Source organism: Onychomys torridus, chromosome 2 (assembly GCF_903995425.1).
Source record: "Onychomys torridus chromosome 2, mOncTor1.1, whole genome shotgun sequence".
In the NCBI taxonomy this organism is placed as follows: domain Eukaryota; kingdom Metazoa; phylum Chordata; class Mammalia; order Rodentia; family Cricetidae; genus Onychomys; species Onychomys torridus.
In genome coordinates, this window is record NC_050444.1 from 154,003,273 (window position 1) to 154,075,361 (window position 72,089).

Here is a 72,089-nt window from a genome sequence, read left to right on the forward strand (position 1 = left end):
CCATCCCACCAGAAAATGATGTCACATTACAGAACACCATGCTGGCTTTGGGCTTTGGAACTCTGCAGTGATGCTGCCCCGTGTGGGACAGGAACTTGGTATACACCCCCTTGGGAATCTGGTGCCCTGTTCCTCTCAGCAGGAAACATCTATGACAACAGACTCTGCTCAGGCCTACATATGCCAGAGTGGGTCCCCTGTCTCTGACGAGCAGTTGGTACAGTGCCTGCTGTCGAGTCCTAGGCCCCTGCTGGGATGAAGTGGATTTAACCATGTTTTCCTATCTACACTGCCCACTCTTGAATCTGCTTTTAATATCTCTAAAGTACATGGCAGTGGTTAGAATGGAGGCCCTGAGATACAAGAAACAAAAAGCACAGGACGCCAGTCTGTCCCCAGCCAGTGGGGACAGTGCTCCTCACCCATACAGAACGGCTCTCATTCACTCTGCACTGACTCTTCATTTGAGCTTTCCGTTAGCAGACTTTACCTGGATGCCATGTGTGGTGATTTGAATGTAATTGGTCCCCATAATCTCATAGGAAGTGGCACTATTAGGAGGTGTGGCTTTGTTGGAGTGGGTATGGCCTTGTTGGAGGAATTGTGTCACTGCAGGGGCAGGCTTTGAGGTTTCCTATGCTCAGGATACTGCCCAGTGACTTCCTGTTGCCTGCAAGATGTAGGACTCTCAGCTACTTCTCCAGGTCCATGTCTGCCCACATGTCACCATGCTCCCCATCATGATGATAATGGACTGAACCTCTGAACTGTAAGCTAGCTGCCACTATTAAATGTTTTCCTTATAAGAGTTGCCATGGTTATGGTGTCTCTTCACAGTAACAGAAACCCTTAAGACACCATGTATGCTGCCAGACACTTGATAGGCAATCCCACTTAACCCTTCAACTACTTCAGAAATAGATGGTATTAACTCCTTAGAGAGGAGGATGTCTCGCCTGTGCACCTGATGACCCACCCTGGCTGTTTTGGACTCACCCTCTGGCTGAAGACTGGTGTCTGTGTATGCTGTATACAGTTTGCTAGAGACAGAGATCCTAAAATAAACCTCAAAGAGGGACAGATGTCAACAGGCAGGTTTCAGCCAGGCACTTGGGAGCAAAGGAAAGAGTAGAAACAATGTGATGGGTACAGAAAAGATGGGGTTGGTGGGAGCAGTGAGAAGGAAGGACCACACAGGAAAAATGACCTAGCATGGATAGGATAGGAGGGCACAGGGATAAAAATGGAGTGCCAAGGTGAAGGGTTAGCAGAGGGAGCCAAAAGGAAAAGTGGATGGAAGAGTGGACAGGTGGAGGCTGAGCATGAAGTACTGACGGGAGATCAAGTGGAAGAAGCAGATGTGGAGACACCAAGAAGCTAGGCTAGGGAGAAGAGTGTATGGACGGGGATGGGTGGGGGGATATGTAGATAGATAGGTGGTGGGTGATGGGAGGAAGAAAGGGTGAAGGGTAGGAAAAGGTAATGAGTAGATGGGTGATGGGTGAATGGATGCATGATGGGTAGATGGATGACAATGGATAGACGATGAGTAATGAATGGAAGGAAGGGTGATGGGTAGATGGGTGATGAGTGGACAGGTGGTCAGGAAGGAAGGCTGATGGGTAGAATGGTGAAAGATGAATGATGGGGAATGAGTGATGAGCAGATGAGCAGTAAGTGGATTGGTGATGGATGGATATGGATGAATAGATGGGTGATAGAGGATGGATTGATGATGAGTGGTGAGTAATTAATAGACAGGTATTAGGTGTTGGGGACTGGTTGGTGATAAGTGATGGGTGGTTGAATGGTCGGTGATGAATGATTGGTGGATGGATCATGGGTGATGGTTAGATGGTGGATGGATGATAGGTGGATAAGTGATGGTATGATGGTTGATAGATGGTGGATGGTAGTTAGGTATTGGGTAGATGGATAAAAGAATGCTTGTAATTGGGGGTGATAGGTGATGAGTGACTGGCAGATGGGTAATAGGTGATGGTTAGATATATGGTGGATAGATGATGAGTGGATGGGTAGATGAATGTTGTGTGATGGGTGATAGATGAGTATGTAGTGGGAAGGTGATGGATGGGTGATGGGAAGATAGATGGATGACTGCTCTGTGATGGTTGGGTAGATAATAAGTGATGGCCGGCGGGTAAATAGATGGCTAATGGGTGAGTTACTGGTTAAGGGTAGATGAGTTATAGGTGGTGGGTGATGGGTGGATGGATATTGTTTGATAGTGGATGATAAAAAGTGACAGGTGGCATGTGGGCAGACGGTGTGCAGTCACTCATATGTGTGGAAAGGAGAGTGAATGAGTAAAGAAACAGGAGATGGGAAGAAGGTAAGTGAAGAAATACCAGGCAGATGGCTCCACGGGAAGGCTGTGAGCATGGACGGCCCCTGAGTGGAGGTGGTAAGAGACAGGATGAGTGGATGAGGAAATGTGGGAGGGGCTGTGCAAGGCTGAAGAGGGCCCTGTAGACACTGCAAGGTTAAAACTTAGGAAGGTGGATGCTACACAGTGGCCGTGTAAGGGGAGGTGAGGGAGTGGAGGGCAATGGCGGACAGGCATGTGAGACAATGGATGGAGATGTGGATGAAGATGTTGCACAGTGGATGAGCATTCGAAGCCATGGTGACAGGAAACAAAAAAGAAGGGAAAGGTAGAGGAAAGAAGTGACGAGGGGGTGGACAAGGGGGAGGAGGCCCAGGCCACGTCCCCTGGGGAGGCACAGCGTCAGGTCCTCACGGCAAAAGAGAAGCCCTTTCACAGCGCCCAAGAAACTACCAGAGCTAAGGCTGCCCGGGCGGCTTGGGGACCAACAGCAAACTTTTCTCCAGGAACACAAGCCTTGGGTAGCCTCAGTGGAGTCACTACTACAGAGCTGGGCAACGCCTGGCCCTCCCTCAGCTCCTCCCGTTCCTTCCACCTGTGTAGCAGCCGCTTGGCAGAGTTGGCTGCAGTGGAGCAGTGGGACCCATGGCCATGACCTTTTCTGTTCTTGGATGTAATTACTATTATTCCAGATAATCACTTTGAAATCACTGTGTCATTATAGCCTGTGTGCTATTTCATCCATTTGTCTATGTGCAGCCTGTCCTCAGAGCTGAGCTTGGGACTTAGAAGGTTCTCTCTCTCTCTCTCTCTCTCTCTCTCTCTCTCTCTCTCTCTCTCTCTCTCTCTCTCTTTCTCTCTCTCTCCCTCTCTCTCTCTCTCTCTCTCTCTCTCTCTCTCTCTCTCTTTCTCTCTCTCTCCCTCTCTCCCTCTCTCTCTCTCTCTTTCTCTCTCTCTCCCTCTCTCCCCTCTCCCTCACCCTGTCTCCTTCCTTCCCTCCCTCTCCATCCCCCTTCCCTTCCTCTCTCTCCATGGCATACACTCCACCATGCACCATGTTTGCCATGTCCCTCCTGGCTACTACTCTTGTCAACCGAGTCCCAAAACTAGGACACACAGGTTCTTTGGTACCATGGACTCTGGTACCATAGTGGGCAGGATACTCATTCATTCTCAGGTTCTGGGGTGAGCACAGGTGGGAGAAGGGATCTGAAGTCAAGAACAAAAGGGAGAAACTCAAAGTCAGAGAGGCCAGTGTTAGGTCTACAGGAGTGAAGATGAGGACAAGCCTTGCTCAAGGGGGACACTCTTCCTGGGTCTGGCCTCCAGCTCACCAGCAGTGGCATTTTCCTGGGAGGCACAGACCTACGCTGCCTTGCCTGTGGAGTCCTCCTGAACCCTCCTGCCCAGCAGGGTGCTTTCTGGATGACAACCTTGCATCTGCCTCCTGGCTGCTTTGCAGAGCAGCTGAGGAGTGTGACTCAGCCTCTGTGTGCCCTGCTTCCATCATATAATTATATGCTCACCTAGGGTGTCTGGGAGGACTCCACGTGATGGTGCACAGGGTTGGCAGTGACAGGAAAGCCACCACTCAGTAAATGGTATCAGCTACAGTACACTAGGTGGCTCTCCCATTGCCCGCTGTCACCCCTGAGACTTCCCTCCTGCTGAACCAGAGCTTGGGTCACTGGCCCTCCAAACTCCCACCGGTTTCTATTTGGTTCCCCTTGGTGCACATCAACAATGCATATTGGGTGGGGGATGGGCATCCTAACTGACCAGGGGGAGGGAGAGTTGGGAGGTTCAGGTAGAGACCAAAGCTAGAGAAGCCACTGGGGGGGGGGGGGTTGACCCTGCATTGTCTAACCTCGGAGACACTCCAGCAGCTAGGCTCTGCCCAGAGGCTACACTCAGACCCAGAGCATCATGGGCTGTCCCACCCTCCAGGCTGCCATATACCACTCTCTCTGTGCTGTCTGAGAACACTCAGTCTCTGCCCCTCAGAATCCAGACCCACATCTGTCTGTATCACTAGACGGGCCACTGGAGGCTTAGATGTGTTCAGGACTGGGGAGAATGGAGTCACTCAAACACTAGTTTGTCCACTACAAGCAGGAGCTTCCAGGGCTCCCTCATCCTCCCTCTCCCATTTCATCCAGCCCAGGCAGTGGGCACCTGCTTGCTCTTGGGCCAACCTTGACTCCTGGGCAGCTTGGCTCTGCTCTCCAAGACAGATAGAACAAGACTATATGAGACCTATGGTGGTGAAGCACCTCCAGGGGAACTGGGGGGAAAACGCCAAGGTATGCCCCAGGCTTAGGCTCTCCTGTAAGAATCATCTAGCTTCAAACCTACCCCAGTTCAATTAGTCTGGAATCTACCAAGGTCTGGATGGTCACAGCTAAGCACTGTATCGGGGTAGGGCGTGGTATACCATTCCTCAAACTATAAAACCTGCACTTAGTAACTCAGAGAAGCAAAGAAACATAGCCAAGGTCCACACAGCTGGACAAGGATTCTAACCCAAGTCCCTGTGAGTGCAGGTGAGCTTTTCCATTGTGCTACACCGCCTGCCACTTTGTCACTCCTTGGTATGGTGGCCACTCTTAGTGGTTCAAGTAGAGCTTTATACTCATCTTCTCCACAAGACTTGGAGGTCCCAAGGACCACAAGTGCCACTCACAAGTCTCCAGGTTCCTTAGGGTTGAGACTGAAACTGTCTTCTCCATTGGACTGGAAGTTCCCTGTGCCTTCTCCATCCGACAGGGAGTTCCCCATCTGACACGGAGTTCCCTCTGCCTTCTCCATTATAAGAGGAGTTCCCTGTACCTCCTCCATCAGACTAGGAGTTCCCTGTGTCTCCTCCATTTGACTGGGAGTTCCCTTGCCTCCTCCATCAGACTGGAATTCTCTTTTACTCCTGTGCTGTCTTGCCTTCCTTGTTGTCCCTCCATCTGTCAATGATGTCCTTACTGGGTTCTTTCTCTTCCCAGCATATGGCCCTGCTACTGATCCTTCCCCAGTCCCCCCCACACCCAGGGCTCTGTTCCCTCCTGGCATATGACAAATCCATTCTCTCCTCATCAGGCACCATGCAAGACCCCCTGTCTTCAAGAAAGCAGGAACAGTAAGGAGAGAAGGTACAGAGAGACAGAAGGACAACTCAGTTGACCCCTCCTTTTATGAGATGGTACCCACACCTGCACCAGGTCTTGAACAGAGGACAGAGGATTCCTGTATCTTGTCCATCCAAAAAGTACCCAGAGTTCTTGGTCTTTATGACCTCCTATTTCAAGTTCTCCCCAGATCTCCATCACCAGTGACCTGGGATTTCTCATCTGTGACACCCTACCCTCCCTACCTGGAGGTGGCCACTGAGACTGCAAAATGTTGAGTCTACACTGAACTCCTATCATCTGGAATACTACCATCCCAACCCTGAGGCTGGGCACTCCAGACAGACTGGGCAGAGCCTGGGTCCTGTCGCAATCCTCTGCCTGGTCTTTCTGGGGATTTGGAGTCAGACATATTTAGATTCCAATCCTGCTCCTGATATTTATGAAAACACAAACCGTTTGTAACCCCTGACCCACAGCCATGCTTCCAGAATCGATCCTCGGATGGAAAGGCACCATTACCCAGGGACCTTCACACCACAGCAGCTGTCAAGGTATTGTAAGAGCAGAAACCTTGAAATCTCTGGAGCATGCATCAAAGGGGGACAGACTGAATATGCAGGGCACCACGCCACTGAAAGTAGAGAGCCATTAACAGGACAACCTCACATCGGTCCGGTTGACCTGAAATGTCTGGAGTGGAGAGTATGGCAGGTATTGTGTAAGAGGGGCTATCAAGGAGCGGGAAAGCTGCCAAGGTGTGGCAGCCCCCCACGTCTCCCAGGAGTCCCCATCATGTGTGCATATGCCCTTGTGTATCTATAGGTGTGATTGGCTCTTGGTTATCTGAGTGAGGGGACAGTGTGGGGGCAATAAATGTGAAGAAGGAATGATGATATTTTAGACTGCAATATTTAAGCTGTTCCCATGAGTCTTATCTATAAAGCAAAGACATAGTACTGTGAAAACCTCATCTGTGGCTGGGATGTAGCTCAGTTGGTAGAGTGACTGCCAGACATGCATAGGCCCTGGGTTCCCTAGCACCCACTAAATAGACAAGGTGGCACAAATCTCTAATGCAAGCACTCTAGAATCAGAAGTTCAAGGTCATCCTTAGCTACATGAGGCTCTGTCTCCAAAAACACATAATTAAACATGATTTAAAAAATAAAACTCCCATCTCAGCCTGAGCCTCAGTGTCTCCACACAGGCTCACTGTGAGGATCAAGCCAGAGTAGTTCCCAACAGAGCATGGGGAGGAGAGAGGAGGGAGCCTTTGCCCTGTAGCTGGCACTAACTCTTGTCAGCGGGTTCTGCCTGCATACATCCTGAGGCCATCGTCCCCTCCCTTTCCCAGCATCTAGGAGTGCTGGCTGTCTTCTACTGTGCCTTGAGCAACCTTCACAAATGCCCTCTTTCTATGAGCCTTATTTGTCTCTCTTAGGGAAAAGCCTGTGTTTCCCTGGTCTCCTGGAAGGCCCAGCATGCCACCAGGCCAGCCTGGGCAGGGTTTCTTTGGAGCTTCTAGATGGTGGGTGGGTGTGGCCGAGGCAGAGCTCCTGGGTAGTATGCAAAGGCTGGGAGCTCTGGCCTGCAAAGCTCACCTGTGATGTCTGAAGCCAGCAGAGCGATCTGAAGCTGTCTGCAAATACAGCTTGAGCAACTCTGCCCCTCCGGAATTGGGGTTAAAGTCTGGGCTTCTGCACCAGAGAGTGAGAGATTTGTTGGATTCTAATGGGAGAAGGAGGGAGAAGGAGGAGGGAGAAGGAGGGGAGGAGATAGGAGAAGAAGAGGGGAACAAACGGAGGAGGGAAAAAGGAGAAAAGGAAGGGGAAGAGGAAACAGGGGAGAGGGAGGGAGGGAGGAAGATGAAAAGGAGCAGCTAGAGAGGAGAGGAGAAGAGGCTGGGAAGGGAAGGGCCCAAGAAGGAGATAAGGAAGAGGGGAGGGGAGGGAGGAAATGGAGGTGGGGGAGGAGCTGGAAGGGAAGGAGAAGGATGCAAGGGGTGGGAGGAAAGAGAAAGAAGATGGAGGAGGAGGAAAGGGAGAAGAGAGCGGAGGAGATAAAGGAAGGAGAGGAAGGAAGGGGGGGGGAGGAGGGGATGGAAGAGGAAGAAAAGAGAAAAGGAGACAGAGCGAGGAGGAGGAAGGACAAGGGAGGAGGGACTGACAGGAGAGTGGGGGAGGAGGGAGTGGAGAGTGGGGGAGGAGGGACTGACTGGAGAGTGGGGGAGGAGGGACTGGAGAGGGGGGGAGGAGGGACTGACTGGAGAGTGGGGGAGGAGGGACTGACTGGAGAGTGGGGGAGGAGGGACTGACTGGAGAGTGGGGGAGGAGGGACTGACTGGAGAGGTGGGAGGAGGGACTGACTGGAGAGTGGGGGAGGAGGGACTGACTGGAGAGTGGGGGAGGAGGGACTGACTGGAGAGTGGGGGAGGAGGGACTGGAGAGTGGGGGAGGAGGGACTGACTGGAGAGTGGGGGAGGAGGGACTGACTGGAGAGGTGGGAGGAGGGACTGACTGGAGAGTGGGGGAGGAGGGACTGACTGGAGAGGTGGGAGGAGGGACTGGAGAGTGGGGGAGGAGGGACTGACTGGAGAGGTAGGAGGAGGGACTGACTGGAGAGGTGGGAGGAGGGACTGGAGAGTGGGGGAGGAGGGACTGGAGAGGTGGGAGGAGGGACTGGAGAGGTTGGGGAGGAGGGACTGGAGAGGTGGGAGGAGGGACTGGAGAGGTGGGAGGAGGGACTGGAGAGGTGGGGGAGGAGGGACTGGAGAGTGGAGGAGGAGGGACTGACTGGAGAGGTGGGGGAGGAGGGACTGAAAAGATGGGAGGAGGGACTGGAGAGGTGGGAGGAGGGACTGGAGGGGTGGAGGAGGAGGGACTGGAGAGATAGGGAGCAGGGCCTGGAGAGGTCAGGGAGGAATCCTACTCCAGTCTTGTTCTGGAGACAGACACAAAGCACATCCTAATTCCTGGAGATCAGAAAGGTATGTGGCACCTTGGAGAGGAATTGCCTCAGAGCTGGCCTGGATCCTGTCATCTGCAGAGGCTGATGGGACACATGCTGGTGACAGGTACATACACTGTCTGCAGGTGTGGGGCTACCACAGACCTGCCCACCCCCAACACGAGAAGGGAGGGAAGTCCAAGTCTGCCTGGCCTGAGCTTAGGCTGACATGACTGAGCTCTGCTGGAATTGTGTGAGATTACATTTCCTGCCCTCAGGCAGAAAGGGAGTTGGAGACAGAAATTCAACTCCCAGGTAGCAAAATGAAGTCACAATGCTTGACACACCAAAGTACGTGGTGGGAACGCACATGCTGACTAGATCCAAAGACCCCAAATGAGAAAATAATAAAAAGAGCCTGTGGAGGTAGGAGTGGCCTGGATACCACTCTCTAAGCCTCCCACTGCCCCACTCACAGGACACCCAGCTGAGGACAGGGGTAGGGGAGTGTGGGTGGCAGTGTTCGAACCCACTCACCCTTTACTAGATGTCTCCTTTACCCTGGGATCCTGTGCTGCGATCAGGGCTGGGGAAGCCACATCCACAAAGCCTTGCGTATCTCCAAGACCTAGAAGAGGAACTGGGCCTCAGGAGAGGGCTTCCCAGCCTGGGCACTGTGGGGCTTGGGGTGAGGTCACTCTTTGTGGTGGTGGGGGGCCATCCTGTGTTTTGCAAGGTTCAGCAGTCTCCCTGGCTTTGACCCACAAAATGTCACTACATCTTACTCCTAACGCTAGGGCACAAGAATGTCTCCACCATGGTCAAATGCCTCCTAACACTCTGCTCCAAGGCTGTCCTGCCTTCATGCTATTATTTGAAAGCTCTCTAGACCCAGCTGTGACACATGGGTGGGCAGGCTGGTCTCTGCCAGCGCTGGTGAGGGTGTGCCCACCTGGCCTGGACATGTTATGTCCATAACCATGTTATGAAGGTTAATCTTGCCAGTGTGACAGGCTTTTTTAATCATAATGAAAACACACCTCTGGGCATTCCTGAGAAGGAGTTTCTAGATAAAGTTGAGATGGGAAGATCCACCCTGCAAGTGGGCGACAGCATCCCATGCGCTGGGATCAAGGATTGAATCAAAAGCAGGAAGCGAGTTGAGCACCAGCATCCATCTCTCTGCTTCCTGGCTGTGGATGCCATGTGACCAGCAGCTTCCCCAGCTCAGGGGAACCACCTTCTATCCTGGGCTCCCCAGTAACATGGCCAGAAACCCCTGGGTTCCTCCTCTCTCCGTGTTCTTCCAGACACCCGGCTCCTCTCTCTCTCTCTCTCTCTCTCTCTCTCTCTCTCTCTCTCTCTCTCTCTCCTATTCTCCCGGAGCCTACAGACCTCCCACCTTCCTGCAGAGAGCTAAGGCAACCGCTCCATTGCACCTGACCTATTAGCCATGTGATATGAAGCTGGGTTTTCAGTCCTTCTCAATTTTCTTATCTTTGAAATTAGCATAATGATAGTACGACCTGTAGGGATGTTGGGAGGATTCAATGAGTTATCATGGAGCTGCCCTTGGCCCTGAGCCTGGGTGCAATAAATGTAATGTGAGATCCTCATCAGTCCCTGCACCCGCCTTATGCTCTGGCTTTCCAAACCGCAAGCTTGACCTTCCAGGTCAAGGCACCCACCAGGACCCTCTTCCCTGACAACTGGCTTTGCAAGTGCTTGTATCTGTCATCAAATGCTGAGTGACAAATGACCCCAACACAGCACTGGCTTAAAACCAGAATAACAAATAACTCGCTGAGATGTGAGTGAGGACACAGAGAACAGCCCACTCAGGTTTCCTGTGGTTCTAGTCACCATGTCCCAGCCATTGCTGTCTCCAGGCTTGATTCCAGCTTCTACAATGGCTCATTCATGTGGCCTCTGGTAGAAGACCTCAGACCCCATTGACAGTTGGCACGTTTCTCCCGTGGTCCTTCCGCAGGGTGGTCTAGTACGGTGGCTGGCTCCCTCAGAGCCACTGACCCGAGCAAAGGGTAAGCCACAGTGCCTTTTCAGAGCTAGTCTTAGGAGATAGTCCGGTTTTGAAATGTCTTTTTTTGTTTGTTTGTTTGTTTGTTTGTTTTTAAGCTAGGGTTTCATGTAGCCCAAGCTAGCCTTGAACCCACTATTTGGCCAAGATTTGACCTTCAACTCCTGATCCTCCTGCTTCCATCTCCAGAGTGCTGGGGTCACAGGCATGCAGACTATAGCAGGAGGGGACACAGGACATGGTACTGTGGTGGTATTGTGTTCCCCCAAATATTGTGCATGCTAATAAACTTATCTGGGGTCAGAGAACAGAACAGCCACAATATTAAACATGAGGATAGGCAGTGGTAGCACACGCCTTTAATCCTAGCATTCCAGAGGCAGAAATCCATCTGGATCTCTGTGAGTTTAAAGCCACATTGGAAACAGCCAGGCATGGTGACACATGCCTTTAATCCCAGAAAGCGAGCCTTTAATCCCAGGGAGTGATGGCAGAAAGCAGAAAGATCTATAAGGCATGAGGACCAGAAACTAGAAGCTTTTAGCTGGTTAAGCTTTTAGGCTTTGAACAGCACAGTTCAGCTGAGATTCATTCTGGATGAGGACTCAGAGGCTTCCAGCCCGAGGAAACAGGATCAGCTGAGGAATTAGCAAGGTGAGGTAGCTGTGGCTTGTTCTGCTTCTCTGATCTTTCAGCATTTACCCCAATACCTAGCTCCAGGTTTGTTTTTGGTTGTGAGCCTAGCCTTTAAGGGCTGAGCCATCTCTCCAGCCCTACAGGTTTGTTTTTAACAGCAAGACCTGTTAAGATTTGTGTTACATGGTACCATTGTGGTGGGTGACTGCCACACTTTTCCAGACCAAAGCTGTCCCCACCTCACAGTCTTCCAGCACCATTGCGGGAACTAAGGACAGCTGAGCCTCTGAGCCTCTGCACATGTTGTTCCCTCTGCCCAGACTGCTCTTCCCTCACATCTCATCCCACCTGTGTCTGAAAACTGGGGTGGGTCTGCAAAGCTGCTCCAACCCTAACAGACCTGAAGTGTGTGCTTCCCTCGCCAAGGTGTGACGTCACTGAGCAGCCGACACAGACGAGACAGCCATGACTGCTACCCAGCCGTGTGGTTCTAGAGCCTCGGTTTCCCCATAGCTCCACAGACGCTGCCCTTCAGGAGTGAGGGAAGGGCTGGGAGAGCAAGTCTTACTCCAGGTCATGTGACTGGCGGAGTCTGGGGCTGAGGAGACAGCTCAGTAGGAAGGAAACTTCCAGAGTCACTGAAGCCAGATGCTTAACAGCCTAGCTCCAAGTCAAGGAAGTAAGACACACACAGACATGTGCAACACACACCACTCACACCCACAACTCACATGCACACCATGCATGCACACCACACACACACACATACACACACACCATTCACACATGCACACCATACACACTACACACACCACACAACCACTCACATATACACATCACACACACACACACACACACACACACACCATACACACTACACACACCACACAACCACTCACATATACACATCACACACATACACACACACACACACACACACACACACACACGCGCACACACACGCACGCACGTGCACACGTACACGTATAGGCACACACAAACAGCAACATGCGTGCACAGTCAACCCCAGCTGCTGGCTCTCATAAATACATACAAAGCTAGGTCTCCTGGACCATGAACTCCATGAGGAACAAACAGGTGTCAACTCACCTGTTCCTAGCAGAGGTAGCCCTGTCTCTTGGGGAAGAGAGAAGAGATGAACAGTAAAAGAAAGTGGGGAGAAAGGAGGGAGGGAAGAAGAGGTGGACGAGCTGGGCCTGATGGAAAGAGCTCAGGCAGAAGCCAGCCTGAGGTTGACCAACCAGGGCTGCCACGCCAAGCCTCCAGCCTGTTCACTGAGCGCCTCCCCCTGGTCAGAGAGGGAAGAGCACCTTGCCTCACTCACCCGTGGCACAGGGTTCCTGCAGACTTGTGGAACTGGACTTTAATTTTTATGTATGCTTAGCCACTTGTCCTAGTGAGGGAATAATTTAATTAACTCTGAGAACAGCAATTAATTTTAATTGTTCACAGTAATTCATTATTGAATACTCTATTAATAATTATTAAAATCCGAAAGCCCAGTTACTGTCCTGTGATAGAATAATTAAACACTTGTGCAGGGGACACTTCATTCCAAGTGCCTCCCATCTCTCTACTCTTCAGACCTAGGCTTTCTCCACTAAACCAAGTCTCTTGGAAGCTCCCAAAGGTGACAGGTGATGGCTTCTCTTGGGCCTCTGGGGAGGATGCTATGGTCCCCAGGTATCCTGCTCTGCAGCAGACAGAGGAGAAGCTAGTCACCATCACAGCAGAATGGCCACAGGGAGCTCTGTGTGCTCACCTCTCATGACACGGCCGCATAATGTCCTCACAGTGACCTTGAACATGGAGGTTAATTAGGCCATCACATTAGTAGACATTCACTGTACCTTCGGCTCGCCCTAACTTCTGACCTGGGAGCTGTGCTGGGGACACAGGCAAAGTGTTGGCCCGAGGAGATACCAGGAGTGAGTGGGTAGATGGAAGGATAGATTGGCAAGTGGAATAGAGGGCGGGAGGAAAGGAGAGGTATATATGTATGGATGAGTGGATGGATGGATGGATGGATGGATGGATGGATGGATGGATGGATGAATGGACAGACAGACAGATGGATGGATGGATGGGTAGGTGGGTGGATAAATGAGCAGGTGGCTAGCTGGATGGATGGATAGAAGGATAGATAGGTGGATGGATGGACAGATGGGTAAGTGAATAAATTCATAGGTAGGCAGGTGGATACGTGGATGGATGGACAGATGGGCAGGTGGGTGGGTGGATGGATCTATAGATGGAAAGTGGGTAGATGGATAAATGAATGAATAGATGGGTGAGTGAGTGAGTGAGTGAGTGAGTGAGTGAGTGAGTGAGTGGATGAATAGATGTGTGAATGGGTAGGTAGATAGATGGGCAGGTGAGTAGGTGGATGGATGGATGGATGGATGGATGGATGGATGGATGGATGGATGGATGGATGGATGGATGGATGGATCTATGGATCGATGGACGGATGGATGGATGGGTGATAGATGGGTGGACACATAGTAAATAGATGGATGGGAGGGTAGACCCAGGTGTGGTTTTCAGCACCCACATGGCAGCTCACAACTGTCTATAATTTCAGTTTTTTCAAAAAATACTTTTTTAAAAATTGGAAAGTGCAGCACTTGGGAGGCAGAGGCAGGTAGATCTCTGAGTTTGAGGCCAGCCTGGTCTACAAAGTGAGTCCAGGACAGCCAGGGCTACACAGAGAAACCCTGCCTCAGAAACAAATAAACAAAAAGGTAGAAAGTGGCCTGTGTGGATGTGGAATATCTATAGTTTCACAAGCCTCTCACAGACAAGTGAAGGCTTTGAGCTGGATTACCTCAGCGGGGCAGACTGCTACCTCAGCATGCGTGGGGCTTCGATCCCCAGAAGTGATGGGAGGAAAGGTGTCTGTTGGAGGTCAGACATCACTAGAGTGGTGGAGCAGGGGCAGTAGGAAGTCTTCCTGGAGGAGGGATGCCCAAGCTGAGATTAGAGAGATCTTTCTTTTTCATTTGAACGGAAGAAGAAAAACAGGCTCCAGAGTGAGTATGTTATGTGCAAAGGTCCTGGGACTGGAGGGAATATGTAGTGGTTTGAATGACAGTGGCCCCATAGGCTCATATGTTTGGATGCTTAGTCAACAGTGGATCTGTTTGGGGATGATTAGGAGGTGTGGCCTTGTGGGAGGAGGTGTGTCCCTGGGGTGGACTTTGAGGTTTCAAAAGCCCATGCCAGGCCCGGTCTCAGTCTCTCTCTCTCTCTCTCTCTCTCTCTCTCTCTCTCTCTCTCCCTTTCTGTCTCTCCCTGTCTCCTGCCTGAGGATCAGGATATAAAGCTCTCCATTACTGCCTCAGCTCCATGCCTGTCTGCTCCTGCAATGATCGAAATGGACTCGCCCTCTGGAACTGTAAGCCAGGCCCCAGTTAACCGCTTTCTTTTGTAAGGGTTGCCTTGGTCATGGTGTCTCATCACCACAGTAGAAAAGTGATTTAAAGTGTGAGACACAAGGGCAGGGGATGCCTGGGAGTACCTGAGATGGATCTAGCAGGCAGGGAAGAGGTGACCCTCACAGAGAGGGTCCCATGTCCATGAGTTGTGCTACATGGGACACAACTAAGGATCAGAAGTCCATCAGAGGCTGGTGGAGGCCACACTGCCTCGGCCTGCCTCTGAAACCATAGCCCACTGGCCAAATCCCAACCCTGAGTCCAGGAACCGAGCACACATGGAGCCAATCTCCTATGTTAGCCAGAAGAACTGAGCAGGGTGGAATCTGCCAAGAGGACAGAGCAGGGTGATCTGGGAAAGCCATACTGGATGAGGTGGGGGGGTGCACAGAAGCAGCCTAGAGCTTCGGTGAATTGGGGAAAGAGAGTGAGGAAGGGGGAGCAGAAATCTCTGTGGGCCTCTCAGCTCTAAAGACATCTCTGGAACACTCCCTCAGACATTCCAGAAACATCTGTTGAATAGTTAATACACATCAGAAGAGATAAACCTCCCCGAGGAACACTTACTCCACCTGAATATACTGAGCCTCTAGCACACCAGGAGTGTGGGCTGCAGCAGAGACCACAACAGTCGCCTGCTCAGTGCCCAAGAGGCAGAACACAGCAGGGCAAAGGTCCAGGTTACCTTCAAACCATGTTGTCCATGATGACAGATTTTAGGTGTCACAGTGGGTCCAGATGTTTGGGCAAACATTCATCTAGATGTGGCTGTGACAGAGTTATGTCAGACAGTGCTCTGCTACTGTAAGGAAATACCTGAGGCTGAGGCCACCAACTTAAAGAGACAAAAGGTTGAGTTTTAGCTCACAGTCTCGGAGCTTTCAGGCGGCTGTTTGGGGACTGTTGTGAAGCACCACATCAAGGCATGGCAGAAGCACCAGCAGAGGAAGGGCTGTTCACATCATAGGCATCACAGACAGAGAAACGGGGGAGGAAGAGATCCAGCGTCCCAGACGCCTCTTGAGGACACACTCTCTATGACTAAAGTCTCCCACCACCTCCCAAGAGTGCAGAGGACAAAGTCCTTGTCACAGGTGCATACACAAGACCCCAAGTGCAGTGGGTGCTGTTAGAGATGTGATTAGCATCTACTGTGAGCTGACTTTACAAATTGCCGTTCACCATGTGGGTGGGCCCCATCCAATCACATGAGGGCCTTAAAGACTGGGGTTTGCGAAGAAACCACCACACCACACCCCCAAAGAAAGCAGCTCAGAACTCTGGGTGCTCAGCCTGCCATCCTGCCCAGGACTTGAGTCTGTAACATCTGTTCATACCCGAATGGAGAGCTGCTGACCTCCATAATGGTGTGAGTCAATCTCTCTCCCTCCCTCCCTCCCTCCCACTCTCTCTCTCTCTCTCTCTCTCTCTCTCTCTCTCTCTCTCTGTGTGTGTGTGTGTGTGTGTGTGTGTGTGTGTGTGTGTGTGTCCATAGGTCAAGGAACCAAGGCCAGGACTCCACACATCCAATGCCCAAACACGGGGATCTTGAGCACAGTGCCTCACATCCCATCTCCCCTTCAGTCTAGAGCCACAACATTTCATCTGGGAGTTCGGAGCTCCCTGATTTGGGAATCTCTGTGGGCCCAAAACATTACGAGAACAGACAACTCCCCACCCCAAGCCCGCCTCCCACACTCCCCCACCAACCCCCAGAAGAGCAGCTGGTACCTTACTCATAGCTCGGCTCCCTGGGCCTAGTCCCTGCAGGGCTGGAGATGGCTTGTGTTTCCCATGACCTTGGTGGCCTTTGGCTCTGGAGACAGCAGGAGGAGAATGCAGGCCACCCAGGGCCTCAGCACCAGAAAAATTGTCACACAAGACATGGCACTGACACTGCGATCCAGCAGGGCCAGGAGGAAACTAGAGACTCAGAGAAGGGACAGTGGGTGACCTGTGTGCCCAGCCCAGGGGACACCAGCTGTGAACTGGAACAAATGTTCTTGCCACCCCCCCCCCAGAGAGGCATGGGGACAGTCCAGCCTCAAAGAAGAGCACTGCAGGACACACACACACACACACACACACACACACACACACACACACACACATATGCACAACTATATACATGCCTACATGCACAATTCGTGTACACACACATATTCATATACACAGTCTACAGGTATACATGTGTGTAACAGTGTACATATGCACACATGTGCCTATCCATCCATATACATACGTGCACATGTAAGCATATGCTCAGCCATGCAAGTACATGCACATATGCATGTATGTATACATACATGTGCACACAGATATGCACGCTAGTCAACTTCCTTAGGAAGTCCAGGTCTCTATCCATCCTCTAAGGGTACAGGGCCTCGTCACAGAGCTGACACCTCCATTTATTGCCTCCACCCACCACTGAGCCAGTTCTGTCCCGTGAACTGTACACAGGCTCCAGCCTCCTGTTCCAGTGACATGAAGCAGTGTGACAGTCAGAGTGTAGGTGGCAAACGGGATGAACTGAAGGTTTATGGATGAACTGAAGACTCCACCCTGTGGTCTCCAGAGCCCAGAATACACACACACACACACACACACACACACACACACACACACACACAGGCCAAGAGGGTGGCTGCAGGTCCCTGGGCTCCTACCGGAACGGGCACCCTCTCCCTAGCCCTCATACAAAGGAGCCCGGCTTTAACAGTCGACCCCTAGAGGAAGTAGAGAGGACCTGCAGCCTGAGTTAGCAAGGCTAGCATCTACTGAGCACCTGCTGTACACTTCCTGAGCTAGACAGGTGTGGTTCTGCCCTATGGAGCTCCATGAATGCCCAATGCACTTTCTATTCCTGGCAGGCACAGGGGCAGAAAGAGGTGGCGAATCCTAGGGGCACCTGGGGAAGAGAGGACACAAACCCATCATCCCCCTTTTGGGTCAGACCAGGAGAGATAGTGGGGGGGGCTGCCCACTGCCCTCCCTGCCTAGCTTGAAGCAGGAGAAGCGAGGGGCCAGAGCACATGACACTGAGCTCCCTCCTGTCCCTTCTTGTCCTCCTCCACCCCAGCAGGACCTGCAGACCCTGGTCTGGCACCAGCTTGGCAGAGAGGTGTTGCCACCGGGCCCTCGGTATTCCAATCTCCCAGTTACTTGAGCAATTGCACGCTGCCTCTGCTTTGAGAATAAAGATCCCCTCCCCACCAAGGGACTGATGGACAATGAGGCCAAAGCTGCCAAGTTCTGCTGCTTGCTGGGCTGGAATAGAGCCCCCTTGTTCAGTTACATCTTCACCAGCTCTCTGTTTTCTGTGGTTTCCTGCACTGCCTAAGCTTGGCTGTCCTGAAACTCGCTCTGTAGACCAGGCTGGCCTCAAACTCAGAGATCTGCCTGCTTCTGCCTCCCAAGTGCTGGGATTAAAGGTGTGCACCACCACACCTGGCTCTAAGCTTTTCTTAATTCCTTTATACAAGTTGGAAATTTAGCTGGGTGGGATCTTGCCCTGAGGTCACCACTCCCTTTATTCCATTTCTTAATCTTTTTATCTCCTTGAACACAGGACTTAATTCTCTTCCACTTCCTGGTGCGCCTTTTCTCAACCTGTACATTTTATATTTTTATTGCTCAGCTTGCTCCTTTTCATTATAAATCTTCATTAGCATTACCACTAATAACCACAGGACAAAGTCTATACTAGGCTGTTTTGAGATTTCCTCTGCCAATAGAATTAATTCAAAACTCTTCATTTTAGCCTCAGGCAGACTTTTCAGACAAGGGCAAAAAAGCAGCCAAAGCCACATTCTTCACCAAAATATCACAAGACTAGTCTCTAGTCCACATACTAACATTCTTCTCCTCTGAAACAACTTCTCCTTCTCCTTCTTCTCTATTTTATTTTTTTATTTTTTAAGACAGGGTTTCCCTGTGTATCCCTGGCTGTCCTGAGACTCACTCTGTAGACCAGGCTGGCCTCGAACTCACAGAGATCCACCTGCCTCTGCCTCTCAAGTGCTGGAATTAAAAGCATGCACCACCACCACATGGCTCCACTGAAACATCTTGATCCAGGCACCTACAGTTCAAAATCACACTCAGCACCTCTGCCTTCCATGGTCCTACTAGTCTGGCCCATTAAGCAGCACTTAAAGCATTCCACAGCTTTTCTAATCCACAGTCCCGAGGTCCATACTCCAAACAAACGCATGGTCAGGCCTATCACAGCAATGCCCCGGTCCCTGGTACCAACTTCTGTCTTAGTTAGGGTTTCTATTACTGTGAGCAGACACCATGACCATGACAACTCTTATAAAGAGAAACATTTAACTGGGGTGGCTTGCTTACAGTTCAGAGGTTCAGTTCATCATCATCGTGGTGGAACATGACTGCATGCAGGCAGACATGGTGCTGGAGAAGTAGCTGAGAGTTCCATATCTTGCAAGCAGCAGGAAGTGGTCTGTCTCACTGGGCAGTATCTTGAGCATATATGAAACCTCAGAGCCCTCCTCCACAGTGACATACTTCCTCCAACAAAGCCACGCCTCCTAACAGTGCCACTCCCTTTCAGAGCCATTTTCTTCCAAACCACCACAGTAATCCTATGTTAAATTAGAGCTACCTGGGTCTTGATTTTGAATGAAATCCCAAGACAATGGGTGTAACCCCATTGATTCCAAGGTGAAGTATGAGGCCACCCCAGCAGGATTTACATGGAGGTGATTGAGAACTTTCACACATCCATGCACTAACATACACCTACACTGACTTGTATATATGCTTACACACTTAATCATTCACATATACACAGACACACAGACACACACACAGACACACACACACACACACACACACACACACACACACCAGGAGAGAAGGGTGGGTGACGTTTCATCTCTTCCCTCAGGCTGTCAGGGGACTTCAGTGAGATTCCTTACAGGGGTGCTTGAGTGGTCATTGAGAGAGGGAGAGGTATGAATCGGGGCAAAGTGGACCAGGAGACACTGAGAGGATCCCAGGGGTGAAGAGACCTCCGCAGCAGGCAGAGGATGCTCCCCCAGGAGCTGAGCTCAGGAGAACGTGGGCAATTCCAACGTGTGCCAAGCCAGAGAAATGGTGCTGGCTCACCAAGGCAGGTCTCATCAGGCTCTGCCAGCTCCCAGCTCCTGGCTCTCCCACCCTACACCCCCCCCCCCGCCAGGGCAGGACCCTGGGGACTGCTGGCAGAGGCAGGAGGATAACAGAGCAAGGTAGGAGACTGAGCCCCAGGCCCTGCCCTCACAGCTTCCACTTCCAACTAAGAAGTGGGCAGCAGGGGTGGGGAAGAAGGTGTAAATTTCCCCAGGGCATCAGTGTGGCCAGAGCCACTCCTGCACCCAAGAAACCATAGGACATGCTCCAGACACCTGCCTGGCAAAGACTGGGCTGCATCCCAGAGCATGTATGAACAAGACAAAGGCGGAAAGCCCATGTGTGACCACCGACCCTGTCCAGTTCCCCGTCAATGAGGCACTTGAGCCAGGGTCACAAACGAAGCTGCATGGCTAGAAAACAACCAATACAACCACCAGAGATGTTGCCTGTGAACGGTGGGTGTCTGGGAACTGCCCAGGGCTCCCTGTCAGCCCTGGGAATGGGAGTCTCCATTCCCTGAGGACAGACAAGATGTGCAAGCAAGAGTCTTGAGGAGGGCTAGGAAAAGCATCTTTGTGGGAGGATTTATGTTCAAGGCCAGCCTGGGCTACAGGCTATATCGTGAGACCTAGGAATGTAGATCAGCAGTAGAGCGCTTGCTTAGTATGAGCAAGGTCCTGGATTCGAATCCCAGGACTGAAGAAGAAAGGTACCCCGGGTTCCTTCAACTCTCTTCAGCAGCAGACAGAGCCTCTTCCTGGAGAAAAGAGGCTAGAAACAGGTGGGAACAAGGGAAGGGGGTGCATGGGGCCCTGGGGCAGAGCCCTGGGCACCTTCCAGAAGCAGCTGTCCCCCCTGGGAAACACAATCACCTGTGACCAATCCGAAGCCTGATCCAGGACCTTCCAGGGAACTTGGATGCCCCTCACCTCACCAAGGGAACAGCCCCATGGGGTTCTGGGAATGGGGCTGATTCTGTAAGAACTCTACTTAGCTGACTGTGCAGTGCCTGCCTCCATGCCGGCTGTACACACAATAGTCCCCTCAACACTGGCTGGTCATGGCTGGGGAAGAGCAGGCTCCTGCCACTGCCTGGAAGAGGTAGGTACTGGGATTTGTGCCACCTGCTGTCTCTGGCCTCCCCCAGGACGCATTCATGCAGAAATCCACACAGCTGTCCTTGGGTAAGAGATGCCTTCCTGCCCGGGACATATCTGCGAGCTGAGTGGGTCCTCAGACATGAGCCAGGACACGGCACACCTCACAGACAGCTCACCCAAGCCCTCTGAAAGGCAATTGGCTTCTCTATGGCCACCAGCTGGCAAGGTCAGTGCAGAGCAGAAAGGAGCAGCTGGGAGGGTGTTTGCCCAGGGCTGCCCTCAGGTGAGGGGAGGGTGGGAGCATTGAACTGTGTGCTCTTGTCCTGAGGGTGAACTAATCGACTCCTGTCCTAAGACTAGCTGAACCCAGCTGCTGCTGTGGCTGTTGGCCCTGACTGTCCCATCTGTGGAACTGCTAGACCAGAAGGGCTGGCCCATCTGGCTGGAACATTCTTTCCACCCACAGAAATTTCTCTCTGGGTGATCCAGGTCTGATCCCTCCCCCATAAGTACATGAGGGACCTCTCTCTGTGTTGGAGCAAGGTCATGTGTGGTCTAAGCAGATGTGTGTGTGTGCGCACGTGCGCAGGTGCGTGCCTGTGGTGTGTGTGTATGTGTGTGTGTGTGTGTTCTTACGTGTGCCTCCCTGTGAGTGCACATGTGGAGGTCAGAGGTTAATGTTGAGTCTCTTCCTAGATTGCTCTCCTTGTTCTTTGAGACACACTCGCTGAACTTGGAGCTCACACACAGCCCAGGCTGGCTGACCAGGGCCCCTGGAACCCTCGCCCTTCCACCTCCCCAGCTCTAGGATTACAGACACATGCCACCACGCTCATCTTTTTACCTGGGTGCTGGGGACCTGGGCTCGGGTCCTCACGCTTGACTAGCAGACACGTGACCCACTAAGCCGTCTCCCCGGTCTCTGCCTCAGTCATTGTCTCCCCTGGGCTGTGACACTGAGGGCTGAGGCTGGCAGCGAGCACTCAGAACTGGGGGTGGCTGTGACTTCACCAGGTCACTTGTGGGACACAGCCTAGCAGGCACTGGGACTCCTGCCTCTCCACACATGCTCCCTAAGCTGCTTTCCTGGTGGTTTCTCCGCCCCCCTCGCTGCCCCCTTGACAAGTGGAGTTTAATTATTTACAACAGCACTTTACAACCGCGCCTGAACCCACTGGAACATATTTTGTGAAAGTAATGAAGGCTCAGTAATGCGAGACCTCACAGCAGCTCCCATCACTAAATCAGGGCCTGCAGTCCCTGGACTGCGCAAGCGCCTTCCCATCCCCGGAGTCTGGGGCTGGCAGGTGGGGGGAAGTGACAGCACAGGTGGGTCCCAGACATTTTTCCTCATTTGGGGGAGAAGGACAAGGTAGGTTGCACGAAACAAGAGCTCCAGTCTTCCAAGACAGGGCCAGAGGGCACCACACCCCTGAGGCACATAGGACGTGACCTATGGTCTCACTGTGCCCCATTCTGAGAGGGCAAAATGACCCAAGGGAAAGCATACCTTGGGGTTATCAACTCATATCTCTGGAGGCTTCTCTGTGCCTGAGTTGCCCTATCTGTAAGCTAGGAACATTGAAGGTATTTTGCCTCTATTTCTTCCTACAGCCTCGCAGTGTCTGTCCCAGCAGCGATGAGACACACATTGTTACATGTCTGCCCTTGAGCTCCCGAGGCTCCCACAGCCCATCGGGCAAAACACTGACTTCATCACAGGAAGAGTGACTGACTGCTCCAGGCCTGTGGCTCCAGATGACACACCTGTCACCCCTCGTGACAGGAGCTGGGGTGGGCCTCTACCGCCATGGCTCATTCTTTCCTCCCAACAATACAGGAGTTTGCTTGACTCCACTCACAAATGAGAACCTGAGGCTCCCAGTGTCCAGCTTTCTCTAGGACATCTGCTGCCCAGAGATGGGGGTGAGACCCTCATAGCCCTAGTCAAGTTGAGGGAGAGCGGGAGAGCAGGTTCAGGCTTCAACACATGCTGGGGCTGGAGACACACTGCATCTAAGATTGCAGAATGGGGTGGGGGGGGGGGGACCTGAGGTGTTGAGGAAAGGTAGGAGGTTGCAAGGGGACATGTGCCTGGAACATCCCAGCACAAGTGGGAACTGTCTCCCAGGATACATTTGGGTTGGTGAGATCAAGGGCAGACAGGACATCAGGACAGCTGTGGAACATCAAAGTCTTGGTAAATGACAAGGAAAAGGTGAGCCTATCTGGGGCTATGAGCTGTGGATGACCTTGAGGTATTCCCTCACTTCCTGTGTCATCCTTATCTACATTCAGAAGTCTGCACACAACAGAAGACTCTGTCAGGCAGCCGGTGACAGCCTTAAAGCCTCCCAGGATGTCGGCTCAGTCAGTGTAAACACAAGACTATACTGAGTGCCAACCAACCGCCAAGAAGTCCTACAGGAGCTAACCTCAATACAGCCTGCTGCAGATAGGAGCCGAGAACTTCTGTCTGGTCTTCAGTCAGCAAAAAAGGCTGGCTGCCCAGTAGATAGAGAGAGACCTACTCTGGGGTAAGAAAGAGTCCTTCATTTAGTCACTCAGCAAACATACCCTGAGCAGGCCCTAGGTAGGGTTCTAGCAGTGGGCACAGCCAAGCCCCCTTTTCAGAGTGCTTGCGTTCTAGTGGAGAGATAACTCATACAGACAAGAAGAAATGAAGCAGAGGGAAGGGAGAGCAGAGATATGAGGCTGTGGCTTCATCATGGGGTGCCGGGACCAGGGAGCCCCCTCTTGAAAGGCCAGTCCAACCAGGCGTGGTGGTGGGACACATTTATAATCCCAACCACTCTGGAGGCTGAGGCAGGAGGATCACAGCCTGGGCAATTCAGTGAGAGCCTGTAAAAAAAATGAGAGTAGACTGTGGACGAAGCTGTGGAGCAGAGCACTTGCCTAGTGTACAAGAGTCCCTGGGTTCGATCCCCAACACCAGAAAAAATTACTTTTTAAAATGACTGTGTATGTACGACGTTTGTGTAAATACGGACATGCTCTCAGCTGGAGTGTGGAGGAACTTTCTAGATTCTTTTCTCTCCTCCCACCATGGGTTCCAGGAATCAAACCGAGGGCCTGGGCCTGTGCAGCCAGCACTTCCACACGCTGAACCATCTCACCCACCAGCGCAGACATTCTATCAAAGGCCAGTGTAGCAGAGATCAGAGAACAGTGAGAGAGGAGGTGGGGCGGTGCCGACAGTGGGGCGTAGTCATCATGGGTCCCATCCCATCCCATCCTCCGCCCCTACAGCTTTGCCAAAGAGGTGAGATGTGGTGGATCCCCAGCTCCAGCTCCAAACACAGGAGCTGCCAATGAGCAAGGGAGTGACGTGGCCTTTCCCAGGCTTTCTGTGACCTGCCCGTTGGGAACACTGAGCGGGGTGGGCAGGCGGCAGCAGGTCCTTACGGTCTCCAGAGAGAGATGGTGGCCTGCAGCGTGGACAGGAAGAGGACCCAGCTCAGCAGGAAGGATGATTCTCTGCCATTCTGGGAGCACTGATAGCCAAGGCCTTGGTCAGCAGGTCAGCAGCTGTACTAAACAGTCTGGGACAGACTCGAAGCCAGCACGGATGAGGCTCCCACACAGACCCACAGGCTACCTGAGGCAAGCTCAGGTCAGGGGCAGCCGCTTAGGGAGCTAACTCTGCAGAGCCCTATCTGGGGTGTGCTGTGCAGCTCCTGGGGTGTCAGGCCTCCCTTAGATGACATCCTTACATCTGCAGCCCACTTAGCACCTGGACCAGCCTGCAGCCAGCCCATAGTAACTGCTGCAGGGCTGGTGCTGGCACCCCTGACTGGAAAGAGGAGGGAAGTGCAGTCATGACCAGCCACTCCGCCAGCTCAGACTCCAGCAGCCAGCTCAAGAGCCTCTCAGCCAGGTTCAGTGCTCCACGTTCTGTGTGCAGGAGTTTTGTTTCTTTTTAACTTTCTTTTGTATTTATTCTTTGCGTCTTTCACATCATGCATCTCTGTCCCATTCATTTCCTGTCCCTTCGTATCTCCTCTGCCCTTGCAATTACCCCACAAAATAAAATAAAATAAAATTTAAGAGGAAAGAAGAAGGAGGAGGAGGAAAGAAGGAGAAGGAGGAGAAGGAGGAGGGAAGAAGGAGGAGGAGGAAAAGAAGGAGGATGAGAAGAAGAAGTAGAAGAAGAAGAAGAAGAAGAAGAAGAAGAAGAAGAAGAAGAAGAAGAAGAAGAAGAAGAAGAAGAAGAGGAGGAAGAGGAAGAGGAAGAGGAAGAGGAAGAGGAAGAGGAAGAAGAAGAAGAAGAAGAAGAAGAAGAAGAAGAAGAAGAAGAAGAAGAAGAAGAGGAAGGAGTATCATCATGGAAGCTGTAATGTGACACAGTGAATCACACAATAAACCCTTTGATCCATACATCTTTATCTACAAGTGTTCACAGCAAAGAGTCATTGGTCTGGTTCAAGGCCTCTGGTTTCTGCTACACTATGAGGCTGGACCCTTCACTGGAACTCCTCTTGGGTATCCTGCCATTGGCCTGTGTCGTGGAGATCCTGCAGCTTTGGGTCTGTAGGACCAGTCCCTTCACGTGCTCCAGCAAATCAAAGATGTAGTGGATTTTGGGGTAGGCCAATTCATCACCCTGGTTCCAGGCCTGGGTAGTTGCAGAGATGGTCAGCCCACCAGCTCTCCCTTGTCCTCACCACAAGGGTGAGCTCTCTATGCAAGAGCTTTCAAAAAAAGGAAAAAAATGCTCTTTCTATTATTATTATGGGGGAGGGGAAAACTGTACATACATATGACTGCAGTACCTCCAGAGGCCAGAAGAGGGCACTGGATCCCCTAAGACTAGAGTTAAAGGCAGTTGTGAGCTGCCTGTGTTGGTGCTGGGAACTGAACCTAGGTCCCCTGTAAAAGCATCAAGTGCTCTTAGCTGCTGAGCCATCTCTCCACCCCCAGCAAAAGCTCTTCTAACCTTCATACACTGGGATAGTGCCATTATCACCGACAGCTTAGAGACAAGAATGAGAGTTCAGAGACACCAAGCAACCAATCTGAGGTCACACAGCAGCTAGGTGTGACCCTTATACTTCTTCGGCTGACCCTTACACACTTTACCCAGCCTGGCCAAGCTTCTCTCCCCTAAATGGCCTCTTGTACAGCTCTAGAGAGATCTACCTGTTTCATCATGATCCTGGCTCCTTGGTGTCAGCCTGCTCCTCGTGAGCAGAATCTGCACTCAGCACTTACCCCCTCCATCTGTTCCACTCCCACTGATGCCCACAGAGGGCCACCCACTTTCTGCCTGGAACATGAGGGCAGGCAGCAGCTTTTAAAGAGATGAAAGCCCCAAAGGTGACAGACTGATGCTTAGTCAGGTCCTCTGAGAATGTGTCTGATGAATACACAGTGACTAAGACTTTAGATATAAAAGTACAGTCCCAGGGGACTCCCTCTACCCCATGCTTGGCTGGCCTCCTGCGAGGCTGGACCCTGCACTGCTTGCAGATGCTCACACTCATTACACAGCAGCTGGTGGTGTCTGGTCAGGATCACTTTGCCCCCATGGAAACCGGGGCTCAGAAAGGTTATGCTTGGGGGTTACAGAGCAGTGGCAAGGAGCCTGTTCTCCAGGCCTCCACTGGGCAGGGAGATGGAAGATGGCATTGGCATCCCATTTGGAATTCAGCAGGTCAAGCGTCATCTGCAATTTTGCTGTGGTTCCCCTCACCAACCTGGTTCCTTCTCCATAAAGGACACAGCATCTCACCCTTGTCAGGATCATCGATGACCCAATTAACCCTGATCAAACTGCCCCCAGATCCACAGCGGGGGCTATAATGGAACTAGCAGCACTGTTGGGGAGGGGGAGGCCCACGTGCCTCATAAACCCACCCACCCCCACCTGCAGCAGCTAAATTCCCACTGCCAGGCCTTTATTAGCAGCGATAAAAGGCAGAGAAAGCAGCGAAGGGTTTTCCACTCCCAGGTGAGGGCTGCGGTCCCAGGAATTTGTCATGTTTTGACTGCTAGAGTTATAGAATTTATAATGCGGGCCCTGGAGAAATTAAAGGCGGATTATGGCCAGCCCTCCCCTTGCTGAATGTCTCCATGGGGAGCAGGGCTGTGGGGTACACTCAGAGGCTCAGTTTTCTGGGTGACCCTCAACACAGGGTGTCAGAGGAGAGAGGTCTATAGCCTGCCCCCTCCCCGGGGTCATCTCCCTCCTAGGGGCCTCTGTGTCCCCAGCAACACCCAGCCTGGTCCCCTCATCGTTGTCCTGGGTTGAACATGGCCCCCTCTCTGGAGGGAGGTGGTGCTTTAGAGGGAAATGATGGAAGAGGGTAGGATATGACCTGAGTTGGGGAAACACAATAACTTCATCTTAATTAAAGCAGTGGGCCACCTCTCCTGCTCTGATTTCAGGGCCGCTCTCTAGAGTCGAACAGCTTGTCATGGTGACATTGCAGGGTCCCAGAGCCTCCTGAGAAAGTCAAGCATGAGGTCAGAATGGGTGGAAGCCATGCTGCTGCTTCCCTGAGCTTCAGAGAACCTCAGGGACTCCAGGAGAAAAGTAACCATTACTGAGCACGGACTCTGTGCTAAGAATCTCCCTAGACTTCCCTCCGTGTGCTAGAACCTGATAAAGAGCCCAGAGCGGAGGCAGCACAGACTGAGAAATAACTTGGCCTTAATTCCCAGAGAACCCTCACAAGGGAAGCAGTGCAATCCATGTTCAAAAGCTGCCCAGATGGGGGCAGTTCAGCACCACAGCCCTGTGTCCTGCCCAGGTGGCTTCCTGGAACAGAGAGTGAATGGGGGTGCGGGGTGGAGGCCATCCTGGTCCTGGGGTGCTGAAATGAAGAATCCCAGAGGTTGCTGAGCACAGCTGTCGCAGGGGCAGGACTTGTCCTCCACCTTGACTACCATGACTCCCCAGCTCCAGGCCCACCCCTCTCCTGGCATCACTCAGACCCTGTGCACTCCACAGCCACTGGCAGGAAGACCTACTGGTCCCTCCCATCCACTCTGGACCCCAAACACTATCAGCACTGAATTTCTAGTCTACTAATAAGAACCAAACAGGACAATGTACTTGACCTGCAGCTGGGGTACACCTTTTCCCATCACCCCATCAGTGACTGGCACCAGCCCACTGTGAGCCACTCTCCGGCTAGATCCGGACCCTGGTTCCTCTAATCTGTGGTTCTGACAGGTCTCCCCACAACCCTGGAGACAGGGATCCCACCCCTCAGTGGTCACTCAATGTCCTTCAGGAGCTAGCTGTACATGGTTGCCTCCACCTTCACCTGTCCTCACTCTCCATGAATCTGAAGCATCCCATTTAAAGAAGGCCCTGGGGGTGATGCAGGGACAAGCATCTCACACAAGAGGAACAGCACAGGCAAAGCCCAACTTGTTGGCCCAAGTCATCTCAGGCATCACCTACAAAGACGTCTCTGTGTCACCTCTCCCTGCAGCCCGCCACTCAGCAGCCCTGCCTGGCATCCCTACAGTACACAGTGTGATTCTTTCCAGGCACTCAGACAAGAAGAGGCATCGCCCCACAAGGCCTGCCTCTGGTAAAGAATTCAGCACCTGTTTTTCTCTAGTGAGCACTTACCTATCTATGAGCCAGGAGCGGAGCAGACCTGAGTAAAGAGTGCTAGATACAGGGACCAGGTGTGCTGGCACACAACTGTGATCCCAGTGCTCAGGAAGATCATGGGTTCAGGGCCAGCCTAGGCTGCATAGTGAGTTCTGTTGCAGGCCAGCTTGAGCTATATAATGAGATCATTTTTCTATTTTTGTCTGTGTGTGAGTATATGTCACATGTATACAGTACCCTTGGAGGCCAGAAGAGGGTGTTAGATTCTCCTGGAGCTGGAGTTATCGGCAGCTGACATGGGTGCTGGGAATCAAACTCCCATCCTGTCCAAGAGCAGTATGTGGTCTTAACTGCTGAGCCACCTCTCCAGCCCCAAGACCAGCTTTAAAAGATGAAGAGGAGGAAGAAAGAGAGAGAAACAGAAACAGAGAGAGAGAGACGGAGGAGGAGGAGGAGGAGGAGGAGGAGGAGGAGGAGGAGGAGGAGGAGGAGGAAGTGTACAGTAGTCTAGGCATGATGATGTAGACCTGCCATCTCAGGACTGGAGAGGCTGAGGCGGGAGGATTGTGAGATCAAAGCCAGCCTGGAATATATAGTAAGTTCTATCCAAGGCCAGCCTGGGTTACAGAGTAAGATGATCTTCTAGCCTGTCTGGGAACCAGATGTGGTGGTAGTGCATGCCTGCAGTTCAAGCACTCAGGAGGAATGTGAGTTCAAAACCAGCCTCAGTTACTACAAAGACCCTCACTGTGCCCAGCACTGACTAAGTGCTTTATACAGTGTGAACTCATTAAAGTCCATAGTAATCATAAAAGCTAGTCTAAGGGAGGCACCCTTAGGATGTCCCTGTTGCAGATGAGGAAACTGAGGCACAGGGAGGTTAGCAGAGCCAGAAAGCAGTGGCAGCAGGGATTCCAACCTAGCAGCTGGCTGGGAGCTTGGGCCCATATTCACTTCTCCATCTGCGACTCTTGGGAGAGGTCCCGAAAGCCCCAGCAGGTACTTGGTGCTGGCTCTCGCCCAGTGTCCACCATCAACAGAACCAAAAGCTTCCCCCAGGACATCTCAGGATCCTGAGTTTCCAAATCCATTAAAGGCAAATGCCTGGCCTTGGCCCTGAGAGTTGGAAGTGCCAACTTCGTACAACCTGGGCTGGCCTGCCCAGGGCCTCTCCCTTTATCCTTCTGCTAGCCCAATGCACACCCCTCCAGCTGCCAGGATCCCGCCTCCCACCCCTGCACCTGGCTGTCCTGGCAGGCAGCCCTGGGGGCCCCCATGGAGCCTACACCTCCCCCAGTTCCAAGCAGCTGCCAGGCCTTGCTGGAGTTGGCAGACATGTTCTGAGCTCAACACCCCACCCCACCAGACTGGGTGTGATGGCAGCTTGGCGGAGGTTGAGGGCCCTGCGCAGCCGGGCGTTGTTGCTATTTTTAATTTAATTGGAGAGTCGGAGGAGAGAGATGGTAACCGGGCCAGGGAGGTTTAAAAGCTTTCTGGGTGAGGGAGGGGAGAGCAGGCATAGGAAAGTTGGTAATTGCACTCCAGGAGGCCCGAGTGGATGCTTGAACAGAAAGGTTAAATGTTACACTCTGAATCAAATGAGAAAAAAGGTTGTGATGACAGGTGCCCAGAGATAATTAAGAAAAACACCCCTTGTCCATCTTCCCCGGAACCCCCTCCCACACCACTCATGTCTGAGTTTCTTGCCTTCCACCTTTGGAGGCTCCGAGGCATAAGCAATACAGCAGAGGGCAGCAGCATGGCTCAGCGGGTCAAAGCCTGTCTAGTCAGCTCTAACTGTTAACTCAACACAGCCCAGAGTCATCTCTGTCTACACCTCTGTGAGGACTTGCCTAGACCGGTCTGGCCTGGGGCATGTCCATGGAGAGTTCTCACTGCCAACGGGGGAAGAAAGTGCAGCCCACTGTGAGCAGTGCCATTCCCTAGGCAGGTGCCACTGGGCTGTAGAAGACAGCTGGCAGAGAGAGAGCCTGCCAGACAGTGAAAAAGTGGTATCTCTGCCTTGAGCTCTACCCTGACTTCCCTCAGTGAGGGAAACCATGCCACCTCAACTACCACCCCAAAAAAGCTTTTATCCAAGCGTCGGAAAACCTCATTTCTACCTCTCTCAAGTCCTGTGGGGCCCTAAAGAGTCGAAGGGCCTAGGAACAGACGCTGTGGATCAACTCACTTGAAACCTACGAATCTCCTCTCCTTTCAAGTAATGAGACTTGAACAGACATCCCATTTCAGAGCATATGTTAGTCCACACATATAGCTCTCCCTACAATGCCTGGCCAGGCGGTGCCAGCCACAGTTGATATTAGCACCTCTAATTAACACAGGGCTGACATCACACTGTAACATTTGCAGCCATTGTTTTCTTTTCTGAGACAGGATCTCTCGTAGCCCAGGCTGGCCTTGAACTCCTTATGTAGCTGAGGATGACCTTGAACTCCTGATCCTCCTGGCTCCACGGACTGAGCGCTGGGATTACAGGTGTGCACCACCACACCCAGTTTATGCAGTACTGGGAACTGAACCCAGGCCTTTGGGCATGCTAGGCAGGCACTCTACCAACTGATGAACGTCCCAGCCCCTGAGGCCACATTTCAGTAACTGTTCGCAGAGGGAGCTTTCCTCTCTCACGTTAATGTGTATCACAAGCCCCATGGGAGAGGGAAGTTTGGTCTCTCATCCCACCATTGCCTATGGTAGCTCAGCTAAACATGGACTGAGCTGGAGATGGAGACGGAAGCCTGCCCTGGTTCTGCTAAGGACTCAATGGACTCAATGCTCTAGGCTCCCTCGCTGTCCCCCAGGGACTTCTAGTGACTTGAGTTTGGGGCTAAAGTTGTGTGGGAGCAACTCTGGCTCACATGTTCTAGGATAAGGTGAAAGGGACTCTCTTGCCATCCAGATCCCTGCCTGTGCCTAAAGCCCCAGGCTTCCTCCAGATTCCATCACAACTACTACACAAGTCACTCAACTCTAGCTCCTTGTGCTAGCAGTGGAAAGCCCCTTCCAGAAAGAGTTGGACTCAGTGCTGGACATCCCAGGCTGGGTTTGAACCAGTGCTGCCATCTTAGCAGGAAAACAAACAAGAAACTAGTTATAGCTTTTGTCTCTGTTGGTCAGTAAGCAAAATGGCTGCTGTAACAAACATCCCCTAACTCCATGGCCGGACATAAGCAAGCCTTCATGTGTAAGGTTAGTGAGGTCCAGGGGACATTGGTTCTACCTAGCAACTCCTCTCTCCCTACTCTCCACCTCTCTGTAATGTATGCATGTGTGTGCAGGTGTCCGTGTGTCCGTGTGTCCGTGTGTGTGTGTGTGTGTGTGTGTGTGTGTGTGTGTGTGTGTGTGTATGTGTGCAGGTGTGTGGGCCTCAGATTGGTGTTAGGCATCTTCCTCTATCACATTGAACCTAAAATTCACCATTTCTGGCCAGCCAACTCCTCGGGTCTGTCTCTGCGTGTGCCACCATGCCCAGCCTTTACAAGGACTCTAGGGATCAAACTCGGGTCCCCAGGCTTTCAGGTAGCCTTCCTTCAGCTATTCTGCTATCCCTAAGCATTCCCAGCATCCACCAGGTCTTCTGGAGCCCATGGGCCCACTAGGGATGGGTTAACAGTTAGGACACGCTAAACTGGCTGGAAGTCATGCAAGTCCTGTGTACTGCCAAGGCACAGTGTGTGAGGAAAGAGACGACTCTGTTATTCACAGTGTGTAGGCATCTCCACATCAGTCCACCCCACCACGCTTCCAGCCCAGATCCCATCGCCCTGTTACACGGGTCTGTTTCATTCTCCATGGTCTGAGATACTGTATCTACAGGTCTCCCCATCCATGGGCTCAGAAAATTCTCAGAATTGTTTCTATAGGCAACATGGGCAGGCTTCTTTCTTTTTCTCTAAGCAACACAACTACTCACAGACCTTTGGTTATTACCAGTCACTGGAGATGGTTCTTAAAGCACTGGAGGATGGAGCTTGCATGCATGAAGTGTACCATAGCTTTTCACCTAAGGAACTCTTAGATGCAGATACCCTTGGAGGTCCTAGAAGTTTCCACCAGGAGCCCATCTCTTACACTTCAGAGCCCTGGTGCCTGTAATGATTTCCAATGCACGGTAGCTATTCACAGATTCTACCCTTGGCCCCAGGCTCGTCAGAACCAATGCAAGGCCCACACCTGGGTCTAGAAGCTGCCATCTATCCTACCATCCACCAGAGGAGCCAGCAAAGCTTCTAGAACAACTGGTTTATTTGAGTGTATAAACATATAAAACAAGGCTCCAGCACAGAAGGAGCCACTCCATAGCAGGAAGAGCAACCCGGGGCAGAAGGCTGAGGGACTGGAAATGTCCGCTGTCCCCTCCCATCCCACCCCCAGTCAACAGAGAGCCAGGAACCTCACGAGTCCCCGCCCCTCCTGCCCCAGTCAATGCTCACTCAGCTATGAATAGAATAAGTTGAGGAAAATGTTGGCCAAAGCCGAGTGAGTGCCAGACCTGGAGGCAACAGTGGGCACCTGCCCAGTGCCACCTGTCTTAGAAAAAGTGACCCCGAAGGCTTCTGGCAGAGACACTTGCCCCCTTCCTTAAGTCAAATCCATCTCTTGATATGTGATAAAAAGTAATAAAACCACAGGACCTAACAGATCCCTCAGAGTTCAAAGGCCTCAAATGCCACCCTACCCTTCTTGAAGTCAACCCATGTGCTCCCATGTGACAAGCGTGACTCCCTAGAGCCAGTGGACAGCCTCCTACTTTCAATATACTTCCCCTGACCCTAGGTCATCTCCTGAGGACTCGTGGGGAGAGAAGTAAGCTACCACAGACTCAACCAGCCACGCACTAAAGTTCCTGCGGCTACCGCTTCACACTCTGATCTTGTCGTTGGAGACGTCCGTCAAGCATAGCTTGTTATACAGGCTTTCCCTGAAAACAGGATACAGGCTGCCACATGAGACAAGAGCTCCTGGTCCAGAGAATCCATTACAGATGGAAGGTGTGGAGACAGAGCATCCTGAATGCCCACAGGCTGAGAAACATCTCGGGGGCCAGGACCTGCAGGCAGTTAAGCCCCATGCAGGGGCCATCTGGGAGGTGGTAGGAGTACTCACCCTGACGACTGTATGGTTGTATGCACCCCGTCTGGCACATAGCACATGTACATCTGTACCTCAGCAGGCCTGTTCATCAGGTACAGGTTGGGAGAGTCATGGGTCTCAGGGAACAGACTCTTTGAAAGATAGACTGGAAATTCCTGCCTGGTGACCTCCAGTGTCTTCCTGCGGGAGGACAGGAGATAACCTAGACAGAAGGGTTACATATAAGTCTGGCCAAAGATGGAGTCCAGACCGTGTCATTTAGCATGCCTGAGGCACACAGGGTCATCTCCAGCTGGTTGCAGAAGCAGCAAGGGCATGCTTAGGGACTCAAACATGATCTGCCCCAGAGAGATGACACACTGGTTACCAGCCCCAAACAGCCTCTCCCTCTGTGTCTCCCTAGATCCAACTACACACTTGGCTCCCATAAGCAGAGTTGCAAATTCTAATGCTGGGCTCTTGGAGAACAATCTCAGAACACCGGGGGCCACTGGGCACAGAACTGTGGGGGTAAGGTAGGGAAGGGCTCTAGAATGTCTCCAACAGGGGCTGAAGTTGTTCTCAGGGCTTGTCTGATCCAGGACTTTCAGAAGACCATTTGGGTAGATGGATGGGAAGACCTGTTGTCCAGGCCCTGTGTGTATCCGGGGGAGGTAACCAAGTGGGGTATAGCCAAGGCTTTACATGCAGTGTCCAGTGCCACTTTAGCTGGAAGAAGATACCCAAAAAGAAAGTGGTGTGGAGGAGTCACCACTGTACCAAAAAGTAGAAGAAGAAAGAAAGGAGCCTGCCTAGATGTCAAGTCTCACTCCTTTCTTTAGATGCCTGCTTCGTAAATGCCAAGGCAGAACTGCAATGCTGACATTTCCAAGTTTGGCAAACTCACTGGGCCTTTTTTAAACCTAGTTAGTCCCCTCCCCACACCTGCAGCTGGGGTGTGACCCTGAGTCCTGACATGTACAGGTAAAGATACTGCTAATGTCCCTCGGGCACAGGGGTATGCCCAGGCCTGGGTCTGACTCCTCTCAGCCCCCTGCTCTTTGGGCCAGTGGCCATATCCTCTCTCCCAAACCTGACTCTCACCAATCACACCACCCCCCCCCCCACCCCGTGCTCAACCCACATAGCCACATTTATCTGCTGGCAAACGGAAACTCAGATATGGGTTCCTGGCAAGTGACTCTGCAGGAGCGCTCCCAGGAGCCTCAAGTGTGATCCAGAGGGGGTTTGTGAATGTTTGCTATAAATGTCCCACTGCAGGGACAACCAGGCTGACCCGCAGAGAGAGGATGCAGACATTTGCAACAGAAGCAAACATATCCAAGTGCAAATGTGCCCTGGGTGCTATCTGAGACACGGAGGTGCTAAGGTACTGTGTACTGGTTTTTGTACATGTATGGTGTGCATAGCTGTCTGTGTATGTGGGTGTGGGTGTGTGCACACACAAGTGCATATGAGTGTGGAGCCTAGAGAACTGAATGTGCCATCTGTTTTGATTTAGTTATTTTTTAAAGTTTGTAAGTAAATGTGCTGTACGCCTAAGTGTGTTTATGTGTGAGGAGGGTGTGCAGGCCAGGGTCGACATCCTCTATTGCACTCCACTTTATGTTTTGAGATAGTCTTTCACTGAGCGTGGAGCTCACCAATTGGCTAGAGTGGATGTCGATCAAGCCCCAAGGATCCTCCCAGCAGTGGGGTTACAGACACATGTAGTCATGCCTGGCTTTGTCATGGATGCCAAGGATCCAAACCCATGTCTTCATGCTCGCTCAACAAGCACTTTACCAACTGAGCTGTCTCCCCAACCACTAGAATGAAAGCTCTTGGTCTGTGAGCACACGTGGAATCCCACTGTCTCCCCTGGCTAGGGCCCTTCCCACTCAGCCTTCTGTTCAGTGTCTGTCCTTAAAATCCCAGTACTATGCTGGGGCATGCACTGGGTAAACAGAAAGGATACAAAACTCGCATGGAACATGGTATCTAAGCAGCAACCATCACACCCAGCTCTCAATACCAGCTGTTCCCCCTGCAGAGGGCTCACCTCCAGGTCTTCTGGCGGTCCTCAGGCACACTCAATGAGGACTCAGAGACCAGCACAGAACAGCCTCTCTGGTCCTCACAGCATCTCATCAAAGCAAATGACCTGATGTGATCGACACCCTCCCAGTTCATGACACGGCCAGCTGCATGGAGTAGCTGAAGATTTCAGGGTGGGAAAGGAAATGCCAATGCCCATCTGTGGGCAATTCCAGGCCTCACTGGAGCCTGGATTCTCTGCACATGGCAAACAGTTCACAGTGTTCTGCAAGACTATCTGTGGCTCATTGGGACAGGCTGGCCTTCAGATGATGAAGGTTCTTGTGGCCATGGTGGACAGAGTGGTGCATGAAGGTATTCCTCGGGGTTGCCTAAGGGTGCCTGGCAAATTAGCACTACTGTGGAGGGTGAGGGAGGCAGCCATTTATGGAATCTTTCCGTGTCATGTCAGACTGCTTCACACCATCCACCCTAGACTCAAACCTCAGGCTTCATTCTAGGCTTGTCTGTTTATCCCAAAGGCCCCTGCACAGGCCTGATCTAGGCTGCCCACACCAGGCCCGCCCTCCAGGCTCTTTCCTCACACTGCATGCATGCCTATCATGCCATCCTCATATTGGCTCCACACCAGCAAAGCCTGGGGCACATCATCTTTACAGATGGCAAGAAGCTTGTCACATACAAGCACTCGGCTAGCACCGGCTATCTGGCTACAGGACAGGGCACACCTGAAATAGCAGCCTGGATGATGACATCATAGTGATGGCAGCCTGGGGACCACTACCCTCAACAAAGACATCATAGTGACAGCAGCCAACTGCTGTTCTGGTAATGATGAACAGGAGGAGGAAGATGAGATGGAGGAGGAAGGGGAGGAAGAGATGGGGGAGAAGGGGCAGGAAGAGAAGAAGGAAGAGTCAGAGAAGGAAGAGACAGAGAAGGATAGGGTGCAGAAATAAGAGAAAGGAGAGGTGGAATGGGGGGGAAGAGGAGTAGGGGAGAGCAAGGAGCAGAGGGCAAGAAGGAGTGAGGGGCAGGGAGGCCTACTTCCAGAGTTCACCTTCATATCCAGTGTTAGAGGGAACATTCTAGTATGTGCTGGTCAAAATCATCCACATACTGGTGATTTCACATGTTTTAACCTGACTGGTGAGTCAGTTTCTACCATAGTCTGCTAGGCAAATGCCATCATGACCACTTTACAGAAGGGACATGGGGCCATGGTGAGATTAAAATGGCTTTCCCAAAATCAGAGTCAAGATTAAGCCCAAACCAGACTCTCAAGAGCAGGCAGGAGAAGATGTGGCTTTGTGTCAGGGTGGAGAGCAGGCCAGCAAAGCTGTGGCGATCCCTCCCCAGTAAGGTGGGGTGGTAAGCAGCCCATGCCCAAGAGGCATCTGTCACAACAGCCCGATTTCCAGGATTACAGTAGAAATGCAGTGACCAGTCAGTGTGGGGTCCGTGAAAAGAGGGGCCCACAGCCTCCTGGCCCTTTACATCCACCTCCCAAGTGCCAAGGCTAAAGGGACCCGGGACAGCTGGCTACAGCACTCTTTCCAAGTGGCTTTTGTTCTAAGTTTCCCGTGAAGGCAGGCTGGTAAGACGGATGTTGGTAGAGCCCTTACCATGCAAACGTGAGGGCTGGCATTTGGTCATGTGACCCCAGCACATTAAGAACCTGGAGATAGAAGTGCATATCTTTATTAGCCTCTCTGGGGAGGTAGAGGCAGGGGAATCCCTGGAACTCACTGGACAGCCGGCCTAATTGGTGAGCTCCTGGTGCAGTGAGAAAAACCACCTCAAAAAAAAAAAAAAAAAAAAAAAAAAAGAGCAATTAAGGAAGCCCTCCATGTTGACTTCTAGCCTCTATGCACATGTACACACACACACACACACACACACACACACACACACACACTCACACATAGACACACTCACACACACAGACACACTCACACACACACAGACACACTCACTCACACACACACACACACGCTCACACACAGACACACTCACACACACAGACACACACACTCACACACACTCACACACACACACACACTCACACACACACACAGACACACTCACACATGAATCCATGTACATACACACAACTAATTAAGAGAAACCACAGTGGGTTTGGACACCCATGAAGGGAATAAAGACTGTCACATGGACAGTTACTTAAGCTTGGACACAGGCATTCCCACAAGGGGCCTCCAGGGAGTCGAGACAGCAGAGGACTGAGCTCCAGGCTGGCACCCACCAGCTCCACAATCTGTTTCCTTTCCAGAACTTGTCACCTCTGCCAATCATTGCCCAACATAGCCCTGGCAGGCAGCTCCTGCTGTCACCGCCCTTGGGTAGACACAGGGCTTCCCTGCCACTAACAAGCTCTGACATCAGAGGCAGAGGCAGAGGCAGGAGGAGGACACGGGATGGTCTGTCTTCACCCACTGACAGGATGAGTGATGAGTCCTACATGGGATCAGCTGCGATGACAGAGAACAGGGTGCCAGGATGACGTTCCAAATGAGTTCTGCCATTGCCACCATCCCCCAAAGAGCCATAGTGGGGTGCCTCATAACAGCTTCCCCAGCCTAGCACATGGGTTCCTCAGAGAGGCTGGCAGAGTGAGCACTGCCTCAGATGTCAATCCAAAAAAAATAATAATAATAATCTTTAGATGGAACTTGCCAGCCAGATAGAGGGAATTGGGAGGCCAAAGCCAGACTTGGCTACATAGCAAGTTTGAGGCCAGCCTGGGCTACTTGAGACTATCTTGAAAACAAATAAAAAGTGTTTGATGGGATTGAAAGAGGGTCAGGGTATCCAGGCTGGTGACCCCACCAGCCTGAGAACAGCGGAGAAAGGCAGGGCCATTCTGCCCAGAATGTGACTATAAGAAGGTTTAACCCCAAGGACAGGGACGCATCTCATATCTTCACACATGGTTTTTAAGTGCCCACTCCAACAGCACACCAGATGGTTGATACCATGGGAACCAATGAAGCAAAGCCCAGAAGGAGGGCAGGGAAGAGTGAACCGCATGGACGCGGTGTTACCACAAATACCTCTCTGTGTCAAAGGAACTGTAGGGGAAGGCCTAAGGGGTTGAAGGTGCTGTGTTCCAGGACAGCCTGAGGCCACAGCGTGAGAGGTGTTGATGGTGTAGCAGGGCCTGAAAGCATCTAAAGGAGCCAGTAGTGGGAATCAATGGGGAGTGAGCCAAGGTCTGACTACAGAGTTCCAACCAGCTGGAGCAAGCAGAACAGAGGGGCCAGAGCAGAAGTGGATAGGGAGGTGTGTCAGGAAGGCGGCCTCAGCCAGTGACTGTAGCCTGAGGTCACTGATGGTGGCTGAGGTCAGTGATTGCCATCTGAAGCCCTTGATAGTGATCTGAGGCTAGTAAGGAGATGGCTTAGTGGGTAATAACACTTGCTATGTAAGCATGAGGACCTGAGTTCAAATCCCCAGTTGCCATATAGAAAGGCAGGCATGGCCACATGTACAACTGTAACCTAAGTTCTGTAGGGCACAAAGATAGGAAGATCACCCAGGCTGAGTGAACACCATCTTAGCTCTAGGTTCAGTGAACGATGTTGCAGGGGATAATGCAGAGAGTGACAGACCAGGACACACAATGTCCTCTGATCTTCATGTGAACACGTAGATGCACACAACCCAAGGAAAGCAAACTATTAAAATCACAAGATCATTGAAGCTGCAAGCGGGTGTCCAGTAGTCCATCGAGCAGCCCAAAGCTGCCTCTTTGAAAAGATCAACAAATCTGACACATCTATAGCAGAATCAGAATAGAGACAGCACGCAGGGCTGATGCAAGGACAATTCTGTGAACAGGAAAAGGACATCCACAACTCAGTGCCTACTCATCTGACAATGAGGGTAAGACTGGACTTTGCACTTAAAACTCCCAAACTCCAAGCCCAAGTGATTTCTCTGGGTAATTTTTCTACTAATCACTGAAAGAAGAAATGATACTATCTATCCTCTTATCCAGAAATCAGAAATGGGGGCAACAGCCTCACTATTTTGTGAGGCCATCATTATCCTGATCTAAATTATAAAGAAAAAAAAAGATGGGAAAATAAAGAAAACAATAGGCCAAGTTCTTCCATGAAGATGGTTATAAAAAAATATCTGATACAATTTTGGCAAACCAAGCAGTATACAAAAGGTGTAATACACACCAGTGAGGAGTTTGTCCCAGGAATGTAAGTCTGGTTCAATCTCCCAAATCAATAGAAATCAACCAACAGGGTAAGGGATAAAAATCACATCCCAATAGATGCAAACAAACAATAAATAAAACTCAAGATGTTGGTAAGTTTTTTTACCCAATAACTAGAATCTATAAAAACTGGACAACCAATATGTCCTGATAGAAAAAGGAAGGTTTCCCTCCTCTGAATGGGAACAACATAAGAACCTGCATGCAGGGTCTCCCACACAGAGAGGTCTACAGAGGATGCCCATTGAGCTCCATCTGACTTTGGGATCCTCATCATCTTATAAGTGAGTTCTCACCTGCCAATACCTGTCCTATGAGCCACTGAAGTCAGACCACTGGGCAGAGCCACCCACCCTCTGTTTCCCTTCCCTGCTGAAGGTCACAGCCATGCTATGGAATCCCTATACCACACACCTCCCTCCTGGCTTCCCCAGCACACCTCTGAGAGGGACCACTGCTAGAAGCATGGCTAGACATCCCCAAGTCCCTTCAGTTAGCTAGCTAGAGAAGAGCCAGGATTTGAACCCAAGAGCCTGGCTGGAAGGTCTACCTCTTATTATAGTTGAACAAGGCGTGACAATGCTTAGACCCCCAATTCTGGAACCTGTGACTGTGTTGAGTCACATGACCAAGAGAAGAAAGCTTGCAAGCTTACAGGTGGTACAAAAGTTCCTGACAATCAGACTCAGAGGAGCCCAGTGGAAGAGACGAGGCCAGGAACCTAAGAATGAAGGAGGCCTCAGTGAAGCTCTGGAGCAGGAAGTAAAGCCCCACCGCAGACCTCCCTAGGGAGTCTTCAGAGACCTCTTGGTCTTTTGTCCTTCCCCAAAGTATAACTAGGCATTTTATCCTAAGTCTAGAGCGGATCCAGCTCCTTGCATACGAGGAGCCAAGGCAAGGATCAGGGGCCAGAGCCCTGCAGTCCTCCTGAGTGCCACAGTCCTCAGCGGAGAGCTCAGTGGACCCCACTCCCAGCCACTGGGAGCTCAGAACAGGGAATTCCTACTTGTGAAGGGCCAGGTGGAATGGAGCCTCCCGGAAGTACCTGCCTTCGAAGGGAGGAGAGAGAAGAGAAGATGGGGCGGCGGAATACACGTGAGCATGCCATCAAATTTGCATGAGGGAATGGGTTTTAATTACTCTCTTCCCTAACCTCATTGTGCCTGGGGTGCTCCACCTCGACTCTCCCTGGCAGGAAGGATGGATTGATTGTCTCCTGGCATTCAAAAACCCTGATTAATGTAAAACTAACCAGTCATTCTGAACTCTGGGGAATTAATCACTTAGATGTGGGAATTACTCAATAAACCGTTCAAACATGCAATAAACCAAGCCATTAAAAATTAATCGCTCGACATCCTGGCCGTGTAAACAGGGCTAATAAGAACCTGGCAGGCCTGGATGAGGAGGAAAGAAGGTGGGGTACACGGCCTTTAGCCAGCTGCTTGTAAGGCCAGAGCAGACACGCCAAAGTCAAAGGCACATGTCATAATTGGTAGGGCAGTCATCTAGAACCCTGACCCACAAAAGGGCAAGTGAGGGGCAGGAGGCCTTGCTGAGCTTTGAGGAGGAGCTGACCCAGCAGGGTCCATGCTTAACCCTACAGCTGGTGGGAATGCAAACTTGTATGGCCACTGTGGAAATCGGCATGGTGGTTCCACGAAAAAGAAAACAAAAACAAAAACAAAAAAAACTAAAAAAAAAAAAAAAACAACTGCTCTATGATCCAGCTATACAGCTGCAAAGACTAAGTCAGCTTACCTCAGAGACACCTGCACATCCGTGACCGTTGCTGCCCTCTTCACGACAGCCAGCAAACGGAACCAGCCTAGACAGCCATCAGCAGATGAGCGGCTACAGAAATTACAGTGTGTGTACGCGATGGAATGTTATATAGACAGACATAAAGAAAAATGAAGCCACAACGTTTGCAGGGAAGTGGATGCACTGGAGATCTTTACGTGAAATAAGCCAGACTCAGAAAGACAAATGTCACCAGGTCTCTCTCCTACCTGGAGCCCAGCTTTCAACATGTGCACATCTGGGCCATGAAACTAGAGAGGGGCTGCGACAGAAGAGGTCTTGAGGGGTAATGGAGCGTGTGTGGTAAGGAGGCCGAAGGGGAGACTAAGAGAAGGGTGAGAGCCCAAACCAGGGAGGGGGCTGATGAGAAGACAGCTGTCGTTCATAGACACCAGTCCTTGACCCATTCCCATGAGTCTGAGGCATCGAGGTCCTTGACACAGCCATGCCTATGTCAATAATACACATTCACTCAGGACTTTATCTACTCCTCCGCAGTGACACATGCACCCGCATGCACACCTACACACACACACACACACACACACACACACACACACACACACACACACAGATAGATAGATAGATAGATAGATAGATAGATAGATAGATAAATAAATGTAATTTTTAAAAATTAAGAAGGGAAGTGAGTATCCGAAAGGCATATTGCAAAGGTCTAGTAGAGCTCAACTTGAGCATTGTCAATCCAAAAGCCTAGCTCTAACTAGAGTTACCAGTCTCCATCCCTCTCTGTCAGGTATAAAGTCATGGAGACCTTTGGCTGGGCTCATCAATTTGGTAATAACAGGTGTGGCTTCGCTCCCTGGCTCCCTGTAAACCCTAACAGACATCGCTTGTTTGCTGTGTTTTGGTGGGTGGTGGGTGTGGGGTGTGGGTGCGTTACTCTTTGAGCCAGGGGCTGGAGCTCACCCACTCAGAAAGGTTGGCTTAACCAGCCAGCTGCAGGCATTCTCCTGCTCCGCCCTCCCCAGAGTGAGGTTACAGATATGTACCACTGTGTACAGCGTCCAGCGTTTTTACAAGGATGCTGTGCTCTGAACACAGACCCTTGTGTTTATAGCAAACACTTTACCTGCTGAGCCATTTTCCTAACCCCTTGGTTGGGTTTTTGAGACACAGTCTCACTACATATCCCAGACTGGCCTTGAACTCACAATCCTCTTGCCTCTGCCTCTCGAATGCTGGGTGTGTGTCACCACATCCTGCTTTTAGCCACAGCTATTTGAGAAACCCTTGTCTGATATGCTGAGAAGTGGCATGGGAATATCTTCATACCCTTCTGGACAATTCTACATGGGTGGCCACTAACCCTGAGCACACCAGGACAGTGAGGCACATGGGTGATGAGCAACTGTCTCCCATCCCACCCTGGACTGCTTTCTCAAGTCTCTCAAAGGCTCTCATGTTGAAGCTTGGTCTCCCCACCCATGTTGCAACGCTTGTTAAAGCTAATAGAGCCCTTAGGAGCATTTTCTACTCTTGCAGAGGACCAGGGTTATGTTCTAGCACACAGAGCAGGTGACTCACATCTGCCTGTAATTCCATGGAGCTGGCTTCCACAGGAACCTATACTCATGTGAACATACCCACATACAGATCCACACAGTTACATATAATTAAACATACAATAACTCGTTTTTCTTTTATGTGAACCATTAAAACTATTAAATAAATTGAAACAGCTATCAAAGAAACCTCTACCTTGGTGGCTGCAGCCTGGTAGCTTCATAGGCAGATGATAAGCATGAAATAGCTTCACAAACCCATTTCCAAGCTGAATCCAGAAGTGGGTAAGAAGGGAAATCACAGGCCCACTCCACCTTGGAGCACGATTGTGAAGTCTCAGAAAACCAAGCAGAAGGCTCAGTTAAACAATGTGGAGGGGCCGGGAGATGACCAAAAAACCACTAACTCCAGGGTCAGGGAGAGGCCCTCAAAGGAACAGGCATAGAGGACACCTGATGTACTCTGGCTTCCTCAGGAATGCACAGCCAAATAAACCTGTACACACACAAACACACACTTGCATGCGTACACACATGCATGCATACACACACACAGGTGCACACATGTGCACACAAGCTTCCCTCCCTCTCCTTTCTCTTTCTCTCTGTATACACACGCACAGTTAAAATTTTTGACTTGTTTGTTTTTGTTTATTTTGACCCAGATCTAACTGTGTAGCTTTGGCTGGCCTGCAACTTGCTGTGTAGACCAGGTTGGCCTCAAACTCAAAGATACCTGCCTGCCTCTGCCTCCTGAGTGCTGAGATTAAAGGTGTGCACCATCACACCCAGCTTGCGAAGTTAAAAATTTTAAGTGGAAAACCAGAGAGGGCCCTTGGTCAGATGTCAGAATGGTGGGAGCCGTCACAGCGACACAAACGTAGAGTTTAAAAAAGAAAACATCTGGGTTGGGGATTTAGCTCAGTGGTAGAGCACTTGCCTAGCAAGCACAAGGCCCTGGGTTCGATCCTCAGCTCAAAAAAAAAAAAAAAAAAAAAAAAGAAAAAAGAAAAGAAAACAGATTCATGTCTCAAAAGCATGTGCAAAAATGAACACAGGGCAACCCCTGACCTCCATCTCCCTGGGAAAAGCTAGGACCCTGTGAAGCCTAAGCGACCCCTTGGCATGCTGGGGATCAAAGTGAGGACTTCATAGGAGGCGGGAAAGTGCTCTATCCCAAAGTCATGCCCCAGCTCTCTACTTTCATATTCCAACTGCTTCCTGCAGAACACAGTTTGGGGGAAGCCTGTGAGCTGGTGTGTTCAGGAGATGGGTACTTAGCCCCAGGCAGCTGTGGTCTCCTAGGAGACAAGGGTTCCTCCTATCACAGCAGATGGGCTATTAGGTGCCAAGGGCTGTCATCACCATCACCCCCAATTGTCACAGTGGCTTACAAGGTGGCAGTGCCATCTGTCTGGAGAATGACAGGAGTCTCGAAGACTGTGAGGGCTGTAGCCAAGTCCAGCTGCTGGGGAGGAAGCCCCAACACACCCATCCCCCACTGCCTGGTGCTCAGAAGTCTGTGCTCCATGATGAACCAAAGGGCTCCCTAGAAACAGACATTCCACATCCTGGCAGGGAGCACAGAGGCACCTGTGCTGGCAGGGAAGACCTCTGCCCAGGCGCCAGAGCTGGCCTGAGTCTGGGGGACCGCCACCCCAGACCTCAGGGTTGGGCCAGATGCTTGCTTCAGTGTGTAAGTCTGTCTGTGCTATTCTGGAAAGTCCCAGCATGGAAGATACAGAATCCAAACTCAGCCAAGTCGGCTCCAGCGTGTGGCCCTGGACTCTCCACAGGATGCATCCTTTTTAAAATTAGCATATACTAATTATGCGTAACAATGAGTTTGTTATGACATTTTCGTACACGTACATAGTTAATGGGTTTCTATCATAGTCCCCTCTTCTTTCCCCTCCCACTCCAATTAGTCTCCTTCTGTTACCAACAAGTCCCACTCTACTTCCATGTCTTTTGTGTTGGCTGCATGTGTCTATGTGTTTGTGTGGCATGTGTGTGTGTATGTGTATGTGTGTGTGCTATGTGTAGACTGCATGGATGCGTGTTTGTGTGTGTGGCATTTGTGTGTGTGGTGTGTGTAGTCTGAATGCATGTGTGTGTGATACGTGTTTGTGTGGTATTTGTGTGTGTATATGTGTGTGATGTATGTGTGGTGGTATAGTGTGTGCATGTGTATCTGGGTGTGTATACATGTGTGTGCATGTTGTATACATGTGTGTCTCAATGAGCTTTATTAGAAATGCTTACAGGACTAGTGATTATGTCATGAAGAAAATGCCCCTCAACCATTAACCTATAGGTGGAGGAGGAGTGAGCACCTCTCTGCTCTCTGTCCATGGGTCACATTTCCTCACATCACAGGTGAGAAAAACATGGGCTCTAAGAGATCTCACAGCATAGAAGTTGGGTCCTGGGGGGGGGGGGCACAGCCATAGGAGGCAGGAACTAGAGAGTTCTAGAATTCCTTATGGCAGGATTTGCACACATGCACACATAGGGCATGCACACACACATGCCCTTCTCCTACATTCTGAAGCCATCCCTCCCTACTTCTTCCCTTCCTTACCCACCAAGGAACCAAATCGTACCCAGCGGAGTCCATCTGAGCATGCTCAGTTACCAGATGGCTGAGGAGCACAGGCCCCATTGCCCCACTGCTGACTTCAGCATCTGCACCCTGGGAAACCCCAGGAGACAGCATCTCCCTACAGCCCCCACAGAGCACAGCGAACCGCCTGCTAGGCTCCTCCTGCACCAACTCAGCTTTTAAAGGCCCCAGAGGGGCTTTGGGAGGTTTCAGGGGAATGAAATGCAATGCCAAGATGCAACACAGGCTGCACCCCATGCTGGGTTTCCTGGCAGCAAGCAGGGTTGGAATTGCCTGGGTTCATGTGGAGGGTGGAGACAGCTGCTGTGAAACCATCTCCCCGTGTATCTATCAGTGAGGCACCTTGGACTCGGCAAACACTATCACAGAGAAAGCTTGCAATTGAAGGGCAGTGGGGTCCTTGAGAGGGTCCACACACGAGTGTACATGTGTCTGACATTGAGATGGCAACGTCCCTTTTCGTTTCTGCTTTACAATGAAGCCCAAGGGATCAGGCCTCAGCTTTCCATGTGTGTATGCAGCGTGCACTCCTGAGCGTTCTTGTTAATTGCTCCTAAATCTTTCCTAGATTCACTAAAGCGCCCCCCTCCCTAGTCCCAAGTAAGGCAGGGAAGGGAAAACTAAAAATAGAAGGAGATTTGCATGTGTGAACACCTGTTGTATTTTACTACATTTTTATTTAATCCTATGAGGGCCTAGGGAGGTGGTTCAGAGCAGAGGTACTTTAAAAGAAAAAAAAAAAAAAAAAAAGCAACTGTCTCCTGTCTCCCTTAAAGCAAACCCTGGAGTGTGATACTAGCTCCTGGGGACTAAGGAAGGGTCAGAGAAGAACAGAGCCCTCCTCTGCTCTCCACCCCCAACCCCAGGCTGCCTGAGAGGTGGACATGATGGCAAGCTTCATCTGAGAACATGAGATTAGAAGGTATCACACGGCCCTAAAGAGAGGAACACTGGGATTCTGAGCAGGGAGGCCAGGACTGAGCCTTCTCTAAGCTATTCACCATGCTCAGCTGTCTCTCCCCTTCTACAGTCCAGGACCCACTCACAGAAAGTGATCGAGACAACCCCCACAGACATGCCTGGAAGCCTGCCTCCCATGTGTTCTACATAGTGTCAAGTGGACGATCAAAAGGAACCAATGCCCAGTGGTCAAGGCAAAGGGACCAGAAAATGAGTGTTGCCTATTGGCCTATCCTTAGTCTCCGGTACATCTGTGATGAGAGAGCCCAGGTACAGAACTGCCCAGGATACAGCCAGAACCTTCCAGAAACTGAAAGGCTGAAAGACAAGCCCACTCTTGCATCTTCCATGCAGCTCTGTAAATGGAGAGTGTTTCCATACATCAGCTGGAACCAGTCATGGGCTGGGAAATGTAACTTTGAGCCTCAGTTTCCTCATTTGTCAAGAAGAGTTAAAACAGGTCAGGTATGGTGGCTCATGACTATAATCCCAGCACTCAGGAGGCTGAGACAGGGGGATCACCTAGATTACAGAGTAAAATTTGTCTCCACAAACAAAACTAAATGATTTAAACTAAAATGCATACAGAAAAATACCCATGATGGCCTATATGAAGACTTGGGTCTAAGATCATTGCATAAAAGCCAGACAGCCCCAGAGGAAGCATGTGTGTACAAGAGGGGCCTGTATTAACTTACTTCTCTGTTGCTGTGTTAAAACACCATGACCAAGGCAATCTATAGATGGAAGAGTTTATTTTGGTTTAGGATTGCAGAAGGTAAGAGTCTGTTGTGGTTGGGAGGCATGGCAGCAGGCTGCAAGTCTGGTTCAGGAGCAGAAAGCTGAGAACTCACATCTCAACCACAAGCATGAAGCAGAGAACCGACTGGAAGCTGGGTGAAGCAAGCTGTGGACTCTCCAAGCCCGACTCTAGTGATAGAATCCCTCCAGCAAGACCGTACCTCCTAATGCCCCACAGACAGCCATCAACTGGGAACTGAGTGCTCGAAGGCCCCAGATTACAGGGGACATTGCCCACCTAAGCCACCACAGGCCCAGTAAGTGCTCAGCTCACCCTTTCTTGAGCTGCAAGACACCAGCTGTCCTTCCTGGCTGAGCTGCCTGGGCTCCGATGCCCAGAGAGGTGTGATGTTCATCTTCACTTTCAACTTAAATAGACTGAGTCACCATAGAAACCCATCTCTGGGTGTGTCTGTGAGGAGGTCTCCAGAAAGGCTTAACTCAGGAGGGAAGGCCTACCAGGATGTCAGTGGTACCATGCTGTGGGTCGTAGTCCAGGACTGAATTAAGAAGAGAAAGCGAGCTGAGCACCAGGATTTTCCTTCTGCTTCCTTACTGCAGATGACACGTGACCAGCCGCCGCCATGCGTTCCCACCATGATGGACTGTGCACCCTTCAACTGTGAGCCACAGCACACCTTCCTTCCTTACATTGCTTTTGCCAAGAAAATAACCACTACAGGGGGGTACAAGGCATCAAGTGGAGCTGGCTACCATGACAGGCCCTGACTCCAATGACACAGAGGCAGCAATGAGATGCCCAGAGCAGGAACCCTGGGGCAAAGCAGCCAGGAGCCTCCAGCTTCTCAATGGCAGAGACAAGAGAAACTGAGAGCCCCACTCAGGGAGAAGGACGTGGGCCGGCATGCACTTGCTCTTCCTTCTGCCTTGAGTTCCTGACACTAATCAGAGATCCGTCCCCCGGGAGCTAGCAATAATGATTAATGGGGTTAAATATAGCCAGAGACTGCTGGGGCAAAATTAGGAACCATGCATAAAACATCACCTCCTTCTCAGGCAGACAGAGCCACCGGGCTGGTACCCAAGGAAGACGCCTACCCTCGGGCGGCCCCATCCACCCTCCTCACCACACCGCCTGCCTGCACATGGGTGTGTGCCAGGGATCTGTATGTGCCTTCTATTTATGCCCACACATGCCCCGAGATGTCAGAGCCACCGTGGGGTTCCTGAGCCGATCCAGAAGAGAAGAATGGCTGGTGAGATGGTGAAAAGAGGTGCTGTTCAAGGCTCACCCAGATCTAAGCTCCAACCCCAGCTTTCCCACATGTTGGACGTATTGGGGAGGGGCTGCCCATCTCTGGACTTCGGTTTCTTCCCCCATCAATACATTTTGGTCTTCAATGCTGATGGGATGACAGCAAGGTTCCATACAAGCCAGGCAGTTAGTGAACATCCAGAAAACCTCAGTTCCTTTCTCCCATCCCCATGCCCAAATAGCTGTGTGACCTAGAACAAATCATCCACCTCTCTGAACCCAATTTGCTTAAAAGGGTAGATATAACATCTCCTGCTATAGGGGAGGAAAACAAACAACACTGGAAAATACCCTTCATCTCGTGTACACAACACTGTACCCAGTGACCGGTGGCAAGTACCAACTTCACGCTGGGTGCCATAGTGGATGCTGGGACAGTGCAGAGACTGGACCTTCCAGTTCCTGCTCTTACGGTGTCTACAGTCCAGTGAGCAAAGTGGAAAAGCTAAGCTGATAAACTAGCTGTAAGGTAGAAGCTGTTTCCTAAAGGAGAACAGGGGTCTGGTGTTGAGAAGGGATGCTTCACCAAGGAGGTGACAGGAGTCAGTGTCCCTGGGACTCAGGGTCCTTACCACCTATGCCTTTCCCAGGTTCCCCCACATCTGTGTCCATGCCCCCCTCACTCAGGGCTAGCTGCAGGCACTGGAGGGGAAGAGACCAGGGTGAGAGGAGCACATCCCAAGAGCCATGTCCCCACGTGCATGTTGCCTATGGGTCTGTTGATAATCAGGAGTGTGCCGCCTTCCTCACAAGGTGCACCTCATCAAGAGAACGGAAATACACATTGAGGGGGGCAGGACTGAAATAGACTCCCGGTTCTAATTCCACACATACTACTAGGAACACAAGCACCCCATCCTCAACCCTCAGCCAAGAGAACCCAGCAGCCCCAGATACTCTCTACAAAGCACAGGAGGTCAGAGGGACACAGGGTCCTACCCTCCCTCCTCAAGGCACAAAAGGGAGTGAGCATCAAGTCTGTTGGTCTGTAAAGCACAGTAGCACACCTCCACAGTCTCACCTCTTCCTGTGGCCATGTTGGGACTCCTCTAGTGGGACAAGCTACCAGCTACCATCTTGCATAGGTCCTTCTCCAGGACCTGCCCCAGCACGCATACCTGGCCCACTTGGCCCTTACCCTGCAGCCTCAGCTCAGCCCTACAACTTGGAGGACACAAGTTATGCCCTGGGTACAGTGCATGGACAGGGTTGCCTAAGAGAGGCAAGGACTCTTCTGGAGGTTTGACCACTCTGAGGAGTTGGGATCACACTCTATGATGTTTGTGATCCACCCTGACCACCAGCCCCTGATTCCTAGTCCCACCCAGATCCTGAACTCCTAGCTGCCTGAACTGATCAGGCTAGCTGTAATAACTCAGGAAAGGCAAGCTCAAGGGGACCCTGAGTGTACCCCCAAACTGCATCACTTATCCTGAGGCCTTCCCTGAGTTCTACAGTTGGTAAGTACATGCTAGAAAATGAACAGTTAAATCAGTCCTCAGCTAACACGGGGCTCTCCAACCACAGCAGGAAAGATGGGACCTTCAACCACAAAATGAGCCAGAACCATGCACAGTCAAGGGTACAGTCGCCAACTTAGCAGAGAGCTCAGTGCCTGGGCTAAGTAACTTCAGGCAGAAGGGAAGACGGGGTTAATGTCTGCACTAGAGACAGAGTGGGTAGAGTGGACAACAAGGGGCAAGTGACCCTGTGGAGAAAGGAGCCCAGGACAGCAGAGAGGACGGCAAGAGTGAGCCGCCACCGGCCTTCCAATGACAAGCTGCACAGAGAGGCACTCAGGAAATGCAAACTAAAGAAAGGAGGAGGCCTCACTTTAGAGCCTCAGCCGCCATAGGACACTTGCTGGCAGCCAGAGACTGGAGAGAGGACTCTCTAATTACTAAGGTGAAGGTGAGAGCCTTGTCCTCTGGGGAAATCAAGCTGACAGTAGCTATTAATTAAAATTAAAATACACAAACCTCTTGACCCAACAACTCAACTCCTCTGTTATACCCCGGAGAAATAAGCGACTGGTACCTGAGGATATGTGTGCGCAAGGAGGTTAATCTTCGTCCTGTTTCCATGGTTTAAAAGGGGCGGGGTGGATAAAATGAATGTCAGTCGGTAGGGAAACCTTCAGCTTAATTATAGTAAGCCATGCTATGAAATACTATACAGTTGTTAAAAATAATACACCAGGGTTGGCAAGACAGCTTACAGGGTAAAAGTGCTCGCCGTGTAGTCCTGATGACCGGAAGCTCACTCCTGGGAACCTATGTAAAGGTGGAAGGAGAGAATCAACTCCACAAAGTTGTCCTCTGACCTCCACAAGGACGTCATAGTATGGGCACATGCATGCATCCATCACCTCTCTCCCCCACTGTGTGTGTGTGTGTGTGTATGTGTGTGTGTGTGATGAATAAATACAAGGAACACACCAGACTCTACTTATTGGTGTGCATTTTCACAGTATGTAATCCACTGAGAAAGAATATCAAAACATTCACTTGTCTGTATTTGCCTTGGTATCCACAGAGAACAGGTTCCAGGAGCCCCCTCCTCCAGATGCTCAAATCCCAGGATGCCAAGTCCCTTGCAAAAAAGTGTCTATGTATGCCTGGCCTAATCCTCACATACACTTCAGAACACCTCTAGACCCTCCATGTGGCTGGGAGACAGGCTGAAGCCATAGAAGACGAATTTGCCAACTCTAAAGAGAGCTTTGAACACAGGACTCCTGTTTCCATTGTTTAAGTTATTAAACTCCTGGCTAACTGGTAGACCACTTGCCTAACATTCATCAAGCCCTTAGTTCAATCCTACTGCACAATCAAGTGGGTGGCACACTCCTGGAATCCCAGCACTCAAGAGGTGGAGGCAGGAGGATCAGAAAGTCAAGTCAACCCCAGCTACATAGTGAGTTTGAGGCCAGCGTATGTTACATGACACTCTGTCTCAAACTCAAAATTAAACAAACTTACTATGACTGACGTGCTTAAGAAGACCCCCAAAATCCTCATCTTTTATGTTGAGACCTTCTCCGACAGTCATAGCGGAAGCACCCTACTGGAGTCCATCCATAGAGGGTGCCACTGGCTAGGGTGGCAGAAAGCTCTAGGAGCTGAGGGGACCCCAGTGCTCCCAACCGAGGGGACCCCTCAGTCTCTCATCCTGTGGAATGGTAGAGGAGAGTGTTTAGCTAATGAACAAGCTGATGTCTGTATAGCATTCCAACATCTGAACCCCCAGGCTGTTCTGGAAACTCTTCCCTAATGCCAGAGGAGGGCACTCTCCTCCAATGCTCTCAACCTCATTACTTTGAGGCAGGTTCTCTCACTGAAACTGGAGCTCATGTTTTATCCTCTAGGCTGGCAGCCAGCAAGCCCCAGCAAGTCCACCTGTCTCTACCCTACTCGGGGCTGGGGTTCCCAGCTTGAATGGGTGCTTGGATCTGAACTCTGCTCCTCCGGCTCGTTCAGCAAATGTTCTTGACTACGAAGCTTTCACTCTAGCCCCTGGAAGAGTCTGATTCTTGAAGGTGCCTGTGGGGCCTGAGAGCCTGGAACCCCTGCCCCATGTCCCCTGTTTCCTCAGATTCCTTCATGTAGCCCATCCTCCAGACCCTCTTACCTGTGTTCCCTGGAGCAGTCATCCAGGCCCTAGATCCTCAATGTGTCCCGAGGAGGTCTCCCACTCCCACCCCAGAGACTAACACTGTCCATGTCTAACACTAACTCAGGGCTGACAACACCACCCAGGCCCTGAGTTAGTGTTAGACATGGACAGTGTTAGTCTCTGCCTCTCTCCCTCTCTCTCTTTCCCTCCCACGCTCTATTAGTAAAACAAAGCAAAAATTAAATTACTCCTAACACACCCCCAGTCTGCTTTCAAGAGGGTTGGATGGTTTGAAATTCTAATTTGCTTTACAAAGTCTTAAAATAATTTCATCAGAACCCAAGAGACAACGCCTCCCCCACTCTGTCCCTGCTGGTAGGCCACAGCAGGAGGCCAGGATGCAGGATGAAGGCTGGAAGAAAGACCAGCACCTTCCACACTGGTCAGATTCCACCCTGGACTGACCGTTATATGGTTGCACTGTAATGTCTAACCAGGCTGAGGCTGGTCAAGTTTCTGGACTCATGGGCTGGGGTACAGTCCCTCATCTATATCCACGCCCCCACCCCAGCTCTAGATGGGCCAATGAGGCCCTTTCTAGCTAATCCCATCCCATAGGAGCAGAAGGGACTTTTCTGAACTAACACTTCATTAAAGGGCAGGACCATCTCACATTCTGCAGCTTTTAGAGGTGACAGCCCCATGCTGGGAGGCTGAGTCCCAGAACAAAGCTGCTCTGACTTAGGAGCCATCTTGGAGAGCTCCAAGCCCTTGCAGACCTCAGGCTGTGCTTGTATCTTATTACCACAGCAGAGCACACCTGTCTTGCCAATAGCAAAGACCGCCTCTTTTTGAGGGTCTCATGATGGGGACTCCAGCCACAAGACCAGTTCATATGATACAGGGTGAGGCCAACACTACACCAGAAGGTGGGAAGGAACAGGAGTGTGAAGTCGGCTGGCCCCTACACACAGGTGCAAGGTCAAAGTCAGGGAGGATACACACAACAGTGCCGATGTGGCGGTGCAGATGCATGCAATGGTGCAGATGCATGCAATATTGCCAATGAACACAATGGTGCCAATGCACACAACAGTGCTGATGGAGTCAAGAGGCTAAGATGCAGGATGCCATCACATGGCAGAACCAAGAACCAATGAGTGCAGGCATTCAGAGAAGTCAGCCTGGGAGCTGGGATTCCCTCAGTTGGGAGGAGGAACCAGGGAGGCAGAGACCAGCCAGGGATGGAGCTTAGCCTGGAGGCTGCAGATCTACCTCCCAACTAAATCAGGCCCAGTGTGCCCTGCATAGGTCAGGGTGTCATCAGTGTGTCTCAGTTCCTCATCAGCTGCTTAGGTCTGACAGTTCTTCAGCAGTCCACCCATCATCTTGTGCACCAGCCCCAACCACTGCTCTCCAGGCTCTGGAACATTCTACCTCTGCCAACCAGATTAAGCACTTCTGCAGGCACAGCAGAAAGAGTCCTTAGAACTCCACTCACCCACTCCTCTCTTTGCACAGAGAAGGAAAATGAGCCCCGAGTGGGGAAGAACTTGCCCACAGCCGCACAGCAGACCCAGGGTGCCGCTTCATGAGAGCACAGGACACTGATTTCTCTGTAGGTCTCTGCCTCTTGGGATTGGCCCCTCACGTGTTCTGTTTTGTCATGAGCACTCCATCTGGATCAGCAGCCATGCCAACAATGCCCCTTCAGCCAATGGGACACCCACACCACAGCATTTACCAGGAGAAGGAAAAAAAGACTCTAGGGGGCCAGTGAAGCTTGGAGACTCCAGCCCTGTACCCCCACACAGCTCCATGGGAAACCAAAAGACACCCCAGGATGAGACCAGAGAATTGTTTCAGCTCACAGCCCCTCCAGGCCAGGGAGATACCACCCAGAAAGAGTGGGATCCATGTGCTAAGGTCCAAAGCCTGGGGCACCCCTTTCTGTCCACAGTTTCTCCTGCAGTGGCCCCAGCTCACAGGGCAACTCATGGTGGGTTTTGGTGGCAAAGCACAGGCTGTGATGAACCCACTTCTCAGAGTGGAGCAATGCCCAAGCCCCCAGAACCAGTTGGGCCTAATAGAATTCAGCCCCTATTCCATCTCTAAGGAAAGTCAACAGGGATCTGTACCCCACAAAGCTGCCTTCCCAAGCACAGAACAGGCAGGAACCCAGGAAGGCAACAGCCTCAGGTGGCCATCACTAGCAGATGCACAGATCTCCCTCACTGCTGTGGATAAGGAAGGCATCACTAATCAATCATAAAATTCTCTCTGGCTGAGCCCAGTCCAGTCTAGAGTCTCTCTGCACTCAGCTCTGGTAAGCCACATCCCAGCCATCACAGAAGGTGCCCAAGATGAGCGCCACACCCCACACTTGCCATCCTCAGCTAGAGACCCAAGGTGTGAGGGTTGCCTTCCACTATGCAACACACGTTAACCTGGTAAATAGGGGAGTAGGTTGTGGGCATGACACAGGCCTGGGGCAGAGGAGTACAGGGTTGCAGGTCACACTCTGTGAGCAAGAGTGCAAGTCCACAGATGTCGCTGCACTGGGAGGAAATTCGCATTTGCATGACATGAGCTTCCGGGGAACGTTCCAGAAAGATGGACCTAAAATGCTCTAGAATCAGGACACAAAATCCAGAGCTTTCTTGATGTCCTGACCTTCCCTAGCTCTTCCAGGCACTGCCCTACCTGCCCTGGCTCCAGGGTCCCTGGCCCTAGGGTCCCTACCCCACTTGGGGTTCATAATAGAAGGAAAGAACCAACTCCTGAAGGTTGTCCTCTGACCTCCACATGTGCGCTGTGGTACCCACCCACATACCCAATTACAGAAAGTAAAACATTTGTGAAAGAGAACGATGCCCAAGGTCACGGAACTCACACAAGGGCAGAAAATGAATCTCTTCTCCTTGAAGCCAACCTGCCCCTCCCCCACTTCTATAAAGTAACTGGAAGTAACTGGGAAAGAGCATCGTATTCTAGAAGCTTGTTCCAGAACCAAAGAGGCTCAACACAAGGAAGAAGCTAAACCATCGACCACCACCTAGATCGTGGTCTCTGAAATCACTGCTCCCCGCACACCCCAACTTCAAGCAGCCTCACCCCACGACCATCACACAGGTCGTCACGCGGGCCTTCTCATTTCGATCCAGGGGGACCAGAGGAGTAGGCAGCACACCTAAGCTCACACAGCAAGGCGCAGTGATGGGCAGGGGCCACCTAGAGATGAAGTATCCTGACTCCGTCCCAACAGTCCCTGACGTTAGCACAATGCTGCCTGCGTGTGCCCCTCCTGAACAAAGAAAAGTTCTGCCTCTCCCAGCCGCATAAACCAAGACTCTAATCCATGTTATTAATGTAAATAATATTTCCACAAAGCCAGCAAGCACCCTGCCTTCCCCGGGGGCCGCAGGGATTAGGTCTGCAGTGTCCCACACAGCAAGGACAATAACCAATTGACTCTTATTAAAACTCCAATAACGCTGGTACGATGGCGGCTTTGATAAGCACACTGCTGCGAGCGGGGGTCAACTGTATTAGGAAAATGTAATTAGACTAATAAATTCCAGGCAATCCTATTTCCTCCTCTTTTTTCCTCTTTTGCTCTGAGGAGGGTTACCACACGGAAGACCTCATTACCCAGACAGTGGCCCCATCGTGGGCCCCGCAGCAGAGGGAAGCAGGTTCTTAGTCCAGCTGCCTGCGGTCCTCAAAGACCACACATCCTGAAGCTGCAGAGCACACGGGACTTGCTGGCCAGATAATGGAGGTCCCAGGGAACTGGGATACCACTGAACACCACTGTTCCCAGTCCCTGGACGGGGCTCTGAGGTTCTCCCCAAGTCTGTTACCCAAAGCTGCATACTCCTCATGGGTTGCCATCAAGTAGGAGGATGGGACCCCATGTGAATCAGTGAGGCAGGGTGATAACCCTGGGCTGTGTTGTCCCAGCCCCTGCCTCCTGCTACTCTATCTGGCCAAGGGACAGAGATCAGCACCCGTGTCTGCCACAAGATAGGCTTCTTCCAACTCTGGGAACATCAGACTTCCCTGTCTGGTGTCCCCGTGTACCAGGACCCAGCGCTGCCTTACCTGACCCAAGGATGTCTGAGCAGGCTGGGTCCCTCCCTCAAACCCTTCCTTCCCAGATGACACTGGGGCCAGGGACCTCTAATCCATAGATAGGAAGACCAAGCCTTCAGAGAGGCTGGTGACATGTGTGACCCAAGTCACTGAGGCAGCAATCACAGAGCAGGGATCTGCTGTTTTTGTTTGTTTGTAAGGCAGGGTATCATGTAGCCCAGGCTAGACTCAAATTCCATATACAGATGGTGACAATTCTGAACTTCTGATACTCTTGTCTCTGCCTCCCAAGTTCTAAAATTAGAGGTGGCTCCACTGTGCTCCACCATCCCTGGATCCTGAGATGCTGGGGATGGAACCCATGGCTCTATGCATGCCAGGCAAGCAGTCTACCAACTGAGCCATAGCCTCTGCCCCTAGCGCTGGGCTCTGAATGGCAGCGAGGTGTCCCCTGAGCCCCAGCTGCCTCCCTGAGCCAGATCTAGTACACCATCAGCCTCAGCTTCAGGGTGGGATAACATGGCCAGCACACATCCCTGCGTTTCTTGAGATGCCAAGCAAAGATGAACTCCATGGAGGACCGTGGAGACCAGGAAGCCATGCCCCCTCCATGACTGGGCTATGTATTGCAGACCCAGAGAGAACACTGCCTTCCCAATCCCCAGCCAGAGGGCAGCACCTGCATGGCCTGTCTCCCAGCATGCCCCATACCCAGCACTCACAGCTTGATGGCAGCCTATTCAGCTACAGGGCCTCCAGCTTCCCCAGGCCTCTGCCTTAACTGTCTCCCTGTCAAGACTTCTGTCAGTCCATCCTAGAGGGAAGGGAACCCTGGAGACACTGGTCATACCCAAGTCCCCGGCCCGGCTGCCTCTCTCCCATCTAAGCCCTGGGTTTCTGGATTGAATATTTTCCAGCCTCCAGCCAAGCCTCTAGATGAACAGAACAAGACAGGAAGTCAAGGCCCAGATTCACAGTAAAGGATTCTAAGCCTGGCCAGATCCTCCCCTGCCTGCATTTGCAAGCCTGAGAGCCACAGTCGCTCTGCAGTTACAAATAACTAGAAAAGACAGATCTGGTGACATATGAAATGGATACAAAATTCAAATCCCAGCAGCTATAAATAAAGATTTATTGGCACACAGCCACACCCACTCATTGACATATCGTCTAAGGTTGCTTCAAGTTACAGCAGCCAAACTGAAGAGTTCCCAGGAAACACAGCCCGCAGGCACCCAGAGAGGGAGATCTGGTCTTTACAGAACAGTTTGCTTCTTAGGAACCTGATCAACAACGCTTACCGGACACTATGACCTTTAGAACCCCTCCTGGCACCACCAGGGCTTTCCCAAGCCTACCCTTAGAAGGGCCTGTAAACCCAATGTGCTCTAGATACTAAAGAAATGCACCCACAGCGCCCCCGAGAGGGGACAGTTGAAAGAACAAATTCAGAACAGTCACTAAATCCTGCTCTGGCTTCAGTGGAGCCTGGGGCCATGATTAACACTGACTTGAAACTGGAGGGGCCCTGAGACGGCCACCCCCTCTCCACACTTTCCTTTCTGAGTTTAAGACACGAGCAAGCAGATCATGCTCTGTTGCCATAGAAACAAGACTAGGCTAAGTCTGCAGCAGGAAGGATTAAAGGTAGACTTTGGAAGATGTAAGTAATCCGGTGGGAGAGACCGAGGCACAGATTCCTAATCTATGATTAAGGCTCATCTAAGTAAGCTTCCGATTGCTCTTTATTAACAGTGAGTGTGGGTGTATGGCATAAAACACAGGCCTCATCAATAAACACCAATCAATGTATCCAGAAGGCAAATGCTTGATTGTATTTCTACAAATATTAAGTATGAACACATCTTACTCAGAGTCAGGTGCAGACATTGTGAGCTGGAGGAACCTCAGGCCAGTTTGAGGCTGGGGAGCTGTCCTTTGTGGCCAGACCCTCCTTCTAGATACTTTGTGTGGGTGGAAGGGTGAATATATTGTGAGAAGTGTTGGGGGGATATGTGAGGATGGGTGGAGGGGTGAGTGTTTGTATGTCAGGGGATGGAAGGGTGAGTACATGTGTGTGCAGGTGTTGGTGTCTACAAGTGCACATGTGTGCCCAATAGAGGACAGAGGTATCAGAGGTCTTCCTCTATTGCTCTCCACTTTATGATTATTTTATTTGTTTCATATAGATGGATATTTTGCCTGCATGTATGTCTGTGCAGCCCGTGTTTGCATGTCTAGAAAAGGGCACCAGATACCCTGGAAATGCAGTTATAGATGGTTGTGAGCCACCACATAGGTACTGGGAATCGAACCTAGATCCTCTGGGGGAGCAGCCAGTGCTCTTAACCTTTGAGCCATCTCCCCAGCCTTCATGTTACCTCTTTAGGCAGCCTTTCACTGAGCCCTGAGCTCACCCACTGGACTAGGCTATGTAGCCAGGAAAGCTCAGCCCCCCCACCCCTCACTCCACCATGCCCAGCTTTTACAGGGGTGCTGGGGCTCAAAATCAGGTCTTCACACAGCAAGTACTCTGCAGACAGCCGTTTCCATAGCTGACACCACACTGTGAACAGTATAGTTTTTCTACAGAAGCAGCTGTGGCCCAAGCAGAGGCTGGCCCTGTCACAGGGCCTGGGCCCTCCAGGCCAGCATTCCCACACCCCATGCCTGGCCCCGCCCACACCTGGGTCTTCCTTGGAGTGCAGGCACGGGGGTTGGCCATACCCACTGTGTAGGAGGGGAACTCGAGGCTTCTAGGATCTGGAGATGTCTGGACTCCGATGTGGCATGCTTCCCGACAGAGGTCTTCAGATACCCAGGCCTGTCGAGAAGGAACGCCTAGAAGCTGGTGAATACCAGTCAGCTACAAATGTGTCCAAGGTGAAAATTAGATTTTTCTGCTGATTCCTATTTTGCCAGCTTTGTTCCAGTTCTTTACAGGGAAGGCAGGCCAGAAGAACAAAAGATATGCAGGACCAAGGGGAGAAAATGTCCTCAGAGTCTCCTCACACACCAGTGCACCCAGACTACCTCCATCTCCCAAAGTCTACCTCTAATCCTTGCTGCTGAGGACTTAGCCTAACCTGGTCATCATCCCTGCCTGGTACAGTATAGAACTTCAGAAGAGCAAAGGCTGAGGGCAGGTACCAGGTCAGCAGCCTTCCTTCATCTCCTCAGCTGAGAATTCAGGACCCAGACGAAAGGAAAATGTAGACCAGTCCTGGGTTCCTATCCCTCCGCTGCCACAGGTTGCTTTGTGACCCTGGCCAAGTCACTTAACCTCTCTGAGCCTAACTCATCATCTGGATTGCAGAGGTAATGAGAGCATCTCCCTGGCGGAATTACTAAAGATTTAAATCAGCTATCACAAAGCACTTAGTATGTCATCAGGCACACAGTGGGTGCTCACCAAAGTAGAACATCATAGCATTCCTCCATTCTGACTTTGCTCACCCTCAGGCTCCTCTAGGTAGACAGTTTAGTTACAGGTTTTTATTGCTGTGAAGAGACACCATGACCACAGCAACTCTTATAAAGGAAAACATTTAATTGAGGTAGTTGCTTACAGTTTCAGAGGTTCAGTCCATTATCATCATGATGGGGAGCATGGTAGATGTGGTACAGGAGAAATAGCCAAGTATCCTATATCTTGCAGGAAACAGGAAGTCGACTGACAGTCACACTGAGGAAACTTGAGAAAAGAGACCTCAAAGACCACCCCCACAGTGACATACTTCCTCCAACAAGGCCACACCTCCTAACAGTGCTATTCCCTTTGGGGCCCATTTTCTTTCAAACCATCACATTCCACCACCTGGTCCTCACAGGCTTGTAGTCATATCATAATGCAAAAATGCATTCAGTTCAACTTCAAAAGTCCCCATAGTCTATAACAGTCTCAACAATGTTTAAAAGTTCAAAATCTCTTCTGAGAGTCATGCAATCTCTTAACTGTAATCCCCTATAAAATCAAAATAAAAAATAAAAAAACAGATCACATACTTCCAACACAAAATGGCACAAGATACACATTATCATTCCAGACCATAGGAAGGGAGCATAGTGAGGAAATATTGGACCAAAAGCAAGCTGGACAAACTTGTATCTCCATGTCTGATGTCAAAATGTTCTTCAGATCTCCAACTCCATTCAGGCTTGACTGCAACACACTTGGGCTGGTTCCACTCCCTGTTAGCAGCTCTCCTTGGCAGGTATCCCACAGCTCTGTTATCTCCAACATCTTGGGGTCTCCAAGGCAATCCAGGCTTCAACTTCACAGCTTCACTCTCTACTAGGTCAGGGACACCTCTGACATATGCCTGGCCTCAGTGGCTTTATTCCATAACTCCTTTCTTCTGTCCTTAACTCTAAGGCTGAAGCTGCCAAGTTTTGCTACCTACTGGGGGCTGGAACAAGGCCCCCTCGTTCAATTACATCTTCACCAGCTTTCTGTCCTTCACTGCCTAAGCTTGGCAGTCCTAAAACTTGCTCTGGAGACCAGGCTGGTCTCAAACCCAGAGATCTGCCAGCCTCTGCCTTCTGAGTGCTGGGATTAAAGGCTTACTTTAACCAGACCTTACTCTAAGCTTTTCTTCAGTTTCTTTTCACAAATTGGAAAGTTAGCTGGGTGGGATCCTGCCCTGAGGTCACCAATCCCTTTATTCCATTTCTTCATCTGTTTATCTCCTTGAACAGAGGATTTAGCTCCATTCCATTTTCTGGTGCCCTTTTTCTCCTCAAATGTTTTTTCCTTGCTCAGCTTGCTCCTTTTCATTATAAATCTTCATTAGCATTACCACTAATGTCCACAGGACAGTCTATACTAGGCTGTTTTGAGATTTCCTCTGCCAACAGAATTAATCCAAAACTCTTCACTTTAGCCTCAGATAGGGTCTTTGGACAAGGGCAAAAGGCAGCCACTTCCTTCACCAAAATATCACAAGAATGATTTCTAGGCAACACACCAAAATTCTCCTCTGAAACCTCTTGATCCAGCCCCCAGACAGTTCAAATAACTCAGCACCTCTGTCTTTCACACTCCTACCAGTATGGCCCATTAAGCAGTGCTTAAAGCATCCCACTTAACCCAAAGCACCAAAGTCCAAATTCCTCCAAACAAACACATGGTCAGGCCTGTTGCAGCAGGTACCCTTCTGTCTTAGTTAGGATTTCTATTGCTGTGAAGAGACACCATGACCATGGCAACTCTTATACAGGAAAATGTTTCATTGAGCTGGCAGCTTATAGTTTCAGAGGTTCAGTCCATTATCGTTGTGGTGGGGAGCATGGCAGTGTGCAGGCAGATGTGGTGCTGGAGAAATAATCGAAGTCCTACATCTTGCAGGCAACAGTAAGTCAACTGACAGTCACACTGAAGGAACTTGGAAAAGAGACCTCAAAGACCGTCCCTATAGTGACACATGTCATCCAACAAGGCCACACCTCCTAATAGTGACACTCCCTTTGGGAGCTATTTTCTTCCAAACCACCACAATAGACACACCACTCTCTGCTGCCTCCAGCCTGCAGCCACAGTCACGTGCCTGCTTGTCACCCATGAGCCAGCAGCTGGTCCCTTACCTGTACCAAATCCATGCTCTTGGACCTCTGTCTGAACAGAGCACCTCCCAAGCACTCCATCCCGGATTCTGTCCTTTATTCAAGGCCACCCAGACCCCAGTGCATTCCTGACGTCCCCAAGCTCAAGACCTTTTCTCCACTGAGGACCCAGCTGCTTCAGTCTCTCAGAGAAAAGCAGCTCTGTTCTCCAGTGTTCCATCTGGTGAGAAAGCACTCTGCAGGGCAGAGGCAGCGTAATCATCACTGAGTCTCTCTGGGAATGTAGAGCCTTACAAGCCATGCACCTCATCCCCCTTCTTCAGGTGCAAAACCCTGATCTGTCTAATAGTGATCTTCACCCCTCCCCAGTACAGGACTCAGAGCACAAGGTCCTGAGCACCACTGAGCAGGGCTTCACCCTCACCACAAGGCCAAACCTGGGCATCAGTTCTCCTCTCCTGGAACATCATGGATTCTAGTCTCCCAAGAGCCTTTTGGCTTGTTCCAGCCTCCTGGTCTATCAAGTTAACCTCACGGGGATCCATGCAAGCCAGGCTTTAGAGACTTAGAAAACTGTTAGAGCCCCAAGACCAACAGCAGCCCCTGGCCCACACCTGACACCCAGCCTCCCCTCTGCAACAGCATGGCCAGAGGCAGGGCTTGTGAGGACCAAGAAAAAAGTGATGAGGCTGCTGCTGAGGCCGCACGTTAACAAGACAGAAGCTGAGCAGCCAACTGGGGGTGTCGTGTCTCATTCAAAACAAATAACTGAGGGAACAATGAGATGTAATTGAGCCGATTACGAAGAAAGCAGGTATTTCTGCAGATGCCAGAAGTAAGAATTGAACAGGGAAGACAATGAGGCGACGACATGTGCACGTCTCCACTCATCATCCCAGAAGCCACAGGAGGCAAGAGGCAGGGACAAGACCCCCGAGTGACACAGTGCACAGAACAGGCCAAACTCTCTCTCTCTCCAGGGGCACACAAAAAAGGAGGTACAGAAATCAGCAGACCAGAGACAGAGGAGGCTGAGCTGCCAGGAAGCTCTCTAAGGCACCATAGGCTGCATGGGTGGAATCATATCCTCCAGCCTACAAAGGCCCCACCCTGGTGCCCTGCTTTCTCTCCACCGGTAGCAGCCCGCTCTCCAGGGTGGAGGTTGAATGGAGTTTCCTGTCTGTTCCTCCCATGCTCCACACTTTCCACCACAGGGAAAGTGCCCTGGAACCTATGAAATCCCATGATGCCATTGTAATGTTCCCCTTCCGTTTATCCTGTGGTGACAGTATCTGACTATTCTTGCCAACACCACCTGCTTCCATCACCATATCCCTCACACTCATTCTCCACAATGGAGGCCACAGGGCCTGCTTAGGGTTTGTCTTCCCCGACTAAATGGAGTCCTGTTAGGGCAAGAACTGAGTCTGCCTTGCCCAGAACTGAATCTCTAGCACCTAGAGGGGGTGCTAAGCACATGAGAGGGAGCCAGGAACTGTAGATGAATGAATGGATGAATGAATGAATGAATGAATGAACAAATGAGCAGCCCAAAGAGGTAGAGCACATCCCAGAAATGCTGGCTCTGAGGGTTAAGAGCTTGATAAGATCTAGAATCACCTAGGAGATGGGGCTCTGGACCTATCTGTGAACAGTTATCTCTCTGGGCCTATCTGCAGGTTATTATCTAGGTTACATTAATTATACAGGAAGACCCATCTCAACTGTGGGGGGACGCATCCCCTAGGGCAAGGATCCTGGATTGCACAAACGGAGAAAGCAAGCTTCGCTCATATTGCATGCATCCGTGCCTCTCTGCCATGTGACCAGCCACCTCAGGCTCCTGCTGCTGTGACTTCCTGCCATGATGGACTGCACACGCCCTAGAACCACGAAGCAAATGAACAATTTCTCCATTAAGCTGCTTTTGTTTGGGGTGTTCATCACAGCCATGAGGCAGTAAAGACACTGGCTTTCTGAGCGATTCCCAGGGAACTGCTCTCAGCCTGGCCTCCAGAGCCAACCTGAAATGCCCCTCTAGTTCCATCACCTGTTCCCTGTCCTGGCACTCCTGTGCCCTAATACTAGCTGACAAGGAAGTGTGTGAAATGGAATCAAGAGCTGGGTAGGTCTGCCCCGTCGCTCATATGTGTGTGTGTGGCTTCCGGGAGCACCTCACCTCTGCTGATTACATCAGGGCCCCAGCACAGGCCCAGCCCCAGGAAGCAGAGCCACTATAAAGACCAGAAATGGGAGCCTCAGTCTCTGGAGGGTCACATAGTCACAGCCATGAGTCACTGTTATTTACAATTCAGCCACAAAGCCAAACAGCTGGGTTCAGAGGTGGTACTCCCCCAGCACCCCCCTACCCCTGCCCAGCATCCAGGCTCCCTCTGGAGGCGGTGGCAGTGCCTTTGAAGTGTCAATTACAATGGCCAAGACTGTCACTGTTCCTTGCCTTTCAGTCACAATATCATTCAAAGCCCAGGTCACATGGAAGAAATTATAGTTATTACTCTGTAGAGGGCGGACTACATGAACTTGGCTGTTCCAGAGAGGGGTGTGTCCCTCCCTGGGAGTGAGGGAATCTTTAGGGATCTTAGCCTCACCCCAGACTTGGGAAAATGATACCAATGCTATTGAACTGGTGGAGTCAGGGCACTGTAGAGCCAAGCAGCAGGAAGCCTAGTGGGCAGGAACGTGGTCAACAAGGTGTCCAGGTGGCCATTCTCCCTCCCCATACCTGCCCTCAGAGCCTGGCTCCAGCATCAGACAGCTCATGTGTGAAGGCTCCAGGCTCAGTCTTCAGTGGCAACTCCAGCAGACGTCATGCTTACTTGGGGTCAAGTAGCAGGACACAGAACAAGCTGTCCTACCCAGACCCCACACTCCATTCAGTGCCAGCTGTGCCACTCGGCACTGAAACATAGAGGGAGACCCTCAAGGCCAGCATTCTGTATGAGTGCCCAAGGTACAAGTCAGGGGCCCCTGGCAGACCTCAGCCTCTGCTCCCACCTGCTCTGAGGACAGGAGGTGCCCGACACCTCTGTCAGCTCCTCTCATGGTTGCCTTGTGGCCCAGTCACATCCTTCTACCCTGCCCACCCTGGAGCCCCAGCGACTGCGTAGTGACCACTGAACTGTAACACCCACCCCCACCCTCTGCTGGAGAACTTATGACAAAACACAGATGCCCAGCCCTGTTCCAGGTGACAGACAGCTCTCAGACCAGCCTGGATGTTTGGGGACCAGAAACAAGTCGCCATGGGGTCACTGAGAGCAGAAGGACATGCCAGAGGCTGGCACACAGTAGGTGTTCAGCAAAGCAAGGCTCAGCAGAGTAAATTGATAGACAAACTACTAGGTTAAGACCTGCTTATGGCCCCTCCCCAATGGGCTCATGGCCCATTGGCTGCCACCAAGCAAAACAACATGGATGACTTTTCTACATGGGAAGCAGGAAGGACCAGAGATGGGGTCACAGACCAGCTTGCCTCTTGCTCATAGGAGATATTGTCACCATTTCCCACAGACTCAGAGGAACCAAGGATAGGGAGGACCCAGATCCTCACAGATAACACAGTCAGGGACCTTCTGCCCCAGCCCCCAATATGTTGACTATCAACCCCTAGAACACTCAGCAAGGGGGTGCCGAGGGATTACTTGCACCCCACTAGCAACCCCCACATAAGGCCAGTGCATCCTTTGCTAGAAGATGCTTGCTTTAGAGACCAGCTCTGTCCTTTAACCTCACAGAGAAAGGCTCTGTTTCCTGTGATCAAGGAAGGGTCACAGGAAAGTGCTAGGGGAGCAACAGGAAGATGGCTCTGTGGATACCAACCCCCATGTCACCACTTCCAGGGGTGTGACCTTGGCCTGATGACCCCTCGAGTATGGCCTACTCCTTTGAGAAGTGGGGGAGATAGAAGCCTCCCGGCAGCTGGGAGAAACTGAAAGAAATGAGCAACACAGGGCAACACACTTTGGCCCAAGGGATGTTGGTCTGTCATGCAGAGATAACCGGCTACATGCAAAGCTAAGAGCTACTGATAGACATGGGGCCTGGGCATAGAGTCAGACATGTCACAAATCAGAAGCTATGACCCAGAATGGACCTCAGCACAGCAGCCCTGGTGCCCAAGGCCACTGTCACCAGCGCAGAAGTCCCCCCACATGATGGCCTTGTCCAGGGAAATCCATCATCTGACATCTAGCCAGTCTCCACCCCCAGGCATGGGTCCCTGAGTCAAGTGTAGCTTTGGGCTATGGGATGAGAGCATGGACTGTGAGCAGAGAGGCCATGTCCTCTCTGTAGGAGGCTGAGCAGAGTGAGGGAGACACTGCCGGCCATCAGCACTGTACCATATCAAATCCGCATGACCCCTCCAGAGCTGCAGGCAGATCACAGGCATGAGGACCTCAAGACCAGTGGAAATCTTTAAAGAAGTGTTCAGCTATGAAAGCCCAAGCTCAGTGTGGCTTGGTGGCACAGGAGACCTGTAACCCAGCTATGCGGAAATCTGAGGCAGGAAGATGTTGAGTTCAAGGCCTGCCTGGGCTACAAAGTAAGTCCAGGCCAGTGTATGGCCACTTTTCTCACTGTTATGACAAAAACATCTGACAAAAAGCAACTTAAGGAGGACAGGTTTATTTGGCTCACAGTCTGAGGGTGCACAGTCCTTCATGGCAGGGACTGTACTCTGGTGGCCCGTCACACAGTGTCTGCACTCAGCAAGCAGAGAGAGATGAATCCCAGTTCTCCCAACTCACTTTTCCCTTTTGATTCCCCAGGACTCCATGGGATGGTGTCATCCAAACTTAGGTTAGGTCTTTCTGCCTCAGTTTACCTTACTCTAGAAACTCCTTCACAGACCTGGCCAGAGGTGTGTCCCCTAGGTGAGTCTTCCCATTGGGTTGACAGTATTAACATCACAGTCAGTCTGATTAACTTGCCAAGACCTTGTCTCAAAAGATTAAAAACAACAACCAAGAGGTCAAGGGGTGGGTCAGTGGTAAAGCACTGGCCTAGCATGTCAAGGCCTGGATTCTCCCCGGATCTCCCAGAGGGACATTGACACAGCACAGATGAGTACAGAAATCAAATAAACAAACTCAGGGGCCTGTTCCAAAGTAGAACTGGTGGGTGGTGGGCAGCAGATGGGAGTCAAGAGAGGAAGAACTGGGCTTTACTAGATCTCAGGATGGAACCCTGGGGGAGAGTCCAGGAGCACTGAACTTCCAGGCCACTATAGTCACAGCACTCCACCTCTACCAGGGTACCATGGATTGGAAGTCTGACCAGCTCTTGTACCATTTCTGACCTCAGAGAACAGTAATCAGTTGGTCCAAAGGGAAACTCTCTCAGTGGTCAGTGGTCCAATAGGAAGCTCTCACAGTGGTCAGTGGTCCAATAGGAAACTCTCTCAGTAGTCAGTGGTCCAATAGGAAACTCTCTCAGTAGTCAGTGGTCCAATAGGAAGCTCTCACAGTGGTCAGTGGTCCAATAGGAAGCTCTCACAGTGGTCAGTGGTCCAATGGGAAACTCTCTCAGTGGTCAGTGGTCCAATGGGAAACTCTCTCAGTCAACTTGAAACTGCCTCCCCAGCCTCACCTTTACCGAGCCATCAAATGCTATGTAGATCAGGATTTATCAGCCTGGGCACTGTGGGCCTTTGGGCCAGTCTCTGTGGAGGATGGATGTTTCTCTGGCCTCAGCTCACCAGAGGCCAGCAGCATCCAACAGCATTCATCCATTGCCACTTCTTGCGTGAATGTAACGTGATCAGCCACCTCACACTCCTGTAACCATGCCGTCCTTGCCATGACAGACTGCACCTCAGACTGTGAGCCAAATAAAACCCCCAAATTGCTTTTGTCATAGCGATGAGAAACATAACTAACACCCTCAGAAGTTTCACGAAATGGAGGACACACCAGCATGACTATGAGGAAGCCTCCCCAGGCCACCCCAATACTTCTTCACTCATAGTAGCTGCTGCCTGAAGCTCCTCTAGACCAGTTTGTGTTTACCACGTCTCCCCTATAAGCCAGGCTGTGAACTGGCTGCCCATCTCCACTTCTCTGGGTCAGCAGCTGGCACAGAGGGTCCCAGCACAAGCAGCCACCTCACTCCACACATCCCATGGTAACGCCTTGCCCACCTGGCTCTGAACTGCATGGCTTCAAGACAGAAACAAAACGATTCGCCTAATGGGGGCTCATAGGGAGAGATGCTGCCTCACCTCTGCAGACCTCTAGCTTGGACCCAGCAGGCTGGCCTTGCCACGAATGTTCCAGAAACCACAGCACCTCCCCCCCCCCAAGGCTCTCACCCCAGAAAAGCAGGCTTAGATAGCCAGGCCATGGCCCTCAGCAGCCAGTAAAATAGGGATCTGCTTGGATTGGAACACCTCCCCACCCAATAAACTCCTGTAAGTATTACTGGAACTCTGCAAGCCAGCCTTGTTATCCCTGTTGACAAGGAGGCAAACTGGAGCCCTAGAAGTCCAAACAGCCACAAAGCTAAGTCACTGAGGGTAGATCTTTCCTCTGTAACCATCTTCCAATCAGACTCATATCACTGAGGGACCACAAGCATGTAGGACATGGAGACAGAAGGTCCCCCTCACAAGTTCAAGGCAAAGAGGCTGTGGCTCATTTTATCTGCACCCTGCTCCAAAAGCGTGTTGTGTATGCCAGCGAGGACACCTCCCACCAGGCTGGCCCCAGTCACTATGTTTGCCTCAGCCACACACAGCCTTGCTGTCAGGGGCAGAGAGGTGGGGGTGGGACCCCAGACACACAGCCTTGCTCTCAGGGACAGAGAGGTGGGGGTGAGCGGGAAGGAAGGCTTTTGAAACCACATCCTTCCCAGAAAGTGAAGCATCAGGATGAAAGAACCTCAGAGGAGACCCTCAGTGCCCCTCAGACCTCTCTGGGAAGGTATAGTCAGCTAAATACAAGACAAACTCAGGGACTCCGAGCAGAGAGAGGCCTGGCCTCCTTCCCTAACCCTCCCTCGTGGTCCCCTGGGGATGGAAGAAAGCTACAAAGCTCTAACAGTTACACCACACACAAAAGCCACAGGGACAAAAGGGCCAGCAGCTAAGACTGCAGCCACCTCAGCCCCATGAAGCCACCTGACTTAGTCCCCGAAAGAAGAGAGGGAAACCAGAAACATAGAAACATGCACTCATTAAGCACCTGCAGTATGCAAGGTTCCAGACAGCCACCCCTGTGTCCCCTCCCTCTGTAGCCACTTCCTGGGCCCAGGCACCAGCAGGAACCCTTTGACCTGATTTACAAGTCACTGCTTCTCAGCTAACCATGAGGGCTCTTACCCCTCAGATCTATCCTTCTCCTCAGATCAGTTTTATAGACAGTAATAACACTCATAAATTCCCCTACAGATGAGATTTTTATCTGCTAATCATGGCAATTTGGCTCACCAAGGTACCACAGCTCTGGCCCTGGATTGCCAGGGACCCAGCAGAGGTGACTATCAGGGGATTAGGCAAGGAGCCCAGCACCCACCGGCCACCTAAGACTGCACTGTCCACAGGGAAGTCACATGAAGGTGTTAGAACAGATCCTAGTTGCATACCCAGGATTAAGTGCGTATCTCTCCTCCCTCTCACACTGAATCCTACCAACCATGAGAACACAGACCCGACCCTCCCAACACCCACCTTCCCTTCAGCGTCCTCCCCATTTGAGGGACCTGAAGCCCTGGAAGGAATGTATTCAAGGACAGAAATGCAACACACCAAAGAGTTGTCATTCAGGGCTCTGCAGGCCAGGGGCCCCCTGACAGCATGGATTAGGAAGATCAACATGAACACAGGGTAGGCAACCATGGCCTGTCATACCTAAACATCAGCCTCCCAGAAGGGAAGGCTACCCAACCGTTGGAAAGTTCCTTACCAAGGATTCTGAACAAACTGCAGAATGAACAAGCAGAAAGCAGCCCACAGAGAAAGGATGACCCCTGAGGACCCAGCAGGTCAGGGGTGGCTTGCTTTCTTATTTGTTAGTGGTAGGTGCTGTTGGTTGAGGGATTTGGCTTTGGGGGTTTTGAGATAGAATCTCCCATAGTTCAGATGGGCCTCACTCAGATCCACTATGTAGCTGATGATGAGGATGACCTTGAACTCTCTATCCTCCTGCCTCCACCCACAAGAGCTAAGATTACCCACACATGCCATGCCCAGCTAAGATATGGGCTTGCAGACAGGCACAAAGTCACTGGCCACCAGAACTAAGAGAACTGCCCCCAGAAGAGGGTATGCCCCTGCCCATTCTCAGGACTAGGGAAAACATGGAAATAATCCCCCAGAGTGACTGACAGCCCCAAAGAAGACAGTCTACTGCAGGTGCCCAGAGAAAGTCCCCTCCAGGACATGCTACCTTAAGGCTCTCACTGAGAGACGCTCTCAAGAAAGAGTCCCTTCCCCAAATACGTGTCCCCAACAGCGTTGGGGAGGAATGTGCAGGCCCTAGAAGACACAGCCTGGAAGTGGGGAAGGGTCCTCTGGAACCACACCAGGGAAACACTACAAATGTGATCTATGGAACTGACAAGAATCGTCCCTGTAAGTTGCTCCCAGGTGTGTTGTGGAATATTATTTTACCTGTGTAAAGACGTGTTACATTTGTTTATGCTGAATTTGTTTAACCACGTAAGGGTGTGTTTAACTATGTAAAGATGTGTTGCGTTTGTTTCACCTTGCCTGCCTACGGCACCTGATTGGTCTAATAAAGAGCTGAACGGCTGGCCAATGGCAAGGCAGAGAAAGGACAGACGGGGCTGGCAGGCAGAAAGAGTAAGTAGAGGGAGAAATCTAGGCTCCAGAAGAGAAGAAGAGGAAGAAGAAGAGAGGAGAGAACGAGGAAGCCGCCAGCCAGGCAGACACAGAGACAGCAGGAGAGTGAGATATACAGAGAGGAAAGGTAAAAGGCCCCAAGGCAGAATGTAGATAAAGAGAAACAGGTTAAGTTCAAAGAACTAGCAAGAAATGAGCAGAAGATGAGGCTGAGCATTCATAACTAATATCAAGTCTCTGTGTCATGATCTGAGAGCTGGTTGGTGCCCTCCCCCCCAAAAAAAAAGAAAAGAAAAAGCCTGGTACACCGGTGTCTCTCCAGAGACAGCCCACTGCAGGGATGGTCTGAAGACGTACTGGGGGAGCCATCGCCCTCGCATGGGGGAGGCCTGGGGTGGGAGCTGAAGAAGCTGTGGGGCCAGCTGCCTTCACTCTGGCAACAGGAAGCAGCAGCTGCAGAACCCACAGTGCCCTCTGCAGGCTGAGCCCTGGAGTTTCGATTATAGAGAAGCAGGAAATTCCCTTCCTTTGACTTCTCCACTTCTTTATCTATTACATGATTTCACGTCTACCCAGATGCATTGTCTATTACATGATTCCACGTCTACCCAGATGCATATCTATTACATGATTCCACGTCTACCAGATTTGTTGTCTATTACATGATTCCACGTCTACCAGATTTGTTGTCTATTACATGATTCCATGTCTACCCAGGGAGCCATGTTTTTTGGTTTTTTGGTTTTGTTTTGTTTTGTTTGTTTTGTTTTTTGTTTTGTTTTTGTTTTTGTTTTGTTTTGTTTTGTTTTGTTTTGTTTTGTTTTGTTTTGTTTTGTTTTAGCTGAGGATCGAACCCAGGGCCTTGTGCTTGCCTGGCAAGCGCTCTACCACTGAGCTAAATCCCCAACCCCACCATGTTTCTTAAAAGGAAAGTTCTCTTGAAATAGGGAAGCAGGGAAGTCTAAAAGTCTCCACCAGCTGAATTCATAAACCTTCAGTGCTGTGGGAGTGTTCAGTCATTGACATACTGTACTAAGAGCTTGGTTTGGGGGTGAGCGGTAGAGGCATGCTCAACATTGTGCAAGCCCCTAGTTCCATCCCCTACACCACAAAGCAAACAGAAAAAAAAAAAAAGACAAAAGTATAAAAATGGATTTTCAAAAACTTGCGTGTAAAATTAAAATGGGAAGGAAGACATAGAAGAAAATGGTTAGTGGCTAAATCTATTT